The sequence below is a fragment of the Epinephelus moara genome, chromosome 18, assembly GCF_006386435.1.
Source record: "Epinephelus moara isolate mb chromosome 18, YSFRI_EMoa_1.0, whole genome shotgun sequence".
Taxonomy (NCBI): domain Eukaryota; kingdom Metazoa; phylum Chordata; class Actinopteri; order Perciformes; family Serranidae; genus Epinephelus; species Epinephelus moara.
The window spans coordinates 31,640,678-31,712,766 of record NC_065523.1 but is presented as its reverse complement, the minus strand read 5'-3'; the positions used below and the strand labels follow the sequence as shown (position 1 = coordinate 31,712,766).

Below are 72,089 nucleotides of genomic sequence, written 5' to 3'. Positions count from 1 at the left end.
CATCATTTTTCACAGCACAGAGCTAGTTTGCATGATCCTTACAGATTGTATGAATCACATTTTAGTTTCAAATTCTGCCCTTTTGTAAGTTGTTGTTTGTTTTTTGGTAGATCTCAGCTCAGCAAACACTGTGACAGACAAAAACATAAAACTTAAGAGCATAAGCACTGCAAGTTAAACCCAGCTGGGCAAAGAGGCAGCCGAGGACTCGATGGTTGAAAATTTCCAGCCCTGAATCCACAGAGTTGGCTGGTGTTTGAAATAGTGCTGACATTAATGGGACATCTCCAGCTGACAATCCACGGGCCACATGGTGACTCAGAGTTACGAGAAAGCGGCGCAGCCCTTGATGCTCTCTGTGGAACAAGTGACATTAACAGAGCCATTAAAAAGCAGGCGATGAGATGCTAATGTGTTTCCTCGTCATCCTGCTCCAGGGATCAGAGACTCTGGATTTTTATGGGCTGCGGTCAATCAGCGTTCACCTCTCCAGATGGTGGTTATTAGCTCTGCAACCTGGCGGAGACCTGCTGAGCTTAACGGGGAACATCATTTCTCGATGTGTTGGCTGTAGCCTCGGGGGCAACTCAGGCGAGATGTGACAGCGCTGCAGTGATGTTGAATTTACACTCCAGCACAGCTACAGCTAAAGACATGTGTCCATCATTGCTGCCTGTTGACTGAACATTTTTTAAATTAGTTAAAAAAAAATCAAAGGCAACTTGTTCCAGTGAGAATAAAACGTACCACTCTACTTTTAACTTTTAAAGACACAGAGAGAATTTTACACTCCTTCATGTCTTCACGCCTGGTTCACTGCAACAGCCTCTTTTCTTGCCTGAATCAAAAATCTATTAATCAACTCCAGACGTTTTAGAATTCAAGCACCAAGCTTTTAAACAGAACCAAGAGATGTGATGACATCACTCCAGTTTTAGCCTCTTTACACTGGCTCCCAGTATGTTTTAGAATAGACTTTAAGATTTTATTGGTTACTTTTAAGGCTTTTTATGGTCTCTCTCCCAGTTACATCTTTAAGCAACCGAAATGAGTTTCCTCTCTGGGGTGGCTGCGCCCAGCCGTATAGATAGGGAGGGAGGAGTAGAGCCGCTGCTCCATTGCATCCAATGGGGTCAGTTGAGGTGGTTCGGGCATCTGAACAGGATGTCTCCTGGGTGCCTCCTGTTTGAGGTATTCCAGGCACGTGCCACTGGTAGGAGGCTTCGGGGCAGACCCAGAACACACTGGAGGGATTACTTATCTCATCTGGCCTGGGAACGTCTCGGGTCCCCCAGGAGGAGCTGGAAAGCGTTGCTGGGGAGAGGGACGTCTGGGGTGCTTTGCCTGGCCTGCTGCAACTGGATGGTCTTTAGCAGTAATTTTTGTCTGTAAATGTGAGATGTTGCAGCCAGAAACAAGGAATTTTTGGTAAAGTTGTGGTGATTGGACAAAGTTGCAAGGTTGCACCAAATTCACGGGGAGTGGTTAAATTTGTGTCAAACAGCACATATAAGTTGCGTTACCCTAAAAATCTTGATGACGTCCAGTGCTTTACCTTCTCACCTTACTGCAGTGAAGAATAAGTGTACCGTAGGGTGTCAGTGTCTGTACACCGTGACATCACAGTTGGTTGGGTTGCAGGTGATGTGAAACTTTCAACCTGTCGCCTCACAGCAAGAGAGTTCCTGGTTCGAACCCTCCATCCTGAGTGTGGAGTTTCTCCCCGTGTCAGTGTGGGTTTTCTCCAGGTACTCCAGCTTCCTCCCACAGTCCAAAGACATGCAGGTTAATTGGTGACTCTAAATTGTCCGTAGGTGTGAATGTGAGTGTGAATGGTTGTCTGTCTCTATGTGTCAGCCCTGTGATAGTCTGGTGACCTGTCCAGGGTGTACCCTGCCTCATGCCTAATGTCAGCTGGGATAGGCTCCAGCTCCCCCGCGACCCTCAAGAGACAATAATTAGAATCAAAAACATGGTTTGAATTTGTGAAATCTGAAGGACTGTAATATTAAGGTGCCCATGTTGTGTGAGCCGTGTGTAGAATTAAGCTCAGTACAACAAAAACTGTGAATGAAATGAACAAATTTCTGTTGCTGATGGGAACAGATAAAAGTTAAAAAGAATGTATGCCTCTAAAATTTGTGTTTCTGCCTTCCTGTGCACCCTTTGCACCCCAGAGCTCCTCCCACTTTGCTATACTGTTACGCAGTGGAGAAAAAAATCAAGACGCTCTGCTGTCAGATCATTTCAGATGTCAGCACATATTTTTAGCAATATTTATTTGTCATATTTTCATACGTCAGCCCTGTACTTGACTCATGCAGTCCATTTCCTTCCAGGTTAAAGCCATAAGTTTGTTTACCTTGTTAATCCCTATCGGAAGCTCACTGTCAAATGTTGATGTTGATAATTTATCAAATACAGCTTAAATTAAGTTTTTCCAAAGAAATTAATTTCCGCAACACGTCTCCAGGGACCTTATGGAGGCACCTGCACCCACAGACTGCAGAACGGACTGCACACTGAGTCTGCTGTGTTTACATGAGAATCTGGACAAAGCGAGGAAGCTGTGCGCGTAAATTTAGCGTCTGTTTTTTTTGGTCAAGTCTGTTTAAGACTGTGAAATATCCAATATAAACACATCTTCTCCTAGGGGACGTCGAAGACAAACATTTCACAGTAGCGTGTTTCTCTGTGAACAAAAGTGGTGTTTTCAGCAGCAGCCACAGATGCAGCACGGTGCCAGAGTAAACAACGCCAAACACAGACAGATACAGATGAGACTGTGTATGATATAAAGTTAGAGGTAAGAGGTACAGGTCATGACTCAGGTATTCTTATTTCACTGTAGTAGTTTTATATGAAGATGAAGTTTATGTACATATAAACAGTGACACTGCAAAAAGTGATAACTAGACTGTAAATGTAGAAACAAGGGACAGAGAGCAGGTTTTTCACCTCAGGGAGCGATCAGTCTTCAGCTGGTCAGGGTGGTCAGACAGAGGAGCTGTAGGGTGAGATCCTGACGGGTGCTGGCCAGCCCACTCACATCACCCACAATGATGAATGATATCCTGGAAGCGTCACGAGGAGGAACGGTGCCAGATTGTTAAGCCCTTTCTGCTCAGTGTCTCACTATCTCCTGAGTCCGTAAATTTAAGAGACAACACAGGTCATGGCATGAGGCTAAAGAGACCAAGAATAGCTTTCCTGTCTTTCCCTGAATTACAGTTAATCTGACGTAGCGTCACTTCATGTGAGGAAGGCTGCCAATGAACTCTGTGACACCCTTTGACGTGCTAGCAGTAAGTGCAGCTTATTTTTGCTCAGTTTAAATGCAAAATGATGTTTGAAATTAAAGGATGGAAAATAAGCTTATTTACATACAACAACACACTGTGGCAGTTGATTCATATTAAAGGGAAGGTTCACCTCAGATTCACGCTTCCTTTTGCACAGTGATACAGTTGGCACGTGTCGTTTGGTAGAAAGAAAACAGTTCCTACATGAAGCTGCTCACAACAAGGTCTGCGGATTGTCTTGAGTAACCAGGTCAAGATTTCAAGAACACAACATTGCTGTCAAGTTTTTCAGATATGAAGCTCTAGCCAAAGTTTAGTCAAGAAGACGATACTTTTCATGCTCAGGCTGCAGGTTTCTTTCTTACCCTGCCATTCACTCCTTGCACACATGCTCACTCGCTATCCTTAGGTGTCTTTAGCCCTTTATAGATAGGAGCCCAATCAGTCTTTTTTCAGCATTGGCAGTATAAAAACATAATCGGGGAGTGCGGCAAAATGCCACCTGCCTACTTTTGTTTATACAGAATGTGCCTTTTTCGGGGCAATGGGGGCGTGAGCAAGTAACAAAACATGTAGCTCAGCGTGTGACGTAAACAGTGACGTGGGACTTTTAAACTAAAAGGGTTCCACCAATATGTCTACCCTACGAGGCGGACAATTGGGCACCTCGGATCAACTCGCCAATCCGGCTCTGTGTGTCTAAACGTTCGCAGCTGGCTGGCAAAACGGCCCAACATTCGCAGAGAATCTGGCAGTGTAAAAGGGGCTATTGTCTGGGTAGGTCAATTGAGTCATCAGCTGATTCACAATCAACCAGTAGCACATGCAGGAGTAATTCGCCTCCCAATCGCATTATCTTGGTGTGTTAGCGCGATTATAGTCGGACTAACATGTTTACATGTATTTTAAAAGTTTAGTTTTAGTCTGACTAAAGCCTAGTTCACATTACACGATTTTCACCCCGATTTTGACGTCGCAGAGGATTTTGAGAGCCACCTTGGGTCAGAGGTGAGTCGGCAGATAGTCTGCCACGACGAGTCCTCATGTGTGAACAAGCCTACGAGCAAGTCGCCCCGTCGTCTGTGACTGTGACTGGATATCTGGCATGCTAGAAAACTGGAGCATCAGCCAATGAGAGACGGGATACGTCCCACGTCAGCACGCAGGAGGACAGAAGAAATGTGAGGAGGACAAGCCGGCAAGTAACAACAACAACAATAGCGGCATCGACAGAATNGACTGGATATCTGGCATGCTAGAAAACTGGAGAAGTGCGACATGACTGACAAAGAGCATCAGCCAATGAGAGACGGGATACATCCCACGTCAGCACGCAGGAGGACGGAATAAATGTGAGGAGGACAAGCCGGCAATTAACAACAACAACAATAGCGGCATCGACAGAATCACGGGGAGCGTGTTGAGTTTGGACCCAGGCCCTGGAGACAGATTCAACACTGGAAAGAATATCCATGCCTCTACGATGTGTCGTCTGCAAGTTACCACGACCGTCTGGAGAAAGAAAAGGCATGGAGGGCGATTGCAGACGGGCTGCAGGTACCAGGTGAGCATAGCGCTTTTGGTTACTACAAGCTTTTGCAACAGTGGATACTAGCTATGCAAAATAAAAACACACTGCTATAAATGCCAACCATTCCGATCAGTTTTAGAAGTTCACAACAAACACACTGTTTTTTGGCTTTTGGCGCTTTGGCTTGTGGAAATTTTATAATATCACCTGTCTAAACATATCGTTTGATAAATGAGGATACCTTCAGTGATCACAATTTGTTGTGTTCAACGTTGCTCTTGCACTACGTTGCGTCGTCAGGTATGGCATGCATTCACGTTCCTCTCTGAATTTTTGTTCACAGTCGAAGAAGTGAAGACAAGGGTGGAAAGTTTGCGCACACAGTTCTTCAGGCTTATCAAGCCGAGACCAAGTGGGAGTGGGACCAAACCCTTAACTACAAGGCAGAGGTGGCTTCTGGCGGCTCTGGATTTCATTAAAAAGCACATTGTCCATCGTGCGTGTGAAACAACTGTGAGTATGCTTTCTTTCCGTTACAGTTCGTAGTTGCATCAAGTGTACATAGACCACATGTTTGCATTTTACATTTGGGATGTGCTTTGGGACTATTTGAATTTTGTATCCAGCTGAATTTACCATGTGATGAGGAGTCTTCGAACCTGGACCTGTCAGAAAATCCAGATTCATCTCCACCGTCACTGTCTACGTGTACCACATTGCCATCTCCCCTCGCTACACCAGATGAAGGCACTCCTCCTGCAGCTCCCCTAAGGGGAAGGAAACGCAGGAGGGAGGATGACATCGAAACACAAAAGCTTGACGTCCTGAAGCAAATGGCGGCGGTATACACAGAAAGATCCAGCCACTTTGTGTCATTTGGAAACCAAGTGGCTGTGGAACTCGAACTGATCAATGACTCAGCAACAGTTTCCAGGTTAAAAAAAAGACATCATGTGCCTTATTTATGATGCCCAGAATTTGTCCCTGACCTCTCCAGCACCACCATACCACGCCAGCACACCAACCACACATTATAGTTTTTTCGAGAGCCTGAATGAACAATGACAATGCCTGCTCATGTCTTAATGGTGTAATGTCTTTACATGTCTTGAACACTTATATTTTTCTGCACTTTACCTGCATGTTTGTTTGTTTTTGTACAATTTGACTCTGTTGTATTTTGTTTGCTGTGTATTTGTCTTCATTGGAATAAATGTACGTGTGGCCTGGAAACATGGGTAATTATGTTGCAACTGCTTTTCAAAGTAGAACTTAAGACAGGAACAAGCTGTTGTTGATGGGGTGTAAGACGCCAACACATGTACAAGTGTAATGCCAATCAGTTTCTGAAGATGCTTCTGTTATAGTTTAATGGCACTTGGCAGCATCAGGGGAAACGCAGTGGGACAAGATTGAAAGTTAAGGCAGCAAAAGTCTGCGTAGAATGGGTGGGACTGGTGGTGGATGGGTCCAACAAACACTTACTTTCAACTGGTGTTTGCATCCCGTAAGATTATAAAGCCAAAGCTCTTGATGTATCAACGTGATGTGTTGATTTTGAAAGAGACAGTATGTAAATGTTAGATTTCCTGTGAAACAGAAGTGTATTTTGAAAGAAGTCAATGCATGTAACAGGCAGAACTTGACACGGTGTCCCAGAACGTCAACAACCAACACACCCAGGGTACTTTGCACGTCGTATCTGGATGTGGAAAGTCAATGACCAAACGTCGATATGTGACGAAGTCGGAGTGAGAATGTGTTGGACTAACAAAATAAATCAATTTCCTCTAATGTCATGTAAACATCCTGACTGTTTAAATCCTAAATATACAACATGTACGATCCAATCCATATTCCCACTCATGTACACAATAACCTGCTGGGCCTCAGATCCATAGAAAACATTGCTTGGTAGGAGGTGTCCTTTCGATGTGTTGTAAGAGGAATGTTTTGTTATTTTTCAGTGATAAATGACTTTGAACTTGGACGAATTTCTTGTGAACTTTGTCCCTCAACAGCACACAGAGAGATGGAATAACTGACAGAACTGAAAATGTGTATTTCTTTTTCCCCATCGAGCCCACAATATCTTCCATGTAGACCCGAGCGCCGTACAGATGTTGGGCAAATGTTGAGACATTAATAAATTTTCCTGGCACACGGCCGTACCAGTCTAACCGCTCAGCTCTAACAGTTTTTATATGAGGATTAAATAAGTCATAAAGGAGGCACAGCCAAAACGTTTTTCTTCATCACTTCATCAAAACTGCATCACCAGTTTGAAATGTGTCAACATACCAGCAAAATGAACAACACAATACAATGCAATATAAAATGTTCTGTGTGAAGAAATACACCTGAACACATCGTTTGGAATTCATTCAGCTGTGAGTGTAGGCTGTAAAAATAATAGACGCAGCCACCGTGACGTCAATCATTGTATGTTGGACTCCTGTTTTGAAGCCTCACGTTTGATGTTTTGGCAGTCGCCATCTTGGATTTTTGGAGCCAGAGGTGACCATAAAAGGGTGGTGATAACTGTAACACTAGCGGCTAGCTTGGTTAGCACAGTGTCTTTACAGCTGTGGTTGTTCTGGGATAATGATAATGCTCATTAGCAAAAAGCAGGCTGAAAACCATTCAAACCAAACGTACTTCCTAAATAAACTGAACATCCAACTCCTTAGAGTGCTGGACAGACTTTTAAGGGTCCAAAATGTTACAGTTAACGTTCATGAACTCAAAATGCACTGAAATACAACATGGCTACAGCTACATTCTGTGAATCTGGGGTTACACCATGGTCACGTTACCTTACCAACGTCGTTGCTCCAACACGGTCTCACTCCAAAGTCGTCGAAAACTAGCACTTGGTCAGTGACTTCTGGTGTCTAAGATTGGGTGACACCCCTTACCAAGCTTTTAAAATGTTTGCTTGACTCCCGTCCACCCTTTTGCACCCTGACGAAGACTTTAGGGTTGAAACCCATCGGTGTTTTGATGTAAGCAGCCATGTTTTGAAATAAAGGCTTTTTAACTTAATTCAAATGTATCTGTTCCTGCTCCGCGCATGAGCCCCTGAAGTTCATTTTTTTTCTGACCCTTTTCTTCAAGAGCAAAAGTATCGTATAAAAGACGGTCCTCGAGCACACTACTATTTCGTTCCTCCAAGTGATCATTAAAGGCCACAGTGTCTTTGTCACATGACGAAGCAGACGAGATGACGCTGCTTGGCCTCGTCAATGGAACATTTACATTTATAAAACGCCCAGATGGAACTGCTTATAGGAGCGCTGTTCACTGCAATATCTACAGTAAGGAATTTTCGTACCATTGGAGTACTTCAAGCCTGAAATATCACCTCAAAGCATTTAGCAGCGAACCCAGAGGACAGAGCTAGCACAGCCTTTGATGCTAGCGCTAGCAGCCAGCCTCGTCAAGCCACACTCAACCAGACGTTCAGATGCAAACTGAGTGAGTCTACCTGTGACTCCCTTATACAAGGGAGCTATGATGAGTACGATCTATGCATGGTTGGACAACCCAGTGAAGTTTGAGAAGTCTAATGGCGTCAATAACAACCTGGATCCTGAGATCGTCCCAAAGTCTGACCACAAGGAGGAGGAGGAGACTCACATCCTTATTGTGGAGGGCGTTCTGCTTTACACCTCTGGACCTTTGATCAACGTGCTTAACCAATGCTACATTATCTCCATCCCATACCAAGAATGCAAAAAGAGGAGGTACTCTAGCAACTACACAGTGCCAGACCTCTTCTTCCTCTTCGACGGCCACGTCTAGCCCATGTATTTGAAACACAAGAACATCACCTTTAACGAACATCCCCCGTTAAAGGGTTTTGTTTGGGGAGTTTTTCCTTATCCGCTGCGAGGGTCCAAAGGATAGAGGGATGTCGTGCGTTGTAAAGCCCTGTGAGGCAAATTGTGATTTCCGATATTGGGCTTTATAAATAAAATTGACTGATGATTAATACAATGGGCTGCAGATCAGTGTCAGTGGTAGAGGACAGGGGGACAGTTGTGTCCAAAATCCAGCAGCTTTACTATGACACATCTGCCTTTAATGGACAGGAAAGCCAAGTGTGAAGGGGGGAGAGAGAGAGAGGGGATGACATGCAGCAAAGGGTCACAGGCTGGACTCGAACCCGGGCCGCTGCGGCAACAGCCTTTTACATGGGGCGCCTGCTCTACCCACTAATCCACCGATGCCCCTGCTAAAATGTATTTAAATTGATGTTTTCTAAATACTTTCACGACAAAAATTGATGTTTGCGATTAATTAAGATCAATTAATCACAGAGCATGTAATTAATTCACTTTTTAAATCGCTTGACAGCCCTGATAGATGGGGTATGTTAAATATGAAGAGATCCTTGTGTGAATGATGAAACTAGGCCCAGACTCCAGAGTGTGCGGCTCGGAGCTCAGAGGACACTCAGGGTGGTCCTCACAGTGGTCTGTTCTTCCACTTATCCATCCATCACTTTCATCTGTCAACCAGCCCCTCATAAATATGTGGACGAGGTTTTAACTGACATCTTAGACTGATGGATTTTCAACAACTGGGGCAAATCTTGTTAAACAACTGCAGATTCATGTTTTCTATATTTTGCAAAGAAAGAGGAAACTGCTGGGAGCTTAAGTGACGTCAGTATTTTTATGTAATTGTCTGACCAGTAAAATATTGTTCTGCTATTTTCAGTCTGTTTACTTTGAAACTGTTTGGCAAACTGTCTGAAATATGACGTTTCCTGCCCTTTGCTCAACTTTGTGAGCTCTCTGGGTTTGTTGATTTCTCATGTGTGATTCTGTAGACTAACAATGGGTCTAGTTTGGGCATTCATGTGGCACCTCAGGGGTCCAAGGATCTAATCTCCACAGAGATATGACCTTTTCCTGTTTCCCAGTGTTCCCCTCTGAATTAGAGTCATTGAGGATTCAAAACAAATGTCAAGGAGAAAATGTGGAAATATCAAGATGAAGGAGGGCAGAGTGCATCCTGGTGCAGATTAACTTATTAAAATATTTGGATCCATCAGTCCAGACGCTTAATCCCCTCGCTGTGGATCGCTGGATGCGTGCGAACAGAAAACAGTTCAAAGGTGGGATTATCTCTGACTCTCGCACCAAAAATGGACGTGAAATGAAAAGAAAGCACAAAGTCAGCCAGAACAGATTGACCCATGGAAGACTCCACACTACTTTTTCACAACTTTTGATATTTGATGCGACTTTAAAACTGTTGAATCCAGTTTGTCTTGGAGAAATATTCTTCATCCTATCAAAACACTATGTTTTTACATTAATTATTATTATTACGTTAGGATTTAAAGACTTTGCAGTGTTGTTATTGTTGGCTTGTCCCTCATTTGTCAGGATCAGGGGAGGATGGTCAGTCTTGCAGGCTTGAAGGCGGCTGTGGAGCCCAATCCGTGTGGTGGGCGCGCACATGGGAAGCCTTGAAGTTGTATTCAGCTATCCAGTTGTACTTCTTTTGTTGTGTTTATAGAGGCAAAATATGATGTGGTCTATATTCAACATGATGTAAGACCCTTTCACACTTAATAAAATGCCCACTAACAACCGCTAACACCTGTCTTTCATATCTAATGAGAAAGGTCACAATTAGCATTCAGTCCTGGGGCAAATTACGCTGCAGTGGTTGCATGTACTGACTGGCTCCACCTCCGATTGGCTTTAATTGGCAGTGATTGTTTGTAGTAGTCTTTAAAGAAACAACTTGCAACACACAGAGCAAACAGGCCAGTGAAACAATGAGCAAGATTAAGTCCTAGGCCTAAGGCTTCCCAGGACACAGGCTTAGTCCAGAACCTTTGGCGAGCCATGCCAAAGCAGAGAGCAGGAGAGTCCCTGGTGTCAGTTCAGTAAGGTGCAGCAGTACCATGAGGGAGCAAACAAGAGGCAGTAGCCATGTTTCCATCAGCCTGTTTAGATGCGCATCTAGAAGTTTCGCATTGGAAAATTATGATGGAAACGCCAAAATTCGAATTAAAATCCCCTGATTCGCACAAACTAAAATACGCTCACTTTAGCCGGGTTTTGGTCGAATCGAAAAAATGTTGATTCGCAAAACTGGGGATGGAAACAGGTCGAATCGAAAAAATGTTGATTCGCAAAACTGGGGATGGAAACAGTTGTGTTTGAATTAAGTCTGACGTAGCGCACCTCTCTCCATGGTGATATCCACACTCCGGGTTGGGAAGGCGGTACTGCATTTACAAGCTGGTTGCCAACCGCCAGAAAATATAGAAGAAGAAGAATGCGAGACTTGTTTTGTTTCCGGTTCTGCGGAAAACTCGCGCAAGTTCGTAGTCCGTACATTTAATGGAAACACACAGGATTCGTATTTCTTTTAATGCGCATTTCCCAATGATTCGAATCACTTTTGGATGGAAACACAGCTAGTGTCAGAAAGGCAAAGGATCCAATATCAGGTGTACACACAAGGAAAACCAACACACCTGTTAGGAGTCAGCTGTAGGTGGGTTGGACCAGCGAGGAGTCAAGAAACCAGCGGTGATGATGAGTGGATGCCATGCGATGAGGTAATCCACAGGAAACCACAGGCAGCAGGACAGGTAAACACAGCCACGAGGAACAGGCGAACAAAAACCAGGAACGTGGAAGCAGCACTCTTGGTTGGTGACAGAAGGCTGAGTGGTTTACTGGAAAGCAGGTGAAACAGGGGAGCAGGCAGGCAAGGTCGGCAACGAGGAAGCAGGGAAGTCTTGCCAGAAGTCAGATTATGACCGTTTTCTTTTGTCCCATAGTCACTGAAGTAAATATTGGACCTATTTTTATTTTTATTATTACGAAGATATCACAGAGGCTGGTGTGAAGTGGAGTGGACTGGTACATGAGTGAAGTCAATCAGTACGTTTACATGCACAGGTAATTCGTACTATAGTTACAGCTCAGCTCAGTCATTTAATTGGACTACTGTCCTTGTCCCAGTATACGAGCACGTGAGAGGAAATGATATTGACCCAAGTATGTCCGACTCTGCTGCGATAGTTGGCCATAAGACCCCTTTCAGCTTCTTAGTATTGGACCTTTTTCAGGTTGATCTATTACGTCACAGACCGAACAATCGACAAACAAGTTAGTTATGGTAAGCTAGCGGCAAACTGGTACCATGGTGGACAACTTTACAGCTCTGTACATTTCCTACGTGCTGTATGCTTTACTTTTTCTTGTAGCGCATTTAATGCTACTCGACTTCCGGGTCAAAGCCCTGGTTGGAAACTTTGGAGCATGCTCAGAGCGCCTTGGAGCAATTCGCATTATCTGGGTGTGTTAGCCTGACGTTGAGAAATTTGACTCTGTACCATTTCAGTCAGACTAACATGATTAAATGTATTTTAAAAGTACGGTTTTAGTCGGACTAACACAATAATTTGAGTATCACTGTCACTATCACACTTAAAGCTGTGGCAAATCAACTCTGACTGAGCATGTCAGGAAACGGATCAACATCGAGTATGAGAGTCCTGCGAGACGGAGTCTGGACTTTTCAGAGCTGCGTTCATGAGTTCTATTTGTTGTCGATTTTTAGCACAATTTACCAAAAGAACAAAGCAGGCATGACCTATGATTTGTACGATCACAATCTTCATCATAATGTGTGATTTTCAGTAAGTAGGTTGTTAGCTTTGATGTTGGTTGCTTTCTGTAGCAAAGCGGATTTGGAAACTGTAACATAGATAGCAGAGGGAAGGGAGAATGCCGGCTCCAAACAGCGCCCACTGGCAGGTTTATAACCACAGTCTGGTGAGTCAGACTAACCTGCTGGTGGCTGTGTGTGTTTTTTGGAGGCACATATAACTCCTTGTTAACTGCCTGTGGGCGTTGCATTTTGAAAGCAGCTTAAAATTGGGTTTGTGTCAAATGTAAGTAGTTTTGGTTTTGTTGTTGTGTATGCTAGCTGCTAGACTCTTGTGGTGACTCTCATGTGAACAAATTTTGTCAAACTGACTTTAGGTGTTATGATTTGTGATCTAAAGAGAGACCACGTGTTTTCAGTGTCGTATTACGTTGAAGTAGAGGTCGATCCACAGCTAAAAAAGAGTGACTGTTGATTGTTGCCACATCCAGTTTTGCAACAGCAGGAAAAAATGAGGAAGAAAATGAAAAATCTGACTCCATGTACTACGCTGGCTGTTATCAGATACTGGGAAGAGTCAATGCTTTTTTTGGCAACAATGTCTTATCAGTCTCTGCAAAAGCATAAAGAACTGAAGATAACCCGTGTATAGCCGTGCTTCTCTCCTGGGTGCCAGCTGGTGCAGCATGAACCTCAGTAAACCCAAAAGAATTTTTTTTTTTTCTACTAGTTTTTGATCTTATTATAGATATCAGAATATTCATGTATTTTGTTCTTTAAATTTATAGTATCTGTGTACACTTAACATTAATTTTATCTCCTTATCTTGTAAAATGTAATATTCATGCTAAAGTGTTGTGTGGTAGACGTGTCGTTGCTGATGCCTTTGTTGCTGATGTGCACCTGCTGGACTCTTTGCTAATCAGCTTGTGATTATTTAACAGGAGCACCTGATGGCAATTAAGCACAGAGCGAATCTGATGAAGCAACATGTGCTGCGGCTCTGATTTCCTTGAGGGACTGTTCATTAATTATGAGGGCAGAGGGGGTGGTGCAGAAAGGGGAAGACATGTCAAAGCCTAGGGGAGGAATATAAATCTTTAAATGGTTGTATTTTGTATTTTTAACCAACCATTTTTAACCATGTTTACCTTTGAAATCAAAGGAAAACATGTGCAAGTAATCGTCTTTCATTTGGAAGCAATGTTTTCTTTAGAAATTAACAAAATTACACTATTTATCACAATCAGAAACAAAAACAGAAATGATTGGTGGATTTTCAAATATGTGATTGTCCATGAAAAAATTATGTGCAACGAACAAATAAATTTTAACCAAAGAAGGTTTAAATATCCTCCAAGTCACATAAAGACTCTTCTCATTGGTTTACAGAGAGTGGGAGGTAACCAAACAATTAGCTAATAGTACTGTGACAGCATTCACACAATACCAGAATACACCACCAGTGCAGTAAAAACAATCACATCCAAATATATACAATATATACAATCTTAACATTGCATTACAGGAAGCAAGAGAGGTTAAGCTTAATAAATTTTAACCTTTATTTTAGGATTTTCAATATAAAACAAATGCTCAGTACATCACTTTAACAACTCAGTCCTTGGACTTAAACATTACTAATAAAATAAAATACATATACACAGTGATTTACAATTCGCCACCCCTGAGATACTTAAGTACAGGACTCCAAATTCTGACAAATATTTGAATCTTATTCTTATTAGAAAACCTTACCCTTTCTAAATACAATACATTCATTGGTTCTCTTATCCACATACATGTTGGTGCGCAGTCTGACTTCCACATACCTAGAATACATTTCCTTGCCACAGTCATACCAAATTAAACGGCCTGAGTTTTATGCTTGTCCGCCAAAGGTAACACTCGTGGCACCTAGGACAACAACTAGTGGGTTAGGATCCCAGTTCTCCTCAAAGACATTAGAGAAACATTCAAATATACTCTTCCAATAACTGAACAGTTTCCGACATGTGCAAAGAGAATGTGTTAATGTCCTGTCTGCCTCTTCGCACCTACTGCAGAAAGGGGAAACAACAGGACACATCTTATGCAATCTGTCTTTGGAGTAGTATAGCCGAGGCACTAGAGTTAATTGAACATGTATGCACACTTTCAAGACTCTCCTTCAACGAACGGAAAAAATATATATAACCAAATCTGAGCTTAAAACAGTATAAGGTCATTAAAATCACTTTGACGAGGTCGGACGTACAGTAGGACTACCATTTCAGAGCCACGACCAAAGATATCGCCACATTTCTTTCACGTTGGTCATCTTTCATCTGGGACAGCCCAAAAACGCAAGGTGGATACCAAGCTAAAACCTAACCATGTGCTTTTATTTTTCATCCTGGTGTTGGTAGCAGCGTCGGGCAGATGCAGTAGTAGCCCTAAAGTCCACTGATAAAGTGGCGACATGTGAGGACTTGGGATGAAAACGTGTTGGAGGGTCGTGCATTTTCCAGCAGTCACTCAGGGAGGCTCAAGGAAGAATATTTGCAGCTTTGGGGAGGGTCAAAAAAAAGAAAAAGCAAGTAAACACAGAGGTGGGTTAGGGATCAAAGGAAAACACCTGCACGACAGGTGGCAGACAGACAGAGGAGAAGGCGGCAGTATGTGTCGTCCTGTTGAGAAGAAGCAGCAAACATTTCGACTCAAACTGTGACTTCTCTCAGGTTTTGTACCAGATGATCAGATGTCTGATACTGGCTCTGTGTATCCTCAGTGATTTATGCTAATGCTGCCTGCTGGCTACGTGATAAGAGACGGAGGACTTTGAGGAAGCAGCTGGAGCGATTTATCCTGTCTCTCTCTTTGATTAACATCACGATCATCAGGAAGCTGTAGTTCATCAAACAATCACCAGTTTGGTTCTTCCCACAGAACATCTCCTGATAAAACTTCAAGCTTAGTTTTCTTTTCCTTTGTGCTCATGTCCGGACTCTTTTTCCATTACCAAAAAAAAAGAAATGTCTGCAGCCGTGAACTGGTGACCATACAGTGATAAAATTCCCCCAAAGAGTTGCTGCTCTACTCAAGGATGGAGTTGTTTATGCATTATGTTGGTGCTATTTCCGAATGTTTACAGCATGTGTGAGATGTCAGTGGATAAATGTTTCACTAAAATGTGTCTTCACATTCCATATTTGACACATTACATCGCACATGTCCTCTTACTGGAATCTGAGAGAGTAATTTATTTACAGAACAAATAACTGCTCTGTAATGAATGCCGTCTGCGTCTCATGGTTAAAGATGAGGGTTAATTTGATTTAACTTTCTTTCTTTAGAGCCTCGTTTCTCATTTGGATTCAGAGATTGATTTCTATGTGCTCAAGGTGTTTTGTATTAGCAGGTCAGTGAAACATCTGCAGCTGCAGCAGCATGGTGTGGTCTCTCTTAAGTCCAAACCAAACAACCGATTACTGTATGACTGACCTCTCTTTCTTCTGAATATGAAACGTTTCCCATATTTTTTCATCCCCCAGAGGCTCTGAACCTTTCATTTGCCATCTACATCTGATGGGAATCAGTCTGGACAATCACAAGAAAAGCTGGTGCCGGCGCCACTGTGTCAGTCCCCGAAGCAGCAAAGAAGAAATTAAAATAAAGAAAACTGCTGAAATATTTTCCACTTATTTTTCATGAAAACATTCAACCTCATTGCCAGAAAAATGTTGGCATTGTACATTTCTGCAAACCATATAGATACAATACGTTGTATGTTATTAGCGCATACATGTAAACTTTATGTTTCAACAACACTGTGGTTTACATGTGGTAAGGTTTAGGCACAAACACCAAAAAAATATCCCCTTTTTGTGGCACTTTACCGGCAGGAAACGCAGCAATGTTTCAGTTCAAACAAACTGAGCATAGTGTTAGTTCAGGCAGGACACAATGTCAAGCTCAGCTCACATCCCAGCTACATCAGCACACAATGTCAAGCTCAGCTCACATCCCAGCTACATCAGCTAATCTCAAGCAGCCCAATCAACTGATGGATCAGCTGATTGATGAAAGGGAGTCAGCTGATAGATCACATGATTCCTTTCTATGCAACCAATTGGCAAATCTCATTCAGGACTCCCTATTTAAGCTGCTCTGACCTGCCTACTGTTGCTGCTTCCTCTTCCTCATGTTGTGTCTGATTTATGTCATTTCTGTTTGTCATTGATGCTGCTCTGTTCTGTTCCCAGAGGACTTTGCTGCTGCTTCCCCTGCCTTAGGCTTTCCATGTAGGCGCATGGAAGGGCAGGGAGGTGGAAATCTCTAGTTTCTAGTTTGTAGCAATGTCTCAGTTAAAACAACTGCTTTTGGTGGACCTATCCCGACAGAAAATTCAATGTCTTGGTCAAAGAACAACTGCTTTTTGTGGCACTGCCCTGGCAGGAAAACAGAGTAATGTCTTCCTGCATTTTATGACAATATCCTGGGTGGAAAAACAGCAACGGGTCACCAATAAACACCCACAATTGGTGACCAAACAGCCGCTGGAAGCAAAGCAATGACTCACTTAAACACTAGTTCCCAACTGGTCCAGCCACAGGGTCCAGATTTCTCCTTAGTCATTAGTTCAAGGTTCACACAGTTTGATATATTCAGCGTCATACTTGTGTTTGGTCATGTCGTTGAGCTAGTTTGCTGTCTCTGTCAAACAGCTGTCCATGAGTCACTCACTCTACAGCAGGAAACAACACTTTAAAATATAAACTATGTGCCAGGAATTCACTGTACTTAAAAATGAAGTGTGTTTTTCACCAACTTGACGCATTTACGAATCACTTGTGATCCATTCAGAATGGACCAGCGACCCACTTTTGGACCGCGACCCACCAGTTGAGAACCACTGCACTAAAACACGACCTGTTATGTTGTGTGTTGGTCTTGAACAGTGGTCGAACAGATTGGCAGGCGTCTCATCAAGGTATCATGTCGTCCACCATCCTCTCTCCCTCCTGATGACAAAGGGCCTGTCCCAATACCCACACTTCCCCTAGAAACACCCACTTGCACTTGGTTGTGCATGTTCACGTTTAGGCTAGTGGTGTCCAAAAACAGAACTGAGGTAGTGGAAGTGGTTTCCAACACTTAAAACCCGCACTAGATTCCAAGGGAGCCCCGACCCACACTTTCAACGTAGTGGAAGATGAAATTTCCCAGAACACCTTGCGAAGTCAGCAACTTCGGCAAGTTTTGGAAAACAATTTGTTACTGTACGATCGGAAAGTAGGCTATACAAACAATGGATGGTTGGACTAGCGTAAACTCATCAGCAACTCGGTTGAACACAGCGTCAAAATATTTAAACAAATCGACTTACCCGAACAAAATCGATCAGAACTAGAAGACGTCGTAGGCGCCTCCTGTTTTCAGCATTTCTTCTCCGTTGATTCATCAGACGGAGAAGAATAAACATAGCACACGCCACAACACAAGCGCTGGAGCCAGTATTTTCAAACCTGAATGACTAACGGTATCTTGCGGCCACGCCGACTTGCATGAAGTAGTGTCTCATTTCTTAGGGAAAGATCTCCACCCTGATATTTCTCACTTCCCTCATCAAGGGTTATCTCGCAAATGACGGCACTCAATACCAAGTGGAAGATTTAAGGGGTAGAAATGGGACTGGGCCAAAGTCAGCTCATATACTGCGCCATTATGGAGACAGAGACACGAAACATTCAAATGTAATGTATTCTTGTTTGCAAAAACATAGAAATGGCTGACATATTTGCACACACAAGTTACAGCGAATGAGTGATGAGTTTTAAATGAACCAGGTAATTTTAACAAGAAACTCCAAACACTAAAATAGCAAAGCATTACTGGGAAACATTCTTACTTGGATGTTGCCGCAGTGAACCTACCGTATCTGTAATTCAGGTCTTGAACTCAGTTCTTGTGAAGCCTCGTCATTCCCTGTGCTGTTATCTCAGAGTGTTTCCCATCACTGAATGAACTAACAGGAATAAAAAAACTGATCCACACAGATGTTTTCAGGACCGTAAGAACAGCATTGTTCATTTGGACGAGTGTGGGAGATGCATGTCCAAATAAAACAACACGGAGGAACCTGTTAAGGTATCAAGGCTGCAGATCTGTCTGGGAGGTCTATATTATATATTAATTGTGGTAAGAAAGTACAACAATACAGTATATTATATTAATATGCAACAAAATACTACTGTCTACATAAATTACACATGCAGCGTAACATAAATAATTAACAGTTTACTCAGACTTCATGCGGGCTATCTGATAAATACAAAGTACACCACTTGGAAAAACCCTTATAGCACACGGACCGTAATACTAAGATCAGTCATAATAATAATGGAAGTATGTTTGTGATTTCCACCAGACATAGGCCTGGGCAGATCATGTGTTTGGTCATGTGTCTGTTCTTTGCTAGTCTTGCAAACTTCTGGACCAATGAGCCTAACATTTTGTGTTCATATTTATGACTTTTTGCTTACCTCTTGTGTGAATTCATAATCGTGAAAAACGAAATCACCACCGCTAAAAACAACAAGCCTTATCGTCTGTTGCAAGAATCATTTTGGCCTTCGCCATGGCTCAAAAACTGACATTCATTGAAAGGTTTGGTCTCATGTTTTTAACCAGAGCTTCTGCAGATTACGCTAAAGTTAGACACGATACAAGATGAATTAATCCCCGTTTTTAGTAGTTAGGCGGCACAGTGCAGCGGCTAGCATTGTCACCTCAGAGTAAGAGGGTCAGCGTGGGTTTTCTCCGGGTACTCCAGCTTCCTCCCACAGTCCAAAGACATGCAGGTTAATTGGTGACTCTAAATTACCTGTAGGTGTGAATGTGAGTGTGAATGGTTGTCTGTCTCTATGTGTCAGCCCTGTGATAGTCTGGTGACCTGTCCAGGGTGAACCCTGCCCAACAGGATAAGCAGTTATGGAAAATAAATGAATGAAAACTAGGGATGGGGCATGATTTTTGAATTTTCGAATAGTCGTTTTATTTTGAAAAATCGTTTTTTTTAATGCGACTATTACTATTCGCCGTATTTCCCCCCCTTTATTTGACATGCAATTCAGCTCCTAACCGCACGAGGGCAGTATAGGATTGCTGCAGCGGTGTGAGATGGGCTACCAGCTAGTTTGATGCTCTTCTACAAACAGGAGAAACATGCAGAGACTACTACAGTCATCAAAAAGTTCCGTGTGGAACAACTTCGACAAAATAAACGAAAATGAGGTGCAGTGCAAACTCTGTGAGGCAAAGCTTGCGTATCACAAGTCTACACGGCACGCAGGAGGGGGCGAGGGACCGAACAGGCCGGGCTCTGCAGCGCGACACGTCTGCAGCGCGAGTCCCGTAGCAGCTCGCCCCCCTGTTAATCAATTACAGCGGCTCCACCGGCAACGGGAGCAGCGCGACAACCCCCGTCTGTCATGCGACAACTCTCTATTTTACGCGGCTCTTCTATTTTTGTCGTGCTACGCTCCCCTACGCGACCCTCCAGCAGATAAAAACTACATGAAATAGTGTGCTAAACGAGCACAATGTGTGGGGCGATTATTCGAGAAATCGTCGAATAGTTGCCATGATTTTCGAATAGTGTTTTTGCTTGTGCTGCCCATCCCTAATGAAAACGCTAAAGTTAGGCACCATACAAGATGAATTAGTCCCTGTTTTTGTCATCTTTGTCGCCATCTTGACTATAAGGCATCCATGAGGGACAATACCATGTCATACCACACCAGAGGCATTTCAGAAGCAGTATCTTTCGCCTACCCATTTTGTAGACTGAAAGATTTTCCTAATTTGGTCATTTTTCCTTGATATTTGTCTAAGGGCTGCTGTGAAACTGCAGGGCAACAAACAAAGTTTATCTTGGGTGCGTTGGCACTATAGACAAACAAGAAATGGCGGCAGAGGAGATGCCAATGCACCAATGCAACTGGGCTGAACAGCCATAAAGAGGTCCAATTTATTTAGGACATTTGTGCACAAAAAGAAGGGTGCTTAATTTTTTGCACTTTCTCAGCCTGTGGACCTTTTGGTGGCGGTCCAGCTCAGTTGCATTGGTGTGCAGGTCTCCTCTGCCGTCCTTCCTTGATATTTACGCCATAAGCAAACATACTTAAATAACTACGCAGTTAAATGCTTTGTTTTTTGCCTGTTTTGGGTTTATCAAAACAGCACATTTCAGAGGCAAAGGCAATAACTGTGTTTTTGTTCCTGGGCTGCAGCCCACAGACAAATTCATAGCCCACTATTGAAAGTCCAGTTATGAACGACATGGATCAGAGATTTGTGGCTGTGTTTAATATATATTGGGGAGGATGTGTCCCCTAATATATATTGTAATTACTGCCTTGTTAGGTCCCATCATCTACACAAGCTGTTTTGACAGAATATATAAGCCGCTCTATTGATGCCCGATAGTTTTTCCACTGACATCCATCAATAAGGACTGAGAGTTACAAGGAACTGGAATTTACTGCTAATGCACAAGTATTCAAACATGAAACTCTGTGAAGCCAATTTAACAGAACTCATTAACCTCATCATTGATCACAACTATTGCTTCCTCTTGAAGACACGAGGCGGGTTAATAAGAATTGATCTGGAGGAAGCATCCTGGGTTTCAGCGTGAGAGAATTGCTGCCATAAAACATAAAGTCATTACAGTCCATCAGGTTCATTTGTCTCCTCTGTGAGCTTATGAGCAAACGCCCTTAAGGGAGGCTCGTTCTGCCACATTAAACCTGTATTTAAAGCAGCTATAATCGATATCTTTATATTAACAATTGATCATATGACTGCTTGTATGTGTAGTGAGGAGCCTGCTGAGAGTTATTACCCAGCTCTGCAGCTCTCATCAGCTCTGCAGAGCTTTTAAACACCTCTGTGTTCATTGTTGTGTTTCTGTCCTGCTGCTTTACTGTTAGGAGACAGACACAGTTAGCAGCTAGCTGGTGAACACAGTGGATCATTTAGCAGCTAAAGAGGCAGATATTTCCCCTCAGGAGTTTAGATGAGATCAAAAAAGAGGGAATATTGCACTTGCACAGTCAGGAAAGCTTTTCTAAAGTGCATTTTAGAGGCCGTTTACACGTTGCCGGCTATTTTCATAAACGGACATTTCACCGTTCCTGTTTTCAAAAAGATCTTCGTTTACACTTACCCGTGTATATATACACAAGAGCATGCCAAACCTGTAGGTGGCAGTGTAACGAGAAGCTCAAGCCTTCCATGTATCCATTGTCACCATAGCAACATAGGTCGCACTTTTGACACAGGCGCAAGTTCCGGCGCATACTGTGACGTTGGCTGCCTAAAACTCCGTTTATCTCTGTTTATCTCAGTTTACATGCAAACGCGCAACCGGAGTTTTCCAAAATCTCCACTCTGGCCGGAGTTTTTAGATTTTTAGTTTTCAGAGGAGAAATCTCTGTTTGCGTATAAACGAAGGGCACAAACGAAGGAAGATGTCTCCGTTTATCAAAATCACTGTGTACGTGTAAACGGCCTCTTAGAGTGGCCTTTTATTGTGTCCAGCCCAGGGCACACCTGTGTGGTAACGATGCAGCTCAATCAGCATCTTGATTTGCCACACCTGCCAGGTGGATCATCTTGGAAAAGGTAGGGTGCTGACTTAAGGAGGAAATCAGGTCAGCTGAATCGGTGATCTCTTTTAAATCCCTTCTTAAAACATGCATTTATCGGAGTGCTGTGTAAAACATTTTGTAACTCTCTTTTGAAAAGTGCTTTATAAATAAAGATTATTAATATTATTACTATCATATCATTATTAAATGGATTCAAAAATGTGTGCATAAATGTTTTCAATTCATTAAAAATGTGAGCAAAAACAAAAAATATTTTTGTTCAGTCTTTATCTCAGAAAGCCAAACAGCAACTGCCCCTGCATCAGCTGATTGTTACGACCCCTTGAAGGGAGTAGGGTTGCAGAGATATACTGGTTTTAAGGTAAAGAGCGATATAAAAGTTGACAGTTATCATACTGTGTACATTAGCTTATCTAGGATATTGAAAACAAACCATGCAACTGGACGCTGAATCTCTGAATCTTTTGATTATAGTAATAAAATGTTTCATCAACCAACAGTAACCCTTCTGTTTTCATTCCTTCAAGGGTCATTCTGACTGATAATAATATAAATCATGTAATACCATGATACTGTGAAACTGTGATATTTTCTGAGAAGGTTATCGCACTGTGAAAATCTCATATCATAGCCAAAAAAAAGTTGTAATTTGGCAAATTATGACCACCTGATGAATGGAAAACCAATATTTATTCTCTTTTTAGCTCTGGTTTGGTCTTCACCACCTCTTGAGAAAAATATTGTACCCCTTTATTGCTATGATTCACCAAGTGGGCCGTTGTCTTTATAATGACGGGATTTATAGGTCGTTTAGCTCAAGATATTTCTCAATAGCGAGTCTCTTCTCATCCATTCTTAGTCTCAAACGAGACACACTTTATGCATCCATGGTGAGGAGAGAAGTCGAGCTGCTGTAGGAGCAGAGAAAAGGGGCTGCTAAAGGAGCCTGTATGTACAAGCAGACAGCAAGTGGGGGAAAAATGAATTTAATCCTGGGAGCAGTCAGGCTGGAAATGCCAAGGGGTAGCGCATCCAGGAGCACCAACACGCATCTAACCGCTGCTGTTGTGGGGTCATACATTGAAAATAAAAGGGGTATATTTGTTGACGCGTGTGTTCTGGCCTTAATAAGGCTGCTTTCAGACCTAGAGTCGTCTCCTTTGGTCTGAATCAGGGACTACTTTTGTTACAAAGTTGTATAATTGCCTAGAGTTGGTTCGTGTTCTCACGGCAGCATTTACAAGCGGACCAGATCAAATGCCTTGTGTGAGAAAGCTGCTCTTGATTGGTCAGAATTTCCATGTGGGAAAAATCCAGGAAGTAAAGCAAACGTTGAAGAAGAGTACACTTGCAAGATAAATGTGACACTTTCTAATGTCACAATGGAGGGACAACTACGCAGGTTGATTTTAGCGCTGCTCATCGTGGACTATATTGCTGTCATTGTTCATTTTAGTCAAACCATACAGTTTGAAAACGAGGCGCGGCTCCAACTAGAAAACAATGTTTTGATGCATTGGATGTGCTGAATGTGCATATTAAGGCAGTACAGGAGGAGGTGCACATTAATAATCCTCCAGGACTGTAACATGCTCATGTTTAACCCAAACAATGTGTCATGTGACTACAGTTGCTTCAGATCCAGGTTGGAACACGTTCTCACCACAAACCAACCGCACCAGAGTTCATTTGTAACCACACCGAGACCACCTCTTCAAGAAGGTCTCGGTGTGGTTGTTTTGGTGCACACCTGAGTGTGATTGCTGTGTTCACACCTGCTCAAACGAACCGCACTTAGGGGTCAAAGGAACTTGACTTCGACTGAACCAAACCAAACAGGGCAGGTGTGAAAGCACCCTCAGACTAACCAAGACAGTTTTTTTCTGCGTTCCTGTCTAGTTAGAATAAAGTGTGTTTTACTACAAGTTAACTTAGTTCAGTGAAAGAGAGGAACTTGAATTCAGAAGGTGTACTGTTGTATTTCTGTTTAATAAGGAAAATATAAGAATACTGACTTCGTTGTCATTTTGTGAGTTTGTACTGTCTATTTCTTGGACTGACAAGAGACGCTATGCTTAAAGAGAACGCTATTAGATTCCACCAAAGCCTAGCACAGTCCACTTTGGATCCGATCACCCAAGACCCATGTTAATGTCAGGTATAAACAAGGCCTAAGTGAGATGTATTAATGCTTTTCTTCTTCTTCTTTTCATCTTCACCAGCTTATTGAGTTTAGTTGTAATTGCAGAGGTTTCTTTTTTTTTTCCTGTGCACTTAAAGGACCTCTCATCCATGTTGGGTTAAGTGATTGTTTTGTCAACCTCCGTTTCCAGGGGCAAGAATGACGTTTGACAGTCTTTTAAAGTCGTGTTGTTTTGTTCTAGACGTCTCTCCTCAATTAACTGTATTGTTTTGTTTTTATGAGTACGCCGTGTGGTCGAGACAAAGACAGTTTCCACATTGTGGTCAATTAAGTTTCTCAGTAACTTCTGTTTTTCCTGCCGACTCAGTCCAATCTGTTTGGAATTAAGCAACACAAAGCTGATGCTGCACCTCCCTCTAGTGGCCGACAATAATAACAACCACACACAACGTTGAACACCACCTCCAACGTTCGGAGGGTGATGTGCTGCAGTGTCACAATGAAGGCGACGATTTCAGTGTCTGAAATTGAAATCACATTTATTGTTTGTTCTGGAGTTGATTCACTTAAAACTTAACCCTTTGTGTACAGTACAGTTCTTTCCTCGACTGCATCTTTTTTCTTTTTAATCATTGTCATCTCACCGTCTTTTTACACACTCACACATGAACACGCACACGCACACACACACACACACACACACGAAGCAGCCGGTTACACCAGCTGAGGCTTGTTCAGGTTGATCTTAAAGGGGACTCTGATGCACCCGCCTGCGTCTCACACAGTGACGAAGCCACAGAGGCTCCGGCGTCTGTGAGCGCAGGAGAGGATCATATCTCATATCTCAGCATGCACACTGGTCCCCTTTAAGGCCTGCTTATTAGAGTCCTTTGATACCAGGACGTGACAATCACATTAAAATGTCTTCCTCACGCTCAGACACTCGCCAGCTCCTCGACCTGCGACATTCTCACCAGCACCAAAGTTTCAGCTTGGAGAGACTAACAGATAGAAATAAAAAATACTCTAAAGATTCACCTTGCGGGACTGCAAATACAGAAATGCACAGAGCAATAAAAAATACATAGCATCAAAGGTTGAAATCAAATCACGATAGAGGAATTAAGATCACTTATTTTTTTTTAACTACCTCGCTAATAGAACTGCTGATAGCTCTACTAGCATCAACAGCTTCTTAAGTACATGTAGTTATATAGTATGTTATCTATACTCCATAAAAGGGTTTCGTTTGGATCGAACAGTCATGTTTCAAACATGGGCAACAAACTCTAAAAGGTCGCCAGCCTACGTGGACCCTTTAGTTATTGCTTCAGCTCTGGCTTGATATGAACGCACTCTGAAGCAGTGTAGAAAGAAAACCGACCGCAGACTTCAGGAGCCCGAGGTCGCACGGTGTTCGTTAGAGGGCTGGCAGTTCTCAAGAGCCCCGCTTGAAATCAAGTTTGGTTTGTGTTCATGTTTAATTGGAATAATCTAACCCTACAGTAACAACATGGAGCCGCTCCAGTAGCCCGAGTCTTCTTTTTCTCGGCGGGTGCTTGTGGTGGACCGCCGCCGGTTCAGTCCATTGTTCAGCGTGGAGCCTTGGGGAACTCGATAGCTGTGCAGAGTTTCCTCCACCATCAGGTCCAATGTAAACAGCTTTTACAGAGGCAAGACAAGGAAGTAAACAGACTCTTTGGCACATCCTAACACGACGACGGATGCAGTTAAAGTCCTGGTCAGACCACGTACAGACAGGCTCCCACATTTAGTCCACGTTAAGCACAGGAGGCGTCTTCCTATCAAGCGGGTTTACTTCCGTCTTTCTCTTTAAAAATGGGAAACAAATGCACATTTGCTATGTCTGTACACAAACATACAAACACACACACACACACACACATTGTGCACTCGTGTCAAAGTGCACCGCTGACCTATTTTCAAACATTCCAGAGCTCTACTTTAGCTTTAAAATGACCTAGCTTACCACATTCAGATGCATAATAATAAATAAATAATAACTCGGGTTGAATTGAAAAAGGCAGGAAAGAAATGGCAACACTTTGAATGGAAGAAAAAAGAACTATAGAAGTGTAACCTTGAAAGTTTTCTATGGCCCTGCTGCTCCGATCCAGACAGGGAGATTCAAAAGCAATTGTGCCTTCAGCAGCTGAAAGCAGCACGCTGTGGAGCCGCAACATCATGAAAGGTAAAACTATCAATGGTACGGTAACATGGGGCTTATGTTTGATTGTATGAATGTGTGCATATAAGTTTTTAATAAGTGCTTTAAGCTACATTCAAGCATAATGTATATTTGGGGGAAGAGAATTACATTATAAAGTTAACAAGGGGGGGTTTCCCTTTTTGGGTGTGCTTCCACTTCTTGCTCCTTAAACCAATTGGAGTTAAGCCTGGTTTATGGTTGGGCACTCGACGCTTTTGATGACTGTTGCTTGACAGAAATTATGAACTTTTCCTTTCAAGTTGCACCTGGAGAATTTTGTTATCTTTTGTTATTTGTTATTTGTTATTTTTTGGGCTGCATAGCACTGCATGACGGATATAATGTGACTCCATACAAGGTCAAGTGAGTAATATAAAGGGACATTTAGTGGCATCAAATGGTGACGACTGCAGATTGCAACCAGCTGAAACTTCTAACGAGTAGAATTCCTTCAGTGTTCATTGTTCAGGGTGTTTTTACTGGGAGCTTAATTATCCATAGAGGTTAAATTGGACCTGGTACAAACACTGAATAAAACAGTGCAATGTTGCAAATCTGTGTTTCTCTGACACTTTTGTCGTGGAGGGGCTGCTAACTATGGTGGCCGACGCGAGAATGCAAATGGCGCTCTCTAGAGACAGTGTTTGGTTCGTCTGTTCTGGGCTACTGTAGAAACATGGCGGTGTAACATGGTGATCTCCATAGACATGGACCTGCTCCCTATGTTCAAGTGTTGGGGGCGGTTACTTTTGAAATGTAATAGGTTACAGATTACTAGTTACCCTGTTCAAGTTGTAATAAGTAATGTCACTAATTTAATCACGTCATCCAAATAATGTAACTTATTACATTTGATTACTTTTTGAGTACTTTTCTAACAAAAGTTTTGACTTGGCAATAGAAGTGCGTAAATGTTGCACTCAAATTTGTTCCAATGTCTTTGATGAACTGTGTAGTAACTGAAATAAATTATTTGAATGTAACCCTTTATAATCACCAGTATTTTAACTGTAATTTAATTGCATTTTTCTCAGTAGCTGTAACTAATTACAATTAAATTTATTTTGTAATTTAATTGTAGCTAGTTACTCTCCAGCACTGCCTACGCTGATATAAACGGCTGATTCTACGGTAACGAAAACACAATGATTCTTGTTTTCAGATGATTATACACTAAAGGAAATATACTTATTAAATTCATTTTCTGCCCATATCTCTCCTTAAATCCTACACACTGAAGCAAAAATTGAAAATGATGTTTAATTTCTGTCAAGCAACACTCACCAAAAGAGTCGAGCGCTTTGCCATAAATCAGGCTTTAGTCTTTTGCCCGTTCAACAGGGCATTTCAGTTTCAGTTAAGTGCCAAGTGTCAATGTCGACATTGAAAGTGCCTGTTTTAACACCACGTGTTAACACGTGTTTTACGTCTCAGCCACTCGACTAGCAAGATTATAAACGTCATTTAATCTCAGTCAGGACCTTTGGGTGAGAGGCTGAGGCCAGCAGCGTGGTCAGAGTCTCACCGCTCTCAGTAACGCACTGTTCATAAAGGGAAAGGGGGGCGAAGCTGCAGTAGACAGGAGGGGGGCTGAAGTTTGATAAAGGGCTACATTAACCCCTAAATCACCCAGTGAATGGCAGGAGAGGTACAGCAACGGTCCGCGTCAACACCTGGACATTCAATATAAACAAGGCAAACCCAAAACATTAGCTCGTCTCTCCTGCTAACCTCTGACACTACCAACAATTGCCCATCCCCGGTGCGCAGATAAGCCAGGAGAGCTTCGTTCCCATGGTAACGGGACTTAGTAACAGTCTAGAAAGCTGCTTCAAAGGTGCTTGGGGCTCAGAGGGCTCTTTGGAGGGGAAACACTCCTCCTCAGCAACACTTTGTGAAGGCCGAAGGAAAGAAACGAATGGACGAAAAGATACTCTAAAGGCAGGAAGAAACAAACAGGGCTAAATGACAGCGATGAGCTTACACTGTCTGGGTGGGGACGGGGATAGAGGTCGGAGACAGGGTGGACTTCTCCTCTGAGACCTTTACGATCTCTGTGGCAGTGACAGGCGGAGCACACTTGGCCACCGGAGGCGTAGGGGAGCGGGTCGGGGTGGAGGTGAGGGCAGGCGTGGTGGAGGTGGTACTGGAGGTAGAGGTGGAGGTGGAGGCTGGGGCAGAGGCCTGGACCGGGGCTGGGTCATCGGCAGGGGGTTCAGCAGAGGCTGCTTTGGGTGCAGCAGGCTTGTTGTAGTTCATCTTGAGGATGTGCTGCTGGAGGTGTCTGATCCAGTCCTCCTGCACCGAAAGCGGGCCGTGAAACTCCACCTCGCAGAACCTGACGCACAGGAACATATATCAAAGCTGGAATAATGCAAAATAACACACACACACACACACACACAGTAATCTACACACTCTGTGGCTGCAGCAACGTTTTCACACAAAGAAATAAAATACAAACTGACGGGTGTTAAATTCAGCGCCTCCCTCGGGTGCAGCCAATTCTGTTAAAACTTTTGTGCTGCAGTTACATCAGAACTTAAGCACTCATTCGTGTTGCCTGAAAATCCCAAATGATTCAGTATTCTCAATATGGTGCATTAGCCACTAAAAGTGGAGTGCTGCTCAGCAGGGGGTGGGCGTGGGGGTGGGGATTGGTGCTTGGGGATTACAGGACTATTTAAAACTTAGCCAGACAGTTCTATTAATGCTGCCTTCTCAAAATGTCTCATGTTGACGGCCCCTGAGCGTTTTCTCTCAGGCCCTGGGAAGCTCTAACAGACAGGTTTCACTCACCGGCACTTCAGGGTGTAGAACTTTCCCACCAGTTTGACCAGTGGGTAGGATGGTGGTTTGGGCACCAGGGCGGGGACGGTGCCTGTGCGGGGGGGTTTAGGAGGGCTCTCTGTTCCATCTGGGCAAGACGGGTGTTTCAAGGGCCGACGCTCAAAACCTTAGTGAGAGGAGAAGGAGGAGTGGACAGACAGGGTTGGTGCAAAGTGAAGCTGTGCCACAATACATGGGTGCGTTTCATCACGCTAACGTGTTTCCTCACTTCCTTTCCTCACGTCTTAGTCAAACCCACAGATGCAAACAGAGGAGACGAGGAAGAGACACAAGGAGCTGCCAAATGAGAGATCCTTGGTTCCATATCAACAGTCTTACTAATGCCATGCTGCACAGCTGCATCACCTGTCGAACCAACTGGTGCGAATGTCCAAAAAAAACAAACAAACCTTATTTAAGAACAATGACCCTGAAACATCTTTCACACGGGTTGGAAAATCTCTTATAGGCCTACAAGGTTCTGTTTACATGTGTACAGATATTTTCGTAAATGTGTCTTAGGTCGCTAAGGCCTTCTCAGATGCAGATTTCAGAACTTCGGTAACTTTGTATCTGTGTGGACGTGTAAAATGGAGCGTTTGGGCGAACACTACAGGCTACAGGCCCATCGGCACCGCTGCCCTGCTGCACTTTACGCCGCTGTCCTATTTTCAGCCTCACCGCCCCTGGAATGAATTGCATTTCCTCCCCACTTGCTCTCTGCTTGTACACACCAGCTCCAGTAGCAGCTCTACTTCTCTGCTCCTATGGCAGCTCGACTCCTCTCTATGGACGCATAAAGAGAACTCTGGAGCTAACCCACCCACAATCAGGTCATTATAAAGGCAATGACCAAAAAGATATTGCCTGATGAGTCACAGCTCTGGAAACTGGCAGTTCAGGTGAGAAATGAAGTTTAATTCGGGGCTATCCACACATGATATTAAGCTAACGCAGAGGTGGGAGTTGTAAAGATCTTTCAGTAGTAGTCATAACTTTGTGTGGGCGTCTGTTAACAAGCTGCAACACAACATGTCCAGTGTGTGCTAAGGGCGGCAATTGACACACCTTGGCGGCGCCGGTGTGTTTTCAGCTTTACATACACCAAAGGCCTTTATTCATTTAGAAATGAAAACTGTTCAACATAACCAGATATAAGTAGTATTATTACTGTAAAATCTCATTATTATTTAATGTTCTTTTCTGTTCAGGTAAGTGTTATTTGTTATGATTACTAAGGCAATTGAGTGACTTGTATTATTGCTATCTGCACTATAATACATCTCATAGCTACATGAGAATGTGTGTGCGCATCGTAAAATAAAAATGAAAAAAAATTGTTGCTTTGTGTGATGCCACAACACTTTGCAATTAAATTATACTACATATATTCTGAAGTGTTAGATTTAACACATAAAAGTTGACGGTGCATTTTAATGCCTCTCACCATGTAATCAAGTTCTATTACACTATCTGTAGATCCCTGTGTGTGACACTACAGAGTAAGCACTGTGAGAGAAAACTGTGAATCAGGTGGAGGTGCAACATTAAACGTCACAAAATGCAAGGAAAACAATCTCGCCATGACCCTTAGGGAGCACCGTAGTCTCGCCACTTAATCATAGACTTCTATAAAGGATACACCCGTGTTTCCTTTGCTCTAAGCTCCTCCAGAAGCACCCTATCTCCTTGTCTCCTTGAGGTGTATCTAAGGGATTGGAAGATCACCCATGATGGCAAAAGGGGGTGCTTGGTGTTAGCATGATGAAAAGGACCAATCCAGTGTTGCTCGTCGAGTTATTACAGTGATTTAGCTGAAAGCACACGAGGCGTAATTTTCTTTCTAAACCCAGCAGACGCATCAACTGCAATAATTTCTCACTTCCTTTTGGACTTCTAAGGTTAATTTTGTTCAAGCATTCTTCAATACACTTGATGGGAGAAATGTGGCCCTTTCACTGCTTTTCAAAGACGTAACAAATAAATAAATAATTCAATGTCAAAAAACAAAGGATGAAAGGCAACTCACTGTCACTGAAAACAAAGGTGAGCACACACTGGCTCATTTCATTTATTTCCCCTGATGAAACACCTCGCTCTCACTGTTTTTCTTTTAGCATAACAGACTCTTTTTATTTGTCTTACATCTAATGTGTCCCACAGTTGATCCTGCTGCTGTGCAGCCACCGTCAGTCACCTTTTCTGTCTGCAAACATGCTAACAGCTCTTTAAGAATGTTTTATGAGCTAAATGTTGTTAACAGTATGCTAACATGCTCACTGGGAGAATAATATGCTAATGTCAGTATATTAACATGCTCACAAGGAAATGCTATGTTAATGACAGTATGCTAACATGCTCACAGGAAAAAATGCTAACGTCTATATGCCTTACAGGGTCTCAGGGAATATGCTGTGCTAATGTCAGTATGCTAACATACTTGCAAGGAAAATGTTTTGCTAATGTGAGTATGTTAACATGCTCACAGGGAAAATGCTATGCTTATGCTAGTATGCTAACATGCTCACTTGGAAAATGCTATGGTAGTGTCAGTATGCTAGCATGCAAATAAGGAAATGCAGTGTCAATGGAGGTATGCTAACATGCTCATACTGAAAATGTTATGCTAATATCAGTATGCTTACATGCTCACAGAAAAAATGCTATGCTAGTGTCAGTAGGCTAACATGCTCATGAGCAAAAAAACATGTTATTAACAGTATGCTAATATGCTTATAGGAGAGAAAATGCTATGCTAATGTCTATTTGCCTTACAGAATCTCGGGGAATATGCTGTGCTGATGTCAGTATGCTAACATACTTGCAAGGAAAATGATATGCTAATGTAGGTATGCTAACATGCTCATAGGGACAATACTATGCTAATGTATATATGCTAACATTCTCAGAAGGAAAGCGTTATGTTGATGTCAGTATGCTAACATTCTCAGAAGGAAAATGCTATGCTAATGTCAGTATGCTAACGTGCTTATAGGCAAAATATTTTGTTTATGTCAGTATGCTAACATGCTAGCAGCTTTTCGAGAATGTCGTTAAGCTCAGTGTTGATTAACAGTATACTAACATGCTCACTGGGAAAATGCTATGCTAATGACAGTATGCTAACATGCTCGCAGGGTAAATGCTATGCTAATACCGGTTGCAAACATGCTAGCAGCTTTGTGAGGATGTAGTTGAGCTAAATGTTATCAACAGTATACTAACATACTCACTTGGAAAATGCTATGCTAATATCAGTGTGCTAACATTATTAGAAGGAAAATGCCAAGCTAATGTCGGTACACTAACACGCCAATAAGGAAATGCTATGCAAATGTCAATATGCTAACATGATTATAGGAAAAATGCTATGCTTATGTCCGTGTGCTAACATGCTCAGAGATAAAATACTAAAATGCTCATGTTTAGCAGCGTATCCTTAGGATTACGGTCTTCCAGAAATAAATCAAATCAAATCAAAAAAGATGTTTACCAAGTTAGTTTAGTGTTAGCATGCTACCTTTAGCTTATTAGCACTAAACACATGTAAAGCTAAGGCTAATGGGAATGTAGTTTTACAGGTAGTCATAAACCAAAGAGCCTGATGATGGTGCTTCATGGGATCATCAGAGTTATTAAAGTTCATCCTGACGGGGACATAAAATCTGTCCAAACGTGTGTGAAGACGTTTAACTCAGAACCAAAAATATCAAATAGCTGGTGGTGCCAGAGGAAAGTCAGGGGATCAGCAGAGGGATGCATCTTCTGGGAAACATTAATGTCTGTTAAAAGTTTCGTGGTGATCCATCCAATAGGTACTGATATATTTTGGTCTGAAGTGGTGGACCAACTGCCTGACATAACCATCCCTAGAGCCACTCTGTTAACTCTGCTAAAGCGAGGCTGAACACAGATGAACAACCTCAGAGAATTTCAGTAGTTTGAGATTTTTAGAGTCAAATAAAATGTTTTTCTCAGAAGCTTAAAACTACCTCAACAAGAATATATTCAACTGACAGTGTACAAAACATTGTGTAATGATATATACAGGCACCTGACTGTGTGCAAGGGAGCAAAAACATATGCTGCACTCTCACGTACCTCTGGGCAGGCGGACGTTAAGCTCACTGCGTGCCACCTGTGCTTGAAGCGGAAGGCTGCCGGAGAGCGGCGAGGGGCTGGGACTGCTGCGGCCGGGCCTCAGCAGAGCAGCGTGCAGGTTGGCTTCACCCTCGGTGGTCTTGGAAGAGCTCTGGCTGACCTCGCGGCTCAGCGGCCGCACCAGGCTTACAGCCAAAGAAGAAGACCACTGGGAGGAGGAGGAGGAGGAGGAGGAAGAGGAGGCCTTCTGCGATGAGATGGGGAGGATATGATCAGAATCCGCTGACGCAGTAAGAGGTGAGCTGCTCTTCTGGAAGAGGGACAGAGATGAGTTTCCTAATCAGCGTTATATCAACAGCCGCCATGTCCTGGTGCTGTTATTACACATAACTAATAGTACTAATATGATCATTATAAATACTAAGTAAAACTGCAAATCTCTATCAATGTACTTTGCATATAACATTTATAGTATGAAATACAGGGCTGTGGGTTATTTCCTATAAATAAAATTGCAATGTTTTTTGGTTATACCGTGAAACATGAATTTTTAAATCTCCTATAAACTAATGTAAACTACTATAATACTACTACAGCCATTACTACTGCTGCTGCTAAATAAACTACTGTTACAATTAGGTTAAATAAAGTACTGTAATAATAAAGTTAAACAAAGTACTGTCATAATTAAGTTAAATTAAGTTCTGTTACAATATAATTAAATAAAGTACTGTTACAATAAAGTTAAATAAAGTACTGTTACAAAAAGTAAAAAGTTAAAGTACTGTTACAAAAAGTAAAAAGTTAAAGTACTGTTACAATTAAGTTAAATAAAGTACTGTTACAATAAATTTAAATAAAGTACTGTTACAAAAAGTTAAAAAGTTAAATAAAGTACGGTTACAATAAATTTAAATAAAGTACTGTTACAATTAAGTTAAAGTACTGTTACAAAAAGTTAAAAAGTTAAATAAAGTACTGTTACAATTAAGTTATATAAAGTACTGTTACAAAAAGTTAAATAGTTAAGTAAAGTACTGTTACAATAAAGTTAAATAAAGTACTGTTACAATAAATTTAAATAAAGTACTGTTACAATTAAGTTAAATAAAGTAGTTACAAAAAGTTAAAAAGTTAAATAAACTACTGTTACAATTAGGTTAAATAAAGTACGGTTTCAATTAAGTTAAATTAAGTACTGTAATAATAAAGTTAAACAAAGTACTGTCATAATTAAGTTAAATTAAGTTCTGTTACAATAAAATTAAATAAAATACTTTTACAAAACGTTAAACAAAGTAAAATAAAGTACTGTTACAATAAAGTTAAATAAAGAACTGTTACAATAAAAATAAATAAAGTACTGTTATGATAAATTTAAATAAAGTACTATTAAAGTAGTTAAATCAAGAACTGTATAATCTATAATAAAAAAATCAAATACAGAACTATTTCAATAAAGTTAAATACAGTACTCTTATAATTAAAGTCAGTAAGGTACTGTTACAATAAATTAACTTAAGTACTGTTATAATTAAGTTAAATGAAGTACTATTTCAATATAGGTAAAACACAATGCTGTTATAATGAAGTTACATAAAATACTGTTAGAACAAAGTTAAATAAAGCACTGTTGGAATAAAGTTAAAAGTACTGTTGTGATTAAGTTCACCCTGAATTGAATATCTTCATCTTAAATGAACAGATCAACATTTTGGGACATTTGTTTGTGAGAAGATTGATGTGGATTGAGTGGTATCAATGATCTTATCTAACTCTGCAGATAAAAAGCAAATAAATGTCAATAAATGTCAAAATATTCCTTTAATTTGCTGTAGAAAAGATTGTGACTGCCAGTATTAGCAAAGTGATTTATAACATGTAACTTTTTAGTAGTTGTGCGTATTTAATTAGGATTTTTATTTAACTCTATCACGTAAATTATCGGGCGGCACGGTGGTGTGGTGGTTAGCACTGTCGCCTCACAGCAAGAGGGTTGCCGGTTCGATCCCGGGCATGGGAGCCCTTCTGTGCGGAGTTTGCATGTTCTCCCCGTGTCAGCGTGGGTTCTCTCCGGGCACTCCGGCTTCCTCCCACAGTCCAAAGACATGCAGGTTAATTGATAACTCTAAATTGTCCGTAGGTGTGAATGTGAGTGTGAATGGTTGTTTGTCTCTATGTGTCAGCCCTGTGATAGTCTGGCGACCTGTCCAGGGTGTACCCTGCCTCTCGCCCGATGTCAGCTGGGATAGGCTCCAGCCCCCCCGCGACCCTCAAGAGGATGAAGCGGTTAGAAGATGAATGAATGAATGAATGAACGTAAATTTATCACATATAAGGTTTTATAGCTGCTATTTGAACACAACGTGATGCATCTGTGAGCTCTACAGAAACAGCTCAAGTTCAGATGGTTTTTATCTCCGAGAACTCATTGTTATTCTGAGGAATGAAAGATTGTGTTAGAGACAAATCACCCACAGTCCACCCACACAGGTGTTTTCACTCATTTCCTGATTAGACATTGTCTCAGCTCTGAACCTGGCTGACGTGTCTCTCACTTTCCTGTTAATTTTCTTCATCTGTTTGTTTGTGTTTCTCCGTCTGTTTGTTGAACACTGTTAACAGACAGGTAACAGACAGCAAGGCAGGGATGTTCCTAAGTGGTTAAATTCAAGATTACAGTGAGTTAAAAAAGGAGATTGGACAATGTGTGTGCACTTTCTTTTTGTCATGAGGGTAAATGTGTGAATTCAACCAGAGCAATATAAAGGTTTGGGAAGGACACAGAGATTCTATCCATCTTTATGTATGTGAAATTCAATGTGAAAGTATAACATGCATCAAGTAACTCAAAGGTTTGTTACTATGTTCGAATTTAGTGATGATATATCTTGGGGCATAATTGTTATAGACTGTCTTGTCTTGTTATAATCAAACTTCTGATTTAGTTCATGACACTTATTGGTGGAGTTTGGTGACATCATAAGATTCCCAGCACAGCTCCACCCAACTTCACCCTGACCTGAGGTCTTGTCAGCTCCGAGGGTGTGACAGGGCTCAAAGGAAAAGGCTCGTTCGAGATGAGCCAGGCCTGCACAGATGGGATCACCGGCGAACACTAACACTGTAAGCATGTTGGTGACGATGCTCAGTCACCTAGGTCATGGTAGTCATAGGTGCTGTATCGGAGAGCCAGCTCGTCAGGTCAAGACAAGCTGTCCTGTAACATCTAAAGAAGACAGGACATTCCTTCGAGGACAGCGATGTCCACGTCTTGGCCACAGAAGACAGATGGTTTGAAAGAGGTAAAAAAGAAGCCACGTCTACGTCAAACTGAACCGACCATCATTAAACAGAGGAGGTGGCCTCTGACAGCACTTATCACCCACCTACAATGCAGTCTTGGGATCCCTCCCAAAAAATTTAACACCATTCACACGTGGTCCCAGCTAATCCCAAGGACACACAAGATGGTCAGGTGGGTCAAAGACTCACATTAGCCCCTTTTCCACCAACATTTCCAGGAACTTTTATCACCAGGAATTTGTTTACCTGGGTAAAAGAATTCCTGGTAATCTGTGTGGTTTGCGTCAGTAACGAGTGTAGCTGCTGTCAACTCGAGTCATTTTTGAGTTATCTTCACTTTGTTTCCACCGCAGCCGCTTGGCTGTTCACCGGTTACCGTGACGCGCCGGTGTATGTGGAGATCGGCGCCGGCACTAAAGAACCGATACCGTTAGCGCTTATCAATACTACAGTCCTTGATAATTTAGCTCCAGGGCTTATTTAGTACCGGGTTTCGGTACCCATCCTTAAACAAAACAGAAATGAAGTGAAGCTTGTAGAAATTAAATAAAGTTTGCAGCGGCTGCCCGTACCAGGAAGTGTGGAACACTGCAAGTGTGTTCCACCAATCAGCGTTCTTCAGCACACAGCCCCGCCCCTCAAGAATTACGGGTAATCTGAAAAGTCCTACCCCCCTACTAGGTACTTTTTCAGGAAAAGTTTGGGGTTGAGGGAAACTTTTTTACCCGGGTAATTTTGGTGGAAACACGCTGGAAAAGCAGGGATGGCTGGGTAAAAACAGCTGCTTTTTGTGGCACTGTCTCTGATGAAAAAACAGCAACAGATTGCTAATAAACAGTTGCCTGGTTCCAGACCATAGACCCCGCCCACTCAACTGAGTAGGCTTGCATCTCTGGTCTGGCATACTGCAATGAATTTGCGATTTATCTTGAATGCCGGGGGTGGGGACCAATGAACGCCGGGGGTGGGGGCGGGTCTAGCGATTAGCCAATCAGCGCCACGCTGATGTCAAGCTGTACGCCGGTGGGTAACTGGTGAGGATAGCAACAATGGCGACCGCTACAGATCCTACAGACCACATTAACGATGCTATCGAGGTATTTCGCCACTACTCGCGTTAATGGAGGACCAAATTAAGGAAGCTGCTAAACTGGATTTAACGGCGATGCAGCTGGGCGTGCACGACGACGGAGACATTTTAAACGGGCAATGCTCGCTTGTTTTCGGCACCCCCGAGGCATGGATACTAATGACGTCAGATTCTGGGTGAGTCGTTGATCTCTACTGATTGGTTAGGGAAAAATCAAATTCCCTCCCCCTTGTAAATCGCCCTCAATGGAGGCAATGTCAGACTGAAGGTTCTGGGAGCTTCAGTCTGGTGCCTAAAAAGCAGCAGGAAACACAGTGTTGAGTTGCTAAATCACAACTAGTTTTGCTGTTTGTTGGTCTCAGTGGTCAGGTGACACAACATCCACCATCCCCTCCACCTCCTGATGACAAAGTCAGCTCATATACTACATCGCTTTATAAACGCTGACATGATACATATGAAACGCACAAATATGCAATGTAAAATACCTACATTTTCTTCAGGCGACTGAGCTATTTTCTGACATTTAATTGCGTCCCTGCAACTAACAGTTATTTTCAGTCTCGATTAATCTGCCCATTATTTCCTTGATAAATCATTTGGTCAATAAAATGTCAGAAAAAAGTCGAAAATGCCCATCACAATTTCCTGAAGCCTGATATGATGTCCTAAAATTAATCGTTGAGTTCAAACCCACAAAATATTGAGATTTGTCAAAAAGAAAAGCAGCACATCCGTTCCACTTAGCGGCTGCAACAAGAAAATGTTTAGCTTTTTTTTTTTTTAAATGACTAATTAGTTATCAAAATAGTTGCTGATGAATTCTCTGTCAATTCTCTGTTCCATTAATGGTCTATATGGTGAGTGTGTCTCAGAACAATACATGCAGCTTCGGTGGGTTCATTGCTCCAGTATGCAAAAACCCTTTTCAATATGATTACAAGGGCATTTAAAAGGTGATGTGTTCAGTATGTGTGTCACATCACAGCTCAGGGAGAAGGTGTGACAGTGACGCAAATGCACCAGAAACTAATTCAGGAGGGAAAGAAAGAGAGAGAGAGAAAAAAAACGTACGTTTTCTTCTATCAACAGCATGCCATAATTTATCTGAGGATGAAACATAAGCTGCCAGGCACCCTGGTTACTATGGCAACTATCAAGTCAATAGCTGAGTTGTTCTGGCATCTGTCCCCACAGTGATTTTTGCTGGGTGTAAAGACACAGGATCTACAGTAAGGCTCAAAGCTGTTAGACAACACGTCTCTGAAGCTTTCCAAGACACAAAATGTCTGTCGAGCCACCGGCTGAGGAATGTTAGATCTCCAGCCGTGACGCCTATTCAAAGATACTGGGGGAAAAGAGTGTGTCAGAAAAGTAGCACAGTAGGTTATGATCTTGTGTTGTATAGCTGCTGAGCTTTGTGGGAGGCACAAGTTCTCCTACTGATATTTCTTTTTCTCTGAGAACATTTATACTCACAACAGCAGACTTTGCTGAGGTATCAGAGCACAGAGATAAAGTCTGAGGGCTTCCTGTGTTAATAAAAACGCCCGCACTGACCCGAGTTATCGCACCAAGATGATTACCAACAACAGACCGCCTCTCCTCACCTTCTTGAGGTTGGAGCGGTTCCCCTGCATGTAGCTGCGATGCATCTCCAGCACCTTCTGCGGCCTGCTGCGCATCCAGGCGCTAAGCGTCTCGATGGGGGATCCATTCACACACCACTCAGTCACACCAAACTGCCTCAGGTGGGCTCGCGCGTGGCTGGCCAGAGCTTTACGGTTCTCAAAGTAGAAGCCGCACAGCTCGCAACTGGGATCTGAAAAATACAGGACAGAACAAATAAAGAACACAGCCCTTAACACAGGCACAAACCTGGCATTATCTAGACATCACCCAGCTGGATCAAACATTAAAGGTCCAGTGTGTAGGATTTAGGGGCATCTATTGGAAGTAATGGTATATAATATTCATACCTATGTTTTTATTTGTTGATAATCACTTGAAACTAAGAATCTTTGTGCTCTAGTTACTTTACAATGAGCCGTTTATATCTACATACAGAGCAGTTCTTCTTCCACAGAGTCCACCCTGTTCTTCAGCACACCACAGCAGACAAACCAAACACTGGCTCTACACAGGGCCGTTCTTGCTTTTGCGTCGGCCACTGCAGTTCTCCTACATGCTTGGTTTCAGTTTCAGTAGTGCAACCTCACTGCTGGATGCCACTAAATCCCACACACTGGACCTTTAAATGAACGTTAGGATATTAGGACTTCATTATCGTCTCATTTGAGGACATTGGGACTTCATTATCGCCTCATTATCTCTGACATTGTTGAGTTGTTGAGTGAGGTCCTACTGATCCCAAATAGCTAGCTAGGAAAAATTTAAAAATGCATACCAAACAAAAGTTCAGGTCTCAGGAGGATAATTAAAACTTGAATCCATTATGAGTAAAAAAGTTTCTCCTTTGAAAATGACTAAAATAAAGGAGAGATTTAACCTCCAGTTGCTTTTTTTTAACATCAAAAATAAGCAAATGTACATGGTATGATAACCGAGGAACCGAACTTTTATATCGAGGTATGCAACCCTAAGAAGAAGGGTTATTTACACGATGACTGCAACAAAAAATGTCTAAATGTCTAACTGGAGACAGTTAGTTAGTAACTGCTTCTCTTTCTTGGCAAAAAAAAACCAAAAAAAATTCTTGACTGCACGTGATTATGGGGGATGTATAATATATATGTGAAAGCACCCTCCCAGTGTTCGCATGCTCTGGACTCTGTATCATGGTGCATTGAAATTCATAACCAAATGTCTGCCCCTTACTCATCACTGTATCCTGTATGCTCTGGTTGGGTGGCCTTTAAAATTTCGTAGTCTTTTTCAGTGGCATTCAATTATTTGCAAAGCTCTTCTTGGCCTACTTCCAGCATATTTATGTGTGCACATAAAGCAAAACACTGAAAATGGATATGCTCTCCGTTCAAAGAACATGTTATTATTGTCTATATCTAGAATCCTTCTGCAGAAGGACTTGAAGTTGCACTCTTTGGTGTTTTCTGTCGCAGCAATTTTGTATGCAATCATCTGTATGCTGATGTCACGGTGTATTTAAGATGGTCTTTTTTATCATTGTCTTGTTTTTATGGTTCACTTGCAGCATATGTTAACGTACTTTTTGGTTTCTCTTTGTAGTAATCTCATTTTGCATTTTATATTGCTTGTTTTGGAGTTGCATATTTTAATTTTGTTCTGTTTTTGTTCCATGTTGTCTGTCTGTAACGTTATCTTGCTGCCTGGCCAGGAGAGTCTTGAAAAAGAGGTTTTTTAATCTTTAGAGGTTTTTCTGGTTAAATTAAGGTTAGATAAAAATGAATGTGTGAAAGGGAAACAACATGAAGACCTAATTCTTCAGACACTGTCCGCAGTTCATGTGAGAAAACGGCTTATGATTAGCACAAAATGGGATTCAGAATAATAAAGAACAAATGACTCACCCTGGTGTCCGTGCTTGTCTGGTGAGGGTTTTCTTTTGAAGGAGAAATCATGTGGCTGAGGTGAGAAAGTCTTGAGCTGATGTGACGGTGAGTGGGCGGTCTCCGCTGATTGCGCCTCGGCAGACACAGGCCGTTTCCCCAGTGGGGACATCCTGAAAAACTTCCCTGCAGTCGGGGAAGCAGATGTGGACCCCAGGCCCTGCTTATGGAGCCTTGACCCCGACTGCAGCAAACTGAGCGGAGATTTACGGAATTTAGAGGACTGATAGCCTGAAACACCCAAACCCTCTGAGCTGCCGCTGCCCGCCGTGTTCTCCCATGGCGGGCTGTTGGCTCCCTGGCTCGACTCCTTCTTCACTCCCTGGTCTGATTGAGAGGAGCCGCCCACGCCTCTCTTGTGCATCACCTCCCTCAGCGTGTCGATGGGCGAGCCGTTGACAGACCACTCGGTGATGCCCATCTGGCGCAGGTGGGAGCGGGCGTGGCTTGAGAGGCCTTTGCGGTTCTCAAAATATTCCCCGCAGAACTCACAGCGAATATCTCTTGTCGGCTCCACTTCATGGGTCATAGCTGTGGGAAGATCAGAGGGAGAAAACAAGAAATTGTCATAAAGATCCTGCTGAGATCAAAGGCACAAGTGATTTAATACAAATATGCTCTGTAATATCTCACACTACGAATAATTATCCACCAAACAGTAAAGGAATATGCTGTGTCTGCTGATCCACTAGTTCCCAAACTATACATGTTGGTATTTATGGGAATGCCCACAAAAAAATTTCTGCGATGAGGTGCGATGTAGATCCATCGAATCTGAACTTAAGACATCTGAAGACTTTTTAGGGACCTGTGGACACCCTGGTATTTGTAATTTGAAATCAGTGCGGCCACGATGGACTTCCAAGCAGATAGAGGTGTGTAAAACACTCTTAACATACCTCACACCACAGGGAAATCTGGCAAGGTGATCTTTAGAATCATCGAAAAATCTGAGCTTTGCTGACGATTGTCAGGACGGGGAAATCAGGTCCGAAATCAGCTTGATTCTAGTGTAGCGTTAACCCAGCATAAGTTGTGAAAGCACCCTAAGTGCCAGCTCTACTGCTAACCCTTTGTGCAGCATGTCTGACAACAGACAACAACTGACCCTTCGTCCCACCCCCAGGCGCCATAACGTAGCATCGTATTTAACATAAACTTCTGAGAGTGGTATCAATCTTCTCATCTAACACTCGACAAGATAGTTAATAAGGGTACTTCCCCAAATGTAGAACGATTCCTTTAAAAATGAACCCTGGAGACGAACATACCCAGGTTGAGGGGGAACACGTTGTCAGAGCTGCTCCAACTACAGTTGACAGTTTCACCAGTGAAGCTGGCAGACCTCCCCGCAGCTCCTGGCGTGGTGACCTCCACCTGCACCGGCTCCGGCTTCAGCTTGAGGATCAGCCCGCTGGAAGATGTTGGTGTAGCCGAGCTTGATTTAGACGCCGCGGGCTGAGGAGGACTGGAGGGGCGGGCGAAGGCGAAGGGCAGACGGCTGAGGAGGGTAGCTGACGGAGAGGAGGAGGTTGGCTGAGGTGAGCGAGGGGGTCCCGGAGAGGACGGAGGTGGAGTTTTGAGAGGTTTTAGAGGAAGGGCGCAAGGCAGGCCGCGTCTTGAGATGATCTCCCTCAGCGTGTCGATTGGGGAGCCGTTGACAGACCACTCGGTGATGCCCATCTGGCGCAGGTGTGAGCGGGCGTGGCTGGAGAGGCCTTTACGGTTCTCGAAATACTCCCCGCAGAACTCGCAGCCTATCTCCTTTGGAGGTTCATCTAGGAGATGAGAGACATGAACGTAATCTGTTAAACAGAAAAAGTATTATTTAGGAAGAAGAGTACCACAAACCCTGTGAAAGAGCACTCACTGTGTGGAAGGGCCATGAGCTCCCCACTACTCAGGCGGAAGACCCGCATGGAAGAGGACTTGAGACGCTTGGCAGGCGGGCCAAGTAAAGACGAGGAAGAGGTAGCTTTGGATGTCGACCCACCCCCAGCTGTGGTCACCTTGTAGAGGAGCGATGAAGAGGAAGAGGAAGAGAGGCTCAGCAGGGACTGCTTCGGGGAGGAGATGGTGGTCGTGAGGCCGCGTGGCTCCACGTGGCTGTCGAGCTGCAGCACACTGGCTTTGTGCTTGAAGTCGTCGGTATCGATGAGCTGGTTCAGGAGGTCAATGGGAGAGCCCTTGGATTCAGAGTACTCCACCCCAAAGTGCCGCAGGTGGGCACGTGCGTGGCTGGACAAGCCTTTCCTAGTCTCGAACCAGGCGCCACACAGCTGGCAGACGATGTCCTTGTTGGGGTCCACCTCCAGGGCTGCACATGGAGAGGAAACAACTTCATCAAGACTCATGAGATCAACTATGTAACTTTTTACAATAGGCTTTTTCAGACCAGAGGAACTTTTTCACAGTTCCAAGAATTCCCCTTTGTATTGTGTCCACACTATCAGAACAATGATCAATGGGCCTCATTCACCAACTAGTTTTCACCAATATTCTGATATTCATATATATATATATACATATATTTGTTTTAGGTAAGAACAGAATCAGTGCACACTCCAGAGCAAACTGATGAACATTTTGTGCTGACAACTTTGAGCAGAATAATTGGTTACTGCGTTTTCCTCAATTCTACAGTCATATAATATTAAAGGATTTAAATTACGATAACATTTTTATAATTTATAATATTTTTAAATCATTATTGTGATTATTTTACAAAGCATTATGGTCTTTAAAAAAAACGCAAAGATAACACTTCAGTTCACATCCGTTATATCAAAGGGAACCATGCCATGTAATAATTAGTGATTGATCACGCTAGAAATTGACACTGGTGGATCGTTATTAAGCGTTTCGAGTAAGTTATTGATAACTTACAGAAACACTGCATGAAATTATCCTCCTGTGGCGACTACTATCACTGAGAAAAGCCGCTAAGAGGCTGAGTGGGCTCTTCACCGTGACTCTTTCAAAGAAATCCATGCTGAAGTCCAAAGATGCGTTTTACGATAATTTATTAGACAAACTACTGGATAACTGAAGCAAAATGAGATGAAACAAAATTTTATTAATGTGATTAGGCCTGCGTTACTGCGATTATGTGATTGCAGTAAGGGTCAACAGAAAATATTGGAGCCAAAAACTCACCCTCTTTGTCTAAGAGCCGCCACGCCAGTGAGTGATCAGGTAAAATAATGTGAAACCACACCCCTGTGCCAGTTACTACAGGAAGTGAAAGAAAGTGTGCGGCCTAAATAAATAATAAACAGTAGAGGTTAAATACATATTCTGGCTCCTTCACCACCTTCACCTTCTCTCCCCTTCTCCCTGTGTCTCTCCAACAGACACACCGCCATGGCGCTCGACTCTGTCCTCAGTCCTGACAGTTGTGCTACTATAATTCACACAGTTTGCGGGTCAGATGGTTTATTAATCAACGCATACTTTTAGCATCTCGTGAATCTTTTTTGTGCTATTTTTTAATCCACTCTGCTACAAAATATGACAACTCGTTTTGCATTCGCTTCCTGCAGAAGCACCTTTTATGTTGTGAGTCCGTGCTCCACCCTCTGTAGACTTTTGTTTGGGCATTTTTGCCGTACTTCTCTCATATTCCTTTTCTTCCTCTTCTTCACTTTCTGTGTGTGCACACAGCCTAATTAGGATCGATTGGCACACACTTTAAACTCATGAGGACAATGGGTTTCATCATTATAAGAACGCAGGTGTGAACAATTCTGCAGTTTAAGAACACGTTTTTAGGATCTTTTTTTAAGAACAAATTTAAGAAAAAACTTCAGAAGGTATTGGTGAACCCTCCCAGCACAAGAAGTGAGTTAAGTGTTCTGTGCAATGATTGGTGGAACACTCGAACCAATGCAGCACCAGCAACTGCCATTTTGAAAAACCTGTTAGACGTGTAAACAACAGATCTCACATAATACAAACAGCTCATAAGAAGTGGATAAAACACGGATTAATGGACCGACAGTGAAGTCCAGGATCTACTGAGCATATATGTGACAGTGGAAATACAACGTGGTTTTGACTTGTCAAAGCGAATCGCCAGCTGGCTTACAGTGTGTCACTTCAGTGCTCCTACTGGCAGTGCGAATGCAACCAGAAATAAAATCCCTTTAAGGTATGTAGTTTTCGGGGAGGTCCCCAGTGGGCAGTATCTCTCGGGAAAGCACCTACTGTTATCAGAGAAACTTACTGAGGTTGAGAGGGGCGTCATTCTCCTGTGGTGCCCAGAGAGGTTTGGTTGTGACGGTGGCCGGGGCAGAGAGGTTAGAGGTCAAGCCTTTCATTCCCCCAGCCTTGTGCTCCGGCGAGCGCAAGGGGGAAGACACGGGCAGCAGAGAGGAAATGGGGGCTTTCCTCACTACTGCGGAAGGGGAGCCAGAATGAGGTGGAGCTGGAGAGGCACCAGGAGAAGGTGTCGGCGTGGAGGAGGAAGAGGGTGGCACCGCTTTCGCTGCTTTGGCCAGGAGGGAGAGAGGGATGGGCTTCTCGTCTAAGTCCATGTCTTCTAACTCCTCATCTTTCTGAGGAACAGACGGTGAGGAGTTCTTGGCTGGGAGCGGCTCCAGAAGAGATGAGCCGGTTTGGCCGTCGATGTTGCGCTCCTTGGCAATCTGGTAGAGGAGATCGATGGGCGCCCCGCTGCTCTCCGAGACGCTGATGCCCAGCTGGCGCAAGTGAGAGCGGGCGTGGCTGGAGAGTCCTCGCCTGGTCTCAAACTGAGCGCTACACACCTCACACTTCAGGTTGTGGACTGCGAAAGAGGAAAGAACAGCTGTGAGACGTTATAAATAAGCACTTTGCTACATTTCATTAAGATTTCAAAGCAACTGTTACAACTGATATCCCGTTCATGTATTCTCTTCAGTATTTTTCAGCATGGACCTATTTTCCCAGGTATTCGTCTCTAGGTGACCCGTGGGAACAACAATATTTGAAATTGGTCCAGTATTGAGAGGCAAACAGGCTGTAATATAACCACTCGGGGCAGGTGCACCCCGTCACTTTATGTCTACTTAAAGTGCTTGTTTTTGCCACTGACAGGCTCAAATTGTTATTACGAGGTCTTACCGCATCACGGAAAAGACCCTGCAGGGAAATTAAGTGTTTTATGGTAACTTTCGCTTGCTCCGTTCTGTTTTGTGTCCACGTCTCATTAACGAGAAGTCTCGCTCTGAAATCTCACGGGAGGTGACTTGTTGCAGGAAGAAAACGGTGTTTGAGAGTTGGAGAGAGGAGTGGCAGCGATAGTTTGTTGTGTTGGTGTACAGAAAGTGTGTCTTAGGGCTTTTTAAACTGTAATCCATTGAAAATTGTCACAGAGAAACCTTGCAAACTGAGTTCCACACATTTTATTGTTGTATTTGCTGCGAAAATTCATGATCCCATTTGCTTCCTTGCTCCTCTCCTTCTCACTGGAGGTACTTCGCCACTCTCCGCTCACGTCTCACATTTGACCAGCAGCTACCTGAGTTATGAAATGATACTGTGCAGCTATTAAACTGCACTCTTCTGTAGGCACCATCATAGCTGCCTTTCTTTATAGGCTGCCGTTACGTTCTCTTTACTGTGAAAGATTTTGAGAAGGACACTGCATCCATATATTTCCACTCCTTTTTCTTGTTGGCCTGCTGTCCACTTCTAATTTGTTCCTCTCTCTTGTTGCAGATATATGCGTCCTGTAGGTTAAGCCACACTTTCTTCACAGCTTTTCATTTAAACAACTCGTTTGATGGATGTGGAAACACTCAAAAAATTTAGCCGGTTACGAAAACTTTAGCGACAGACGAAGGTTTCTAAGTAGGTGTGTAAACGTGATTGACACATTGTGAGGTTGCATTTTTTTTGGATGAAAAATACAGACTTGGTGTGCAAAGACCTTTACTCTTCTCTGAAAGATTTTCAATGTCATGGCTGAATATTTAGCTGATTCCTGCAATGTGAAAATTCCTGCAAGATTTCAGAGCCAGTCATCTCCTTCAGCCAGGCGTGGACACAAAACAGAACGGTAAAGCAAACAGGTGCAGGAAAACATTTAATTTCTCTGTAGGGTCCTTTCTGTCATATTATCAGACACTTATATTAAAAATCTGAGTCTGTCGGAGGCAATAACAAGAACATTTAAAGCTTCAGTGTGTAGGATTTAGGGGGACGTAATAGCAGGAAGGGAATATACGTTCATAACAATGTATACTTTAGAGTATAATCACCTGAAAATAAGAATCACTGTGTTTTTGTTACTTTAGAATTAGCCGTTAATATCTACATATAGAGTGGACCCTCTTCCAAGGAGTCTGCCATGTTGTTTCTACAGTAGCCCAGAACAGACAAACTAAACACTGGCTCTAGATTGGACTAGTCGGCTTTTTTGAAGCAGTCACCATAGCTCTCCTACACGCTTGGCACATGGAAGAAGTTTCACTTGGTTGCAATCTGCAGCCTCGTCACTAGATGCCGTTAAATCCTACACACTAGACTTTAAATGGACGGGGTGCACCTGCCTGAGTGGTTACATAGGAGCCTTTTTCGCTCTCTATATACTGGACCAATTTAAAATGTTGTTTCCACGAGTCACTTGGAGGACTTGACCATAAAGTCCAGTTTTTGGATCAGTGTCAACACTGTGTACAGTACGGGATCCATACTCCAGTCAGTACAGTTCATGTGTACTACGGTTGCGTATCCATCAGGTGTGAACACCAACTGTACCAAAACACAGTACTGGACTGCTATTTAACCGCTTATGAAACAGTCTTATGATGCCTCTATCACAGCCCACCATGGACAGACCCAGATACAGCTTTGCTACCGCCTTCGACCTGCAGCCAGAGCTCTGGCGGTAGGCGAAGAGCTCCACGTCTGATAGTAGCGGCTCCTCCTCCAACCACAAGCAGAGCTCCACTTCACTTCACGCGGCAGCTGATGCTGGACGCCCCTGATTTGCATAAAGTAATTTAGTAGCTTGGTAACTTGGGCACGGTAGGAATCAATCGCACCTAATATGAAGACACCTTGGGACACAGACGTGGCGCGACATGTCTGCCACAGCATGCCCACAGCAGAGTGCGACCATTACATTCAACTGAAGCTGCTACACTGACCATGGAAGCCACCATTGTCAGCGCAGGCAATTTGCTGCTCAACGCCACGTCTACGCAACTGGTCTATTTTTCCTTCTACTCCACAGCCCGGCCTCCAACACGTAAAAAAACAACAACTAGTAAAATCAATGCATCCTGTAGTTTAAATGATCCAGTTGATTAATTTAGGACAAGTTAACATGGCGTCACATCCCCGTCACAGTTCCCCTTTAACCAAGTGCAGCATTAACTTGAAGTTTGCAAAGCAACAGCAGGAGGCCCAGGTTCTTTCAGAGTCCGCACATCTCCCAGAGGACGTGTCACCTCACTTACCCTCCCTGTCTACATCCTCACCCAGTCTGCACGAGCACCCGCTGAGTGTTAGAGGTGCTCTCATTAGCTCCTAAATACATTTGTCTACATCTGAGGATTTCCCCGGGGGGGCGGCGCTCTCTGATGTACTGTCGCCACTCCTCAACGTCGACCTGGGGGTCAGCTTTACAATTTCCCCACTGACAGCTATGATACGGCTCTGCTGTGGCAAATCCAATCCCCTGTCAACACTCTGGGGTCAGCATTCCCATTTTTCTCCCTCACCCTTGGAGTCTGCATCCCCATCCCCAGGAGAGAGGCTGTCTGAGTCCACGCTGCGCAGCCCTGTTTTCCCGGGGCTCGAGCTCACACCATCCAGAGCTGGACGCTGAAGCTCCTCCTCATCCTCATCCTCAGCTGCTTCCTCCTCATCACCTAAAACATCACACACAACATCCATATAAGTGCAGGAATGTCTTAGTTAGCTGCCATAATTAACGTCTATGCTTCCTTTTAAAGCATATAAATGCATCTTTGAGTGATAATAAATAAGACGCAGGCTGAAAGCAGAGAAATCTAATCATATCTTGTGAGCTCAGTGCCTGTAATTTATCAGTCCTTGTAATACAGGCGCGTTATTACGTCTTCTGTGAGGAGATGCAAGTGAAAATTATCCCAGTAATGAATCCCTGTCACAAAAAGTGATAATTGCACTAGTGTCTGAAACAAACATGGCAGTCTTGGTTCCCCGCAGTCAGGCTTTCCTGGGACAAAAGTGCCATTTTCTGCGACAAATCGGTAAATCAAAAGAGACGTGGAGACAGACAATGCTTTCTGTCTGGTGGGCGGCTCTGCGCTTGTCAGTTCATCTCTTGACTGTAAAAGAGCGATGTGACACCTCGGAGCGCAGCGTTATAACACCGTCTATTATAATGAAGACAACACCACACAATCACACGGGTTTTTATAAAACGGGACAAAGTAGCAAAGCGCTAACTTGACTTTGGATCCATTCAGGCGGAGTGACACGGAGCAAACCCGACACTTGAGAGTAAAAGTGAGACTTCGATTATACTTGGTTGATCCGGATAAGTTGTAATAAGATCACCGGCTATGATCGCCAGCAGTCCACAAAGTTACCTGAGCGATCCCACTCTTAGTTTGATGTAAAAACATGCACAAACGCGTGCACTTGAAAGCACAGCGTGTCCTCTATCACAAATCAAAGCAAAGTAAAATGGCGAGGATTGGGCAACTGTAGGTAATTTTAGAGATCCTGCAGCATTGGAAATACTGGACGTCATCCCAGACGTGCACAGCACAAAACCTCTCAGACATGTAAGAAAACTGAACCAACAAGATCACAACAGAGCTAAATCACCACTATTGATCCGCGCGTGCAAAACGGGAACACCCGAAACAATAACAATGACCCGCTTTGTGAGCTTTTGACATGCATGTCATGGGCTACCTGCATGGCTGCGCGCGCGACATTGATTTTCTTTACATAGTCTCACATGATGAGGAGTTTTTAATGGCTGTTGTCTGGCTACGATGTGACAGAAGATGCGGCGCGAGACGCGCAGTGCTACGCCGCCGTGTGATCCGAGGGCACGCGGTGCACAGGAATTACAGCGCGCGGTACTCACCGGTCCGCAACCGCAGTGCATCGGACTCCCCGGCAGCTGAAGCCAGACAGTTTTTCCGCTATTGTTTGGGTCTACGGGGAGGTGGAAGCAGCCATTTTGCCCCCATATGCACCGCTAAGCTAAGGCGTGACCAATCGAGTGGAGGCGGAGGTTGGGATAAATGCACCGAGTGCCACATCAACCGCGGGCATCAGGGACTCTGTCTCTATCTCTCTCACGCACACACACACTCACACACACACTCTGTGTTAAGGCTGATTTTCTCGACAGCCAACATCCTGATTCAACACTTCACACATTGCACAGCGGTGTCACCCAGGTCACAGTCCTGATTTTATCCAGAGAAAAAGCACCTAAAACAACAGCAACAGCGTCTGAACTCACATTTCCTGCATCTTAATGCATTTATAACACCCTTAATCATCCATCCAGGCATCACCACTGAGATCTAGATCATCTATGCATCCTGTGCCAAGTTCAAAGTGCCAGGTCACCAGGTAACAACTATTAAAAACACCACCAACCACCACACGACCAATAAGTAAGCTGCATTTCTACTTTTAAAGATGGATCAGTGATGAAAACTTACCCGCGCTCTCTTCTCCACCGTCCTCCTTCTTGCAGCGTTGAGGAGACGCTGAAGGCAGTGCATCAGAAACAGCAGCACTCAGCGTCCTCTCACTCATCTCCCCCTCAAGCTTTACCTCAACGACACCCTCCCCTTCTTCCTCTACCTCCTCCTCATCATCCTCCTCGTCCTCCTCCTGTGAGGACCCGGGGCTCCGAGGGGGAGCCGTGGGGATTACAAGATCGGGCCTGCTGGAGAACAGCTCCCTCAGGATGTGGATTGGCGAGATGGTAACATCCCAGTTGGTGATGCCAAAGTCACGGAGGTGGGCCCGGGCATGGCTGGACAGGCCGGCCCGGGTGTCGAAGCCGGCGCTACAGAACTCGCAGTGCATCACGCTGAATGTGTCCGGGTCGAAGTTGGCGACTGTGGAGAGGACAGTGGAAGTTTAGACATGTGCAGTGGGATATTTTACTGTCCTCTGATCCTAACCTTTTTGAGAATTTGAGACCAGTTCAACTGAAGACTGATGCTGGTGGCGTGGCCCAGTCTGTTAGTGCAAAACACTTTGTTTCAGACTGAATTACCTCAACGACCTGCCATGCAAATTGTTTTGCAGACATTCATGTTCCCCAGAGGATGAATCCTGATGACTTTGGTGGTCCCCTGACTTCTACTCTAGCTTCACCATCCATCAATCCGTCCATCCATTTTCATCCCCTTATCCAGGGCTGGGTTGCGGGTCAGAAGGCCAAGCAAAGCACCCCAGATGTCCCTCTCCCCAGCAGCACTTTCCAGCTCCTCCTGAGCGCCCCAAGGCGTTCCCAGGCCAGATGAAATATGTAATCCCTACGGCGTGTTCTGGGTCTCCCCCGGGGCCTTCAACCAGTGGCTCTAGCTCCACCATCAGGGTAAAATGTGTGGTTTTGAGCGAAATGTCTCGACAAATATTGGATGGATCGCCATTAAATTTGGTACAGACAATCAATCAATCAGACACCTGCAGGATGTTCAGAACACTGCTGCCCAGACCTCAATAACACCAGGAACTGAAACACATCGCCCCAGTTCTTTGATCCTTGAACTGGCTTCCTATGAATCAAAGAATTTATTTCAAAGTATTATTAGCCTACAAAGCACTGAATGGTTTGGGGCCAAAATACATATCTGATATGGTGCTCTGTTACGAGCCATTCAGAACTCTTAGATCATCTGGGACAGGTCTGCTCCCCGTCCCCAGGGTCAGGACTAAATGTGCTTTTTAACAGCTTTCTGTTAGTATGCGCCGAAGATCTGGAATACACTTCCTGAACACTTGAGGACTGCCCCAACCCTTTCATCTTTTAAATCGAGGCTTAAAACTTTCCTGTTTGCCACAGTTTTATACTTCTGCGTCTCTTGAATACTTTCACGTTACCATTTTTTTTTGTTTTGTGTTGTCTTGTTTTTATGAATTATCTTATTTTTTGTTTTATTTATTTAGTATGTTTCTGCTTATGTAAAGCACTTTGAATTTCCTTTGTGACTGAAATCAAATTAAATGACTGCAAACAGACATTTATGTTCCCCTGAGGATGAACTGTAATCACTTTGATGACCAACACAGACTGTATAAAATAATGGACGTAACCACTGGTTTGTGGACGACCATTTAGAAGCCTTGAGTCTGGCATTTTGGCTGTTGACATCTTGGGTTTTTGGAGACAGAAGTGACCATATTTGGACGAGAGGGTGGAGCTGTGGAGGCGCGAGACGTGACTATGAACCTGAGGACGACACCATGGTAGCGACTTATCAATCACAAGGTAGCCACGAGGGGTGGGGGAAATAATCGATTTTTAGATGCATCGAGATTCTGTCTTGAACGATGCAAGCATCGATTTAGAAAACTCATAATCGATTTTGATTTTATTTTTATTTTTCAAATTACCGTAACTCCTCGACCATTCATGCTATCGACGTAATTCCAACGGATTCTGAAAGCTGAGAAGCAGAGCTTTTCAACGATATATGGTATATTACGGTAGTGACGTCATTACCTGTGGAGGAAGGGAAAGAAGTGAGCACAGCAGGAGGAGAGTGACAGCTGACGAGGAGAGTGCAAGTTGGAGTGATTTAGCTGTGTTTTAGCTGAGTTTTGGTGAGTTTTAGTGGAGTTTGGGTGGCGTTTTCTTTGTAAATAATATTTAGTGTTGTAAATAATAGTTATAGTCAGTTATAGTTTTGTAAATACTGGAGGAGAAATGTCGAGGAGGTCAACGAGGGACTATAGTTTTGTAAATACTGGAGGAGAAATGTCGAGGAGGTCAACGAGGGACAGGAGAGTCCCCTTGAGATTTGTGGATGAGGAGGATGGACCGGAGGAGACTGGTAGAGTGTAGTCATCTCAAACACAGTAAGTAATACAGTTTGTATGCACTGGATATGTGTTCCCAGCTTTATTACAACAATGTTTTTCAATATCTAGGGAAAATTTTCTTATTGGCTCGTTTTAGAATTGAGAATCATTTTATAATCGAAATTGTTGCCCTCGGAATCGGAATTGAATCGAACTGTGAGGTGCCTAGAGATTCCCACCCCTAGTAGCCACGCCCTAAAGCATACCCTGATTTATCATCTATTTTACTCTAAATGTGACCATAATTTACAAAACGAACATCATGCTGTATTGGTGAAGACTTGGAACTAGTGATTGAGACCATAGACTAATTAGGAAAATGTTTGCTGAGGTAATACATCAAGTGAGAAGTAGGGTCAATTTCTCATAGACTTCTATACAATTGGATTTTGTGTTGCATGTTAAGCTAAGATGGTGAACATTATTGGCCCTACTCTACATCCAGCGCAACTCTCATTGCTAGTTTCAAACCAGCACAGTTGTCATTTTCACAGACAATTGCGTCCATCTGTGCACCCATGAGCCTTAAAATGAGGTGTGGTCAGGAACATTGTTGGTGTGTTGCTATTTTGAGGCAGCAGAAAGCGACTGTACTACTGACCAACAATAACCTGGTCTAAAGTCAAAATGGCACAGCATTATCCTGCTACTTACAGGACGCATTAAGCAGACAGTGTGATGTCACCATGTGCATATAGTCTGCTTGTTACACACACACACAGGGACATGCGCATTGGTTATGGGTGAGTGAAATAATACATCATTAATGAGGAAAATACTAATTATGCTCTCAAAAAATGTGAACATAGAGAGCAGAGCAGAGCTGTAGAGCTGCTGTCCGACTCCCCAATAAAGAGATGCTGTGCACATTTACGCACGAGGAGCAGCGTAACGTCACTGATTATTTCAGAAGCTAAAAGTTTCCTTTTAGTTTAACACTACAAATTTAATTTTGCTGTATAAATGTCACACATTATTTGGTGCAGTGAAATTACTCTTACTGCATTACTCTCAGCAGAAGTACACTTTCTTCTCCAGTTTGCTGAATCCGCCATGTAAACAGCAGTGCGCCAGGTGCAGGTTCTGGCTTTTAAAGGGAATGGGAGATGACACTCTGAATAGTTCAATTCATGTTACGTAAAAACACACCTGTGATTAATTAAGGGACTAAATACAACCCCTTTGCTCCTTATTTTATGCCAACATTACGCACTGTTTTACTTGCAGGAGTGGAGCTGGACACGCCCTAAAGGCACTTGTGCCATGCACTTTAGACCATGTGCTACGGATTGTTTAAATAGGACCCTGTACCTTTTTATTCAGTTTCCTAATTCTGCTTTTCATCTTGCGAGCCCTCAAATTTATGACCCATACTTCCCCAGACTGTGAACATCTGCTTTATGATTTAGAAAACACTTCTAAAAGCGGCACAGTGGTGCAGCGGTTAGCATTGTCGCCTCACAGCAATAGAGTTCCTGGTTCGAACCCCAGGGTGAGGGAGCCCTTCTGTGCATAGTTTGCATGTTCTCCCCGTGTCAGCGTGGGTTTTCTCCGGGTACTCCAGCTTCCTCCCACAGTCCAAAGACATGCAGGGATAGGCTCCAGCCCCCCCCACCCCACAACCCCTGAGAGGATAAGCAGTTATGGAAAATGAATGGTTGTGAACCACAGCTTTATGTTACAGTGACCAAATGCTGGTTACCAGAAATTTAATTTAAAAAGATGAGAGCTCCAGAAAGCAGAGAAAATCTAAATTCATACATTAGCTCTACTGTGGCTAAGAAAACAGGCATTCAAGTGAATTATGATATAGCACTGCGGCTCATGCCAGGGTCATTATGTCAAGCAGAAACAAAGACAACCAGAAAAGCCACTGTCTGTCTGGGCTTTCTGCTCAGACAACATCTGCACAGCCTAAAGAAAAACATGCAACAAGCCGCTGACCTTTTTTCTTCTTCTTCTGATAGGAGAACTTCTTCTCAATAGCATTGACTTCCTCGGGGGATATGAAGTGACGCACATTGTAGCTGACGCCCACTCGGTTCAGGTGGCCTCTCACGTGATTGGCAAGCCCAATGCCATTATGAAATCGATCGGGGCAGTAGGGGCATTTCCTCTCCACACTCTTGAGCGCCTCCGAGTCCTCATCAATCTCGTCTGGGTCTTCATCCAAGATGCCCTCTGACAGGAAACGCCGCACGCGCTCCTCGTCAATGTCGTCGTCATCATCATCACTGTCAATTTCTGCCGGGGCAGCAGTAACCCGGTTGCTCCTCCTCAAAAAGAAAACCTTTCCATCTTTCTCCACTTCCAGCTTGTCTTCGTCCTTCACACTCTTCTCAGGAGGGAGCGATAATGTAGCACTCTGCTGTGCTGAGCAGTCGTCTATAAAGAAAAAAAATCAATTCTGAATAATCAGACAAATCCTGTTTAAACTGAACAGTGCGCCTAACTTATAATACTACATGTGAGTCTTTTGTTTTAAATGAAGACTCCAGCAGGGCTCCTTTCAGAGGTTAAAGTCTGTTTGACCTGAGTCACTTCTTAAAATGTGTCAAAATATTTAGAGACTGAGCTCAACAATGTCTGAACACTTTAAAGGATAATTCTGGTTTATTACATTTTATTCATCATATTCTCATTTTGTTTTTTACTTGAATTGTGAATTTATTTGTTTATACATATTTAATGAGCAATACTGGAGGGGGAAGATTTTCATTGACCATGACTGCTTCTGTCATTGCTATGCATTGGTTTAACTTTTGTGGTGTTGCCCTCTAGCCACATCATTCTTATTAATAATAACTGCATTATACTCATCAAGTTATTCACTGACATCTTGGAAACCAACAACGTCACTACAAAGAAGTACAACAATGTGGTTTAAAAACATTTTACTTCATGCTGAATATTGCTATGACATAAATTGCCATATATTACATTTTTTCAACTGCAAATTATGGCCCCCAGTCCAAAATATCTTGTGGAATACTTCCTGAAGTCGGAATTCGACTGGGAATGTCAGAGGGACTTCACCAACTCCTACTTCAAGATCCAAAATGTCTGCTCCGTGCATCAACAAAAGTAAAAACTTTAATAATATACTGTTTATTAGCACTTCTGTCTTATTTGTGTCACTAACAGTCATACACACAGTGCTACGGTATTTGTACATGCAAAATAACCCACTGCATAATGTGTTTTTATCAGTTGGCATTGCTAACAATGGCTAGCCTGGCTTGAACTGCTAGCTAACAACACCTTGGTTTTCTAAATTGTTGTACTCGAACGCGGTCTACTCAGATCTGATATCATTCCCAGCTCCGACCTTCAACTGCCGAGGTAAATGGAACGCAGCAAGGACTCTTTCAGGGGTCGGATATTCAGTTTTTCCAGTAAATTTTTAAGCTAAGCCTGTTTTACACTAGCAAAAATTAGCATTAGCATTATCACAGTTCACCAAAGCTGTAAATGCACTGAGCTACCAGCTAGCATTAGGGTTATCAAAGACGGTGGATAAACCAAGACAGTCCACTGCGAGTCAGTTTCCTGTATCAGTGTCACGTGGGGTTTGCGACCACCACGCCCCTTTAGGAGACTAACAGCAGATCCTGAGTCCATTGACTTCAGTGGGAGAAATGAACGTGATTACAGATTATGGCCGATTCTTTCGCCCCATAGTCACGGAAGCAAATATTGGACCCATTTATCACAAGCCACATATCTTCAGAACATTCCGACACCAAAATGGCAAATTTCAGACGGACAAATCAGGAGAAAATTTACTTTGTTCAAGACCTGTCTCTGTCTCAACAACACACTCTCGCGAGATCTGGCAACAGATATCTCCTCTCTGGTGCTGAAATCAGTGCAGTTTCACCAAAGATACTGGATTAAAAAAATATTTTTTCCAGCGGATATCTTAGTTACAACATGATTGAGCTAGCAAAGCAGTTTTGTGTTGCTATGTGTGGTATTTATTCAGTTTTGGGAAATCACGATGTCTAGAAAGCATCAGTGGCTGCAGCTGACAGGGACAGCTAACAGCAGCAGCAAAGCTAACATCAGGACGTCATCTGTTAAAAGCCTCCCGTTGTCGGATACGACATGAAACTACTCCAGTTAGCTCAATCATGTTGTAACTAAGACATCCGCTGGAAAAAAAAAAAAATTTTCACGGACCGTTTATTTATTTAGCTCACAGCCAGTAAGGGTTCACACATGTTGACAGAAGTGAGGTTGGGGATACTCGTCTTTGATTGGGGTACGGGGGACAACGCCTACTTAGGAGACCGGAAATGTATACCATTTCATACAATGGAAGTATATTGTAGGTGGGCCATCTTGTAGTAATCCAGTATCTTATCTCCACCGTCTCAACCAAATATGGTCACTTCTGTGTCTGAAATCCAAGATGGCAACTGCCAAAATGCTAAACTAAAGGCTTTAAAATTGGAGTCCACAAACCAATGAACAACTTTACGGTGGCAACAAACAATTAACTTACCAATGCTAAAATACTCCATGAAGCTGGGGGCAATCGTTTTGGACACCTAAAAAAGTCTTGTTCATCATTTAGTTGTATTAAAAGACTCTAAATCTGTTTTTCACTAGCGAAAATTAGCAATAGCATTATCACAGCTGTAAATGCACCACGCTAACCAAGCAAGTAGCTAGCATACAGATTATCTCCACCCTCTCATCCAAATATGGTTACTTCTGCCTCCAAAATCCAAGATGGCGACTGCCAAAATGCAGAACTTAAGGCTTCAAAATGGGAGTCCACAAACCAGTGGGTGACCTCATGGTGGCAATGTCCAACATTTTACATAGTTTATGGCCATTAAGTGAAAAAAAAATATCTTAATGACTGTTTTGGTCGCATGAAAAAGTCTACTAAAATACCTTCTAAAGAATTGGATGTTCCGTTTTTTTAAAGTAGGCTACATGTTGTCTTAATGGTTTTAACATTTAGTAAAAATGAGCATAAACATTATGCAAGTTAGTGTTAGCTGTAAATGTGCTAACCAAGCTAGCAGCTCTCTTTAGGGTTATCTCCACTCTCTGGTGATGAACAAATGCCGACCTTGAGGCTTCAAAACGTGCGTCTACAAACCAGTGGGTCACAATGGCTACGTCCATTATTCTATACAGTCTATATCTGTTAAGTGAAAACAATTAGCTTAACGAGGTGAGGAGAACAGCACAGTCAGGTGATAACTCTCTTTGTCACGATATGCAACACCTTCCACATTTCACATATTTGATCCACTGTGTATAATAAAAATATGGATTAGGGAAGCTTTTATTATTTCTGTATAATCAGTTTTTTTAGTAAAATTAGAAGAAAAAGGAAGACGTACAGGCAATCACTCATATGTGACTTGGTTGACATAATAACTTTAGTCTAACCTCAGCATTAGAGTCTTCAGTCATAAGTTCAGTCTCACCTGCATTAGCTCGTGCTCTGGTGTGCGGTTTAACTCCAGCAGGTGAGTTGGCCTCCCGTTGGGAGCGCTCAGTGTCAAGCTTTGTGCTCCCATCTTCGTCCTGCTCTTCCTCTTCACTCCCGGGCAGCTTGTCATCATCCAGAAACTTGGCCAGATCCGTCCAAGTCTTCCCTCTTCTGCTAAATCTCCTGTTCCCAGTGCACTTGAACACCACCTGGCTTGTGGGCCGAGCTGCGGCTCTGTCTGGCTTTGTGCTGTCCTCAGAGGCAGTGACTCCCTGCTGGCTTTTGCCTTGAGTTGCATCGGGCGAGGATCGAGATCCAGGCCCAGAGAGATGGTCAGAATCTATGGTGGGGGGTTTTGAAATTCGAGCACCCGCATTAGACCTTGAATGCTGGCCAGTGTCATCAGCCTGCGCCCCGCTGACGGAGGCCTGTCCTGGGTGAACAAGTTTCTGGTGTTCCCTCATTACAGTCTGACTTGAGGTCAGGAAGGCACAATGACCGCAGGCCAGGGAGGTGGACGCCACGCATGATGGTGAACCTGGGGATGGGGAGTCAGCCTGGAGAGCGGGTTTTTTTCTGTTGTGGGTCTTGGTGTGATTAGCCAGTGCCTGGGAGGTTCTTGTGCTGAAGTTACACTTTGTGCAGACGAAGCGGCGGCGGCAGGTGGAAACAGCTCGGGCATGAGCTGCAGTTCGGACTGAATTTGGAGGAGTGGCGTCTGAGTCGAGAACTGCTGGGTCTGTGTCTGGTGTTGAAACTGGGGCTGGGGAAAGAGGTGGAGATGTGACTATTTCTGGGTCTGACATTTTGCCTGGAATCGAGGCTGGGCTTGTGTCTTGCATAATCGCTGGGTCTGAGCTTATATGCTTCACCGTCTTACTGTTGAGCTTCTCAGTCTCTTTTGCCTTCCCATTTTCATTCAGTTTCTCAATCTCCTCTAAGATCTTTAGACGGGACTCCTGGTGCTTTCTGTGGTGGTCTGCCAGCGCGAGCCGATTTGAAAGGTTCCACCCACACTCGATACACCTAAAGCGGCCGCCCTTTCCTAAACGCCTGCCCCCCGCTGCACCGCTCTGACAGTGCTCAACTATGTGCTCCTGCAGGTGGACCTGCTTTTTGAAGTAAATGCTACATTCCACACAGGTGAAGATTTGTTTGCCTGGCTCTCCCCCACTTTGTTCCTCTTCTTTGTCCCTTTTCCCTCCTCTGTCTCTGAACTTTATCGGCTCCTCCACTGTTGCCTCTCCAAAACTGACTTCCTCGAAATCATAAACCCCTCCACCTCCACTCTGTGCTGTCTCACTGGTTTTTGATTTTTGAGGACTCACTCTTGCCCTCTTTCCTGTCTCAGGCAATGTTCGCTTCAAGGTGCCAAGTCCGGAGAAGGGCCTGAGCAGCACCCTCTTCTTTCTGCACCGCTGAATAAATGTGCAATGAGCCCAGGGGGCAGGAGGGGGACTCTCCGGGTCTGAGTCTCCAGGGAAGGTGTACACATCTCTCTCAGGCTCCTTGGTTTCTTTTCCCTTGGGCCTCTTCTCTCCCTCGCTGTTGTCCGCCTCCTCCTCCTCCTCCATTTGGCAACCTTCCTTTGGTTTTACTTTGGACAGAAACAGCTCGGCTTCCTCGGATACATTCCACACTTTGCTGTCTGCCACTGCGAAGAGAAAACAGAGGAATTATGAATGGAAAGAGCCCTAAGATAAAAAGAAAGTTATCAAGTGTGCAGGCAGATTTTGTTTCTTCCTTATGCTGCTTACACTCTGTTTGGCCAAGCTGAGATGTATTTGGCTCTTCTGTCTTTGTGCTCTCAGTGTTGTTGTTGTCGCTGAGCCCCTCCGCAGGGGGAGACGAGTCAGTCTTATTATGCAAGTGCTGCAGTTTTTCAGGTTCTTGGTCATCTTCACTATCAAGTCTGGACAGCAGTGGAGAGGAAAAGCATTGAGAGGCAATTCTAAAAGAAGCATCTCTGCCTGAAACAAATCAAAATTACAGACCAAGAACAAGCTCTTCTTATTCTCACACTTTGAGAGTTCATGTCCATTTTTACTGGAAATTGTGTGGGTTTTTAAAAACACATACATGGTGGGAATTTTTCATGAAGATGCCAGTATTTGACTCAGAATATTTAACCTCTTCCACTCCACCCCTCCCTACCATAGCCACCAATTTTGGTCTTTTCTAGGGGGGGGGGCAGTGGATCTTTAGGGACAGATAGCAGGTCAACACTATATGCCACACAGAAGTGGTATACATCATTCAAAAGCTAGGTCCCTGAAGATTAATTTGAGATGCAGCTCAGCACTGTGTGTCAGTTTTTCTAGTCATAAATCTGCAATAAATATTGTGTTCTGTCAGACGCCTGTTCAAACTTCGAGAGTTTAAGGTGCGTAGGGGCTTTTTCGGTTGTTTTTTACCACTCAAGAATCAATACAAATGGTCAAAAATTCCTCCAAAATACCACCGTAAGACACCCCAACCCTGAAGAGCATCATAAAAGAACACAAGCTGTCATTTGGTACAAAAACTTTTGACATTTGGAGATTTCTGTAAGCCTTCCCTTTTTTGACGATTGGATGGCGAGCTCTTCTGTTCTAGAGGCCGCCAAGAAACACCCTAAATGTCAATATACCTATGAAAGCCAAACATCTTCTGAATGCTGCAGGTCTCTAGTTTGTGGTTGCAAAGTTTCATGAGGCTGTGATTATCCTACAGGTCACTGTAGACCATTTTACACAGTGGTATCAGTTTTAAAAAACAGTCAAACTACAATGAAATGACTACTCTGGGGACGAACATCATCACACATGAATAAAACCTCAGTCTCAGCTTTCCAGTCAAATTTATGCAATTCCAAGAGTGTTAGGGACCCCAGTATGCAGAAATATTCAAATACAATAGGCTAAAATAACACTGAAAAAACACTGCATGGTTTCTGCTCAAAACCGAATGGGACTAGCATAAAGTGTGCGTGTCTGTAAAGGGGAGACTTGTGGGTACTAACTGAACCCGTTATCAGTTAGAAATCTTGAGATGAGAGGTCAAGGGAACCCTTTGAAAATGGCCATGCTATTTAGCCTGAGTTTGGAGCACTATGTAACCCTTCCCAACAAGATAGCGTGACATTGTTAGCACCAATAGATTCCATAGTCTTCTAGTTGTTAGTAGTTGAGTATCATGAAATGCGCTCTATAAATAAAATGTATTGTCGTTAGTGGTTTTTACATGAGTAAGATTTTCACTCTAGGTTTAGAGGCCCTGATGAACCAAGTCGATGGTCGGCCATTGGTCAACGTTGGGTCATCTGGTTGAGAGCATCCATTGCCCTAGTTTTTGCTGTGTGTCCCTCAACATTGGCACACGTCGGCCCTGTTTGCCTGTTTTTGGTACTATTGACTCCCTTTCCACTTTTAAATCCCGTCTGAAAATTCTGATTTAATGGTGACACACATATTGAGTCTTGCACTGATTATGATTTTATACCTAATATTTATAATCATAATCATTTTATCAACTTTAATTGTATATTATTGAATTGTCCGATTTTATGATCTATGGACACACTGCTGCTTGTTTTTTTAACTGTGTCTTGTAAGGTGTCCTTGAGTGCTCTGAGAGGCGCCTATAAATAAAATGCATTATGATTATTATTATTCAGCATGTCGAATTGGCTTCAGAGACAGCAGAACCCATCGGTGAGAGAAAACACTCTGCTATAGGCAGTTCAGCTCAGTGCATTAAAACGAGAAATGGAAGTGAGGAAAGTAAACAAATGACCAAAGTCAGTAAGGGTCTGAGATCGAAACAAACTTTTTATATTAGGTGAGATCTTTTTTAACCATTGATCTCTAACTAAAACAGCTGGTAGTTGTTTGTGTTGCTGCTCACTAGCGCACGGTAAACATCATTTGTTCTTTCAACATCGGGTTGTGTTGTTAATATGCTAACAGGCTAACTAGCATCTTGAATCCTTGCGGTCAGTGATTCGGTTTCCGCTTTTGAATGATTAATGCGCACTACCGCCGCCTGCGGCAGAGGAAAATATATTTCCTCTCACGCAGACGCAGAACGTTGGCCAGTTGCCGCAGTCTTTGGTGTGCTCAAGGGCACTTCCTGGCCAAGATACAGGCAATGTGAGGGGATGTGACAGTCGGCTTTCATTGCCACTTGTTCTTTGACGTCGGTTTGGTGCGTCTGGGCCTTAAAACTCTGCCTGCTACAGCCTCTGAAAGACAGTAATGTTGACCGAGGACACTGGCATCCATTGGAGAGTGGAAGAAGTTAAATCTGATGACTTTTACAACAATAGAATAAAAAATACATATATAGGATTAAATATTTCTCCCCCATAATTTCATTCCTCGCAACATTTAGACCTTCAAGTTGGGAATAAAACAGTAACACTACATTTTCTGGGTCTGAAGGTTTCCTGGAAATAATTGAATAATTTGGACTTCAGCATTACTGATAGAATTTAGTTAGTAAAGTAATAGTTTGACATTTTGGGTAAACGTTAATTGACTTCTCTGCTGATAGTAATACTAGCAGTAGTAGCATGAAACAGTTTTTCAAAAGGAGTGCACATAATTAAGACTAAATAACAACAAGGCATTAAATTATAAAGACAAACAAAAGGAAAACATAAAAATATAGACAGAAAAAGTGTAGCCTGCCCTTTTTACTTCGGATATTCTCATAAATAACTCATTCGCCTCTGGGTTTAGGTTATACGAAACAAACAAACAAACAATAACAAAACAACAAAAAGAGAACCAACAAAAAAAAGAGAAACAATACCAGATAAGAAGAGTTATAACTTGCTGGCTGTAGCTAGTTAGCTTAGCTTAAGACGGGACACAAGAGGCACTAATGCTTCGTGATGTCTCTCTGTCCTGAACTAACCATCTGACATCACCACCAAACACTCGCTACCCTTCCTCCTGCACCTCCTCCTCCTCCTCCTCCTCCTCACCTGAGTCCAGAAGAAGGAGATCCTGGGCTGTGAGCAGCCAGACCATGAGGGTTAGAAAAGTGCTGTAGCTCCTCCTCTGACACGCAACAGCAACACAAAACACACAACCACAGGAACATCACTTCACAGCTCAACAGTTACAGTCCACAGTCAAAGATACAGTGCATACTGAGAGACTTCTGACTACATGCAGACTGAGTAACACTGAAAACAATCAGGGGACAACAATGATAGGTACACTGATGGCATCGTGTGTTAGCTAGAGTCACTACTGCTTCACTAATCACTACTGTGTGCAACAGGTGTCCAGGAGATATTAAGCCATGTGTTACCATCTAGTGTTTCTTTCTCAGAGTCAGAGTCCCAGCTTAGGGAGGAAGGAAAGGCTGAGGACCTGAATCTCCTCTGTGCGCTCCTCCCTGGCTCTGCACTGGGCTGAGGGCCTTCAGTCTGCTTGGGGCCCTCATCTCCAGCGTGGCCCCACGAGCATTTGGCAGGCATCAGGCCGTCTCTCACATTTGGAGAACGTGAGGACTAGAGGAAAATAAAACATACAAATCTTATTATTCAGAAGTAACCGGACTGGATCAAATCTTGAAAATAGGTTGTTCAAACGAAAAAACAAGATTTTGGTTTTGATCTGGATCAAACCGTCAGTATGTGTCATTTGAAACTATTTAGTAAGACAGGGATAACTTTGATCCCAAAAAAATTAGAATTATCCTGATCAAAGCAGAGTGGTGGATTTCAGGAACATAATGCAATAAAACTCAAAATAATATTCATATTTTTACTTATATTTTGCACTTGATTTACTTAATCATTACAGTGATAAAGCAGACATTGGACTGCCATTACAGGAGTAGTTGATCTTTTGAAGTGGAAGTTAGTGCGGGTTCACCAAAGTCACACAATAACACAAACGAACTAACTGATAAAGGCAGCGGTAGACCAGTGAGCCAAAAATACTGTTTTTGTGAAAGGAGTCTGGTGGCTTTGACAAGAGCTTAGATGGGGCACTAAAACTGTCATTGGCTTCCCTCTTGGGCCAGGCTGACTGACGGAGAGAGAGTGAAAATATTCTAATTACAGCGTACACTTAAACTGACAGCAATTTTTTAGGTGGCTAAAATACACGTTGCTGCTGCCCCCGTCCACAGCAGTACATTGATTAGCTTCCATTTCGGTACTCCAGACTGCTTCTCCGAACTGGGGGTGTGCTGATAGACATCTACTTCAATACAGAGACAATGGATAATCACCTCATAAAACCCCACAAACCGGAACTATCCCTTTCAGCATTTCAATACACTAAAGTTAAAATATATATTTTTAAAAAAGGATTTTGTCCCCATAAAATAATCCCCTATATCAGCGGTCCAAAAGTAGGGTGCAGGTCCATTCTGAAAAAACACACTTTATTTTTAAGTACAGTGAGTTTCCGGCACAGAGTTTTTATTTTGAAGTGCTATTTCCTGCTGTAGAGTGAGTGATTAACAGGTAGCTACTCAACAGAGACAGCAAACTAGCTTGACGACGTGGCCAAACACAGGTATGATGCTGAATGTACTGAACTGTGTGGAACCTGAACTAAGGACTAGGGAGAAGTCCAGGCAGGACCAGTTGGGAACCACTGCTCTAAATAGCTGTCAAAAATACTTAATTTGAAGTTAACTGTCATTCATCACTTTGCAATCATTACAATGACACAATCAAAAGTAGTCTTTAGTATTTGCATCCCCCATGTGGTTCATTGTCTCTTCAAATAAAAACACTTAAAGTGACCCCATGCTGGTTGTTCCACCTGTTCTTTACATACCTACATTGTGATATGTATGTAGTCCCATTTAGAGACTGGTTATCTGGATTTGGTGATCATTAAAAGTTTGTAGGCTGATCCAGTCTAACGTTGCTGTGAAAAACCAGCACAAATTACAATGGTTCAACTGATCCTGGATAGCAAAACATGGGATTTCCAAATCCAGATCATTTTGATCCAGATTAAACTTTTGGAACACCTGAGGCCCAGCTGATGGAAATGACAGCGATGAAGATGAAGCAGCTGTGCACGGCTAAAGCAGGAAGTACAGTGACATTTACACCATAAACTGATGCATTAAAAAAAATCATTGGTATGGTGTTTAGTAAAGAGCACAATATGACTTGTGAAGGACTGGAAACTCAAAGTTTAGGACTTGGAACTTGACTTGAGTGTTGTCAGTCTTGACTTGGGACTTGACATACAATGATTCGGTCCCACCTCTGGCAGTATGCAACCTTTAAAGTGATGGTTACAATCTGCCATAAAATGGAAAAAAGATCATCATTACTCTTTTGTTAAAGCAGCTGTGTGGAACTTTCTGTTTTCGTTGATTATAGCGCCCCCTTTGGTCGAAGCGGTATGACACCCACAGCCTGGTGTCGTAAAATTCCGACTGCAGCCTTCGGCTTCATTTGTAAAATCTCGACTGCAACCGGCAATTACCGCGTGCATTTGTTTTGGAGAGTGAGAGGAAAATCATAAATGTTCTGGTGTAGCTCTGAATTTCTTATAAACTGAGGACAACTGCTGCTGTATATTTGTGTTCATGGTCACAGTTACAGATAATTTTGTGGCGTTTGTTGTAACGTTACTAGACAAAAGCGGTTGACATCAGCTAACGTTACATTTAGCTTGCTTATAACTTCCATGTCGTCATATATTGAAGTGAAACAACGTCTAACAAGTTGCGGTATATTCTCTAAATAAAAACAAAAATTACATACCTGTCGATTAGGAAAAGGGCCAACTCGGGATCAGTTTCAAAACCTTTCAAATCTCTCAGCTCTCTCCACTTGGTGAATGCCTGACCGAGGTTTACATGTGTTTTGGCTCAAGCCCTATCACTGTCCCGTTTAGCCTTCTTCTGTTCTTTTTCTTTTAGATGGTGCTCCTTCTTTATCCGCCATGACATCGAAAGTACAACCAAGTACTTATAGATACATCTGGTAAAACTGTTATGTGTTCAGCAATGCCCGTTGCGTACCGCTTACTCGAAGAACACTCTCTGTAAACACGGCTCTTCTTCTTCTCTCAATTTATTGGCGGATCGCAAACAACTTCCAGGTGCATACCACCACCTACTGTACAAGAGTGTGCAATGTGTCCGAAATCATTCACTACTCCCTACTACATGTCATTTAGCCTGTTTCTTAAATCCTACTCGTAAACACGGCTCCTTCTTCTTCTGTGGTTTAATGGCTGCGGGCCGCTGCGGGCGTGCAGACTTACTTCCGCCTCCGGGTGCCGTATTCTGGTTTGCTGACTTCCGCTGTGTCCGACCCGACCGAGGCTACGCTAAATAGCCATATAGAGAAAGGCTTTTTTGTCGCTGTTGGGTTCAAATAAATATGCGGATCTTCAAGGGGGGGGTGATACGAACTAGGGACAGTTTTATAAATGGTATAAAGTTCCGCACAGCTGCTGTAATGCTGTTCAGTTGGCATTACATTTAGTAAAGAGCACAATATGACTTGTTAAGGACTGGAAACTCAAGTTTAGGACTTGGAACTTAAGTCTTGCAATACAGTGACTCAGTCCCACCTCTGGCAGTATGCAACCTTTACAAGTGACGGTTGCAATCTGCCATAAAATGGAGAAAAGATGAGGCAGCTATGCACGACTGAAGCAGGAAGTACCATGACTTGTCCACCATAAACTGATGCACAAATTGGTGCATTAAAAAAAAAATCTGGATTTTTATAATATCAATGTGTCATTACTCTGTTGTTAAGTTGGCATTACATTTAGTGAAGAATGCAGAAAATTGAGTGTGTGATGCTCAACATGTTTAATATGTGTCTCCCTAATTGTTGAAACAAACGTCCACCTTTGGTCTGATGTCTTTACCTGTAAGGTGCAGTTGAGGAAGGTGGGGGTGACAGGGTTTTGTGCTGAGTTGAAGGCTGGGGGCCCATAGCTGGTCCCTGGGGTTCGGGGTGGCCCTTCTGGCTCCATGGTCCCCCCAGAGAGCAGTATGGAGTCCCACTGGTGACCAGCCCTCCTACATTGTGCAGCCTCCTCTTCTCCTGCAAACACGAGCACACACTGAACAACATGAAAGTTTCCCACAGCTTCAAAGTTCCACGCTCACATCCACATGCACAATGTTTCCCCAACACCCAGCAGACTGTGAGGAGGGATCAGAAGCATTAGGAGACAATATGAAAGTGTGAGATCTGCAGAAATGGTTTGGCTCTCCTCAGTATTTCCAATGCCAGCTGCAGTTTTCGTCCCGTCTGACCTATTTTCACAATATGTCTGGTCTTAAAGAATGAAACAGGGCGCTCAGATGGTTACATAAATAAGTGGCCTTTCTATTCAGGCCCATGTCCTCCCCTGCTGCCCCTCTGAGAAGCAGGAAAATGCCCGGGTACATCAAGGTGTCCCGCGGGTTGGCCTCTGTGGCTCCAGAGGACGCAGCTGGTATCGATCCAGTGTCTGTCAGGTGACTAGAACAACAATGCATCCGTGCACAATGCGTGTTGGAGCCAGAAACGCCTTTGAGCTGCAGTTTTTTTTAGTGCAAATACTCACTGAATTCGGCCTGGTGTGCGGGTCGCAGTGAAAGCTGGCTGTTTAAGCGCCGTTCGTCATAGTTTGAGGACGGAGCTGAAGCTTTTACGCCCCGACACGATGCTCTCCGGAGGCTTTGACGGCTCCCAGGGACAAAGTTGCTCCGTTAAATCGCTGCTCGGGGTTTTGCATGGATCCCTTGAAGATGCCAGGCAGAGGACTCCATGTTATTTGGCTTGCAGGCACGCCACGGCTGCGTACGTAACGTCGACGGGGAGGGTGACGAGAAGAGTTTCGAGTCAAACACCGGAGACAAGTTGAATAAGTTCAACTTTTACCGGAGCTTCGCTTTTATTCGCCTTTCAGCCCGGTGACGGTGGAGTGTGTGTGTGTGTGTCAGGCTGTGTGCTCACACGCGTTTATTCATTATGTCACTTTATTCTGCGACAAACACCGGACTGAACACTGTTAGCATGTCACACTGATGACGGTGATGACGTCAGACATTATTTTATGGAGACAGGTGAAGTATTGATTATTAATTGTGTCAGTTAAATTTGAGCTGTTGTCAGTTTGACCCACATGTTCAACACTGTGGTTATAACATGGATATCAAACACATCACAGACACACCTCGCAGTGTGAGGTGAGCACAGCTGCCTCAGTTTGTCTTTAATTAGACTAATACAACGTCCTTAAATACTGGAAATCAATAAACGCCTTATTACTGCCTATTACATGATCGTGTGGCGCCCTCTGCTGGCCGGATATGGAACTGTGTGAAAGACACTTTACACTTAGACTTGGATTTAGATCCTAAAAGTAGAAATACCACAGTGCAGAAATACTCTAAGTAAAACTCCTTAATTGAAAAAACACTTAAATGAAATAGAAGTATTAGCATTTAATTATCGTCACAGAACCAAAAGTAAAAGTACTCATTATGCAGAATGAAAGGGTTATATTATAGGGTTATAATGATTGATTCAGAATACTTTGATGCATTTATGTGTTCATCACCAATGCTGCAGCCACTGGTGAAAGTATAAATCCTTAACTTATGTGAAAGTAGAAGTACTCCATCACACGACAAAAATCCTGAATGCCAAATGTTACATTACATTAGAGTTAAATTTCTCCAGTCACCTTGAGGCGTCCTGTTTTACATATCTACCAAGTTCAGTAAAAATCCATATGGCGGTTAGGCCTAGATAAGAAATTAGCTCTCTAGCGCCCCCATTTTGTTTGATGGGGTCAATAATGGAGGGGTCCCCTCAGATTATGTGTGGTCATATGCCTACAAAGTTGCGTGGTGATGGGTGAAACCCTTGAGATGTTATACACCTTTATGTGATGAGCCACGCCCTCCGCAATATTCATTGCCTTATAGAAGCTCAGTTTTAGTAAGTTTTCCAACTTTTGCCAAGAGGGAACTTTAGATATTGGTCCCTAGATTATGTTCACCCAGTTTCATGCAGATCGCTCAAACTTCCTAGGAAGAGATCCATTTGAAGTGTTTTTCAAAAAATTCAAAATGGCGGAAAATCTATATAAGCGGAAGTTATGGGTTCTTGAGGCAAATGTGTTCCTCATGAGGAGAGGCATCTCTGTGCAAAGTTTCATGTCTCTACGACATACGGGGCATGAGATATGCCCATTCAAAGTTTGACATTTCAATGGGTTGCTATAGCGCCCCCCTTTGGCCAATTGATGTAATATTGCTTCATTGGCATCCTCCCATGACCCTCTACCACTGTGCCAAATTTCACATGGATTGACCAAGTCAGTGAGGAGAAAAACGTGGAACAGACACAGACAGACAGTCAGTCAGTTTTCGTCATTATATAGTAAGAGACGTAAAAGACCTGGGGCCACATTCACAAAGCTTCCTAGTGAAGAGTCGCTCCTGGTTTTCTTAGAATTTTCCCTTAAAGTTAAGACTAGTTCCTTGTGAAGATGAGAGTTATTCACAGAGCATCCTAGCCCTTAAGGGAGCTCCTAAGGTGAAAAACTGTTAGGGGCAGGAAGGAGGACTTTAAAGAGACTTAAGAGTTTCTTAATCAGAGGAGAAAATGGTGGAAACAAGCACATCAGAGAAGTATTCTCCAAATGCTGGATGACAGTGAGTAAGTGAAATGCTACAGATTAGTTCGTGCAGGAATAATATGCGTGGTTGATCTCATTTGGGATACACACACATTTCCCAAAACACAACAGTGCAGCAGTGATGACTTGAGTCTGTCTCAACCTTCCATCAGCAGAGTGATCACATTAACAATGATGACACTTACACAGTCAGCAGTTCATTTCATTTCCACTGGGTGTCCACACCTCCTCACTGAGGTCAAAATTTCTGTCCCTTCCTTGCTCAGAGTTGTTCTATGAACTTTCCTTAATCACTCCTAAGCTAGGACTCCTTACTAAAAGTTTTAGGCTAAGTTAGGAGCTCTCTGAAAGTGTTCTCAGACTATTTGTGAAGTATGACACTAAAGACTTATTTTTTTCAAACCCGATTGACTCACTTAAGGGTGTTGCACAGAATTCCTTAGAAGGTTACCTTAGTTAAGTAAAATTTTAAGGCATTTGCTGCATTAAAGGAGATTTTACAGTGGTAAAATACTACAGTTTCCGTGATAACCATTTGTTTGCTTGTGATACCTTAAGTCCTTTGTGCAAGGGTTTGAATGACTTTAAGTGTAAGACCTTATCTTGGTCTTATACTGAAGGAGAAAACCTTAAATACTTAAGTGAACACCTCAAGGAAACCTGAAGAAAAAGTCTTGTTATGTGCAACTGATTTTATTTTGATAAAGCTAAAGCCTTAGCATGGACTTGAGGGAAAATCTTAATTTAAGGTGTTTTGTGCAACTGGCCCCTGAATAGAAAATGTCACTAAAAGCAGGGGGAGTGGGAGGTGGCCTCTGGAGCTACAGCCCTGAATATTTTTTAAAAAGATAGATAATGTATGCAGATGTTGTTCCCTAAAGAAATCTAAAATAATTGAGTCTATATTCATTTCAGAGTACATTTACTTTGCAGTGTTCAGGATCCTTGACTTAAAGTTAAAGCTACCATATTATTATGGTATGGATTCAGATGCAGCAGATTCGTCAGCTAAACATTCGTTCTGTGAACTCGAGTCCATCATAAACAAAAACAAAAATATGTTTCCGGATTAGTAATGCTGCTTAAATTCCTACACAATAGTAACATCAGATAATTTTGGCTCATGGTGTCAGGAGTGAAAATGAGTCATCGTCAACATTTGTTGTGGTTTCAGAGACAGCTGGAGATCAATTACATACAAAACAGGATTTTTTTCATGTTTTTCTCAAATGATGTTCAGATTTTTAGGCATTTATTATCCCATTAATGCCCCTGAACCCTCCTAGGTATGGACTTAGCCCTGAAAGTTAACGTCTGGCTCCACCCCTGAGTAAACGAGCGTAAGTATTATCAGTGAAATGTGCTTAAAGTATCAAAAGTAAAAGTACTCATAATGCAGAATGGCTCTTTTCAAAGTGTTTTAGTTATATAGAATATTATATTAATCTCTTTTTATCACTGATGAATAGATACAAGAGCATTTAAATGTTGTAGTACGTCAGTGTGGAGTCGATTTAAGATACTTTGTGTGCTGATGGGTAGATAAGTAGAAGAGTACTGCATCATATATAAACATATTGTT

At 43.1% G+C, this 72,089-nt stretch overlaps 1 protein-coding gene across 1 annotated transcript; it reads right to left on the bottom strand.

The window, feature by feature from the left end:
- Window positions 1-24,807: 24,807 nt before the first annotated feature.
- On the bottom strand, window positions 24,808-68,694 carry wizb (WIZ zinc finger b). The gene is made up of 17 exons (XM_050068302.1): window positions 68,423-68,694; window positions 67,736-67,914; window positions 64,179-64,380; window positions 63,847-63,922; window positions 60,635-60,789; window positions 58,873-60,531; window positions 55,367-55,807; window positions 51,046-51,450; window positions 49,093-49,242; window positions 45,609-46,169; window positions 43,254-43,700; window positions 42,655-43,161; window positions 41,345-41,914; window positions 39,446-39,657; window positions 33,440-33,749; window positions 29,309-29,465; window positions 24,808-28,847 (listed from the first exon to the last, which is right to left on the bottom strand). The coding sequence occupies exons 2-17, from the start codon at window positions 67,841-67,843 to the stop codon at window positions 28,490-28,492; spliced, it is 6,318 nt and encodes a 2,105-aa protein (XP_049924259.1). The 5' UTR covers window positions 67,844-67,914; window positions 68,423-68,694; the 3' UTR covers window positions 24,808-28,489.
- Between the last annotated feature and the right edge of the window lie 3,395 nt (window positions 68,695-72,089).

What these genes read in the sequence shown, in the direction of transcription:
- wizb (XM_050068302.1), bottom strand. Translation starts at nt 67,843, where the DNA reads ATGGAGCCAGAAGGGCCACCCCGAACCCCAGGGACCAGCTATGGGCCC. An exon ending in CAGAGCACGAGCTAATGCAG is followed by an intron (nt 55,808 to 58,872) that starts GTGAGACTGAAC and finishes TTTTCTTTATAG; the next exon opens with ACGACTGCTCAGCACAGCAG. An exon ending in TAACGTCCGCCTGCCCAGAG is followed by an intron (nt 29,466 to 33,439) that starts GTACGTGAGAGT and finishes CCTCTCACTAAG; the next exon opens with GTTTTGAGCGTCGGCCCTTG.